The following is a 72,089-nucleotide window of genomic DNA, read 5'->3' as shown; positions in this document are numbered from 1 at the left end:
ATGGACCATGATGTAGGGAATAATTTAGAAACCTTTTAGAATTCACCCAAACCGTATATAGTCAACCTTAAGAGCCCAACCATAGATAGAGCCTTATATTTCTACCCTTTATAGTTAATCCAAGATTCAAGGTCACGTTGTTATCTTACTTGCTATGTGATGTTTACTCTATATTTTATTGTGGTGACTAATTAATTTCTTTATCTTCTTTTATTTTTTTTCTTTTTGTGTACTTTAATAAACATGTTTACAGATTGCATAGTGTTCTTGCCCTAAAGCTATTTCAATAAAAGCCCTCATGGATTCCACAGAACATTAGGTTTGCACTTCATCTACATTGTTTAAATGTAACTCTCCCATAGATGTAAAGATAGAATCAGAGAAGAAGCAGTTAAAAGAAGAAGATTGCTTACCACCTAGTCATGTCCCTACACTATCAAAAGAAGTTCGCCTACTCCTCAAACATAATGATCTGAAAAGCTTATAAGATATATGGAATAGTATGACTCCTTTAAGGTAGGAAGATTTTTGTGAAAAGTTTGGGCATATTGCATATCTCTTGTAAGTTGAGGCTAACCACTCACTTATCAACGCGATGGTATAGTTTTGGGATCCTTCTTACCAATGTTTCATTTTTGATGAGGTTGATCTAGTACTAACAATAGAGGAGTACTCATCTCTAGTAGGTATACATCTACTGTATCCAAATAGAATATACATGAAGAAACACAAATTAGGAAGTAAAAAAAAGCTAGGTCAGATTCTAAAAGTGGGGAAGGAGGTCATAAATTCATACATCTAATAGAAAGGAGATCATAAGGGTATTCCATAAAAGGTTCTCCAAGATTTCATTATCAAACATCCAGATGATGACAGGGGGATGAGTGTGTTTACTTTTGCAATATATAGGCAGGTCATTTTTTCCAAGGTCTTAAGCCACATTGAGATAAAAGTAGTGAATTTATTTGAGCAGATTGAAAAAAAGTGTAATCTTTCACCAGCTATCTTGGTAGAAACCATCATATCTCTAAATTTTTATAGATAGAATGACAAAGCACGCTTCATGGGCTACATATCCTTATTATATATATGGATGAAAAGCCATTTTGAATGCAAGAAAAGTGCTTTTACCAAACTTTATTTCTATACTCGAACTTCGATTAGAGAGTTCTATTAGAGCATTTGGCTAAAAACAAAGACTTAAAAGGAGTGGAGGTATCTGTTGCAAAGGCTTATAGCTAGTCAGGTAAAATGGTTAAATCTATGGATGAATAAGGAACCTATGTTGTATCAATGTGGAGATGAGACAAGGGTTCCACTTTTAGGTCTATAAGGGTCAACAAGTTATGCACTATTGATGGTAAGGAGATAGCATTGAGCTGAACAGTTTACTTTTATGACCTACAAGCTCAAACAGTTTGACTATTCATATGGGGAGCCTAGGACTTTCAAAAGATTGATAGCATGATTAAGGCCTAAAAGAAGCCCAAGAGAGTAATCTTAAGGCCATTCACTGATAGAATCACTTAGAGGCATCTAATTTGGAGAAATACTAAGGGTCAGGAGATTACATTTATGCCTCTAGATCATCACCTGCCAGTAGGCCAAGAGTCAGAAAATAATCTTCCAATGTTAAAGCATGAAATGAAAAAGGAGAAACTAAATTAAGAAATTTTAAAGCTGCGAAAAGAAAAAGACCAGTGGCAAAATAAAGCAAAAAAATTAAAAATCCAAGTCTATAGGATTTTCAAAGAATATAATAAGGCCCAGAAAATTGCTAAAGAATAGGATGATGTCCTTAAGGAGCTATGACAAAAGCATAAGAGGTTGTGTATGCAAGTGTAGGCCAAAAAAATAAACAATACAGATCTAGCTTATGAGAATGACGAGTTGAAAAAAGAATGTGCCCAAATAGAAGATGACTTTGAAGAAGTTGAGTAAGAGAATCAAATGTTTTCAAACTATATTTTGACTCTAACATTGAAGTTGAATAAACAAATCAAAACCCTCACAAAAAGGTACAAAGAGTTATCTTATGAGGTTTGGTACAGTAAAAGAAAAGGTTTGCAAAGACAAAGATACATAGAGCACCTTACAACTCAGTTAGGCAAGGCTGTGATCAAAGCAAGTGAGATGGCAGAAAAGGTTAAGGCACCAAGAGCTTTGGTTACACCAGTAGGGGAGCATGGACAGAGGCTGCTAAACTTTATTAAAGAGGCTAAGGATCAGTACAAGCAAGTTAAGCATTTTTATAAAAGGACAATATTAGATTTGATGTAAAATAGACTGTTATGGAATAAATGAAAGTTTCCTTTTATTGAATTTTTAAAGGGTAAATATTTTATTTTCTTTTCTTTTCTTTTTCATGCATTTGCATCACACTCATTCATTCATTATCATAACATCATCATTAATTCTTAATTATGGTACAAGGTGCAAGAATAGTTACACATCCATATAATACTTGGGCTAGAACTAAGAGAATGGAGTAGGACAATGTGAACCATCTTGAAAGAATAAAAAAAGCCCAGGAAGTACTTGAAGGAAAACTAAGTAAAATTCTAGAAGCCCTGGAAAAAGAAAACAGAGTAAAATTGGTGGAAGAAGATACTTTATAAGAAGCTACTGAATCAGCATATCCTTCAGGCTTTGGTCCACAATAGAATTAAATTGCATCAATCTTTTAACATTAATAGATAACTTTTTAAAAGCATTACCTGTGAATGGCTTATACGCTCAATCATGAAAATGTTTAAAGATATAACAATCTTATTTTCATCGAAAAGGTAGTTGAGCTCATTCCATTTCCTATTGTAGATGAGGCAAAAGAGAAAGAAAAGCTACAGGTAACTGTGCCTTTAGAAAATTCTAAGATTGATCAGGCAATGAACAAGCTTAAAGAAAGATTGAGGGTTATGGAAGGAATTGACTTCTACAGATCCATGGATGTAGTAGGACTTTGCCTAGTACCAAACGTGGTGATGCCACCTAAATTCAAAGTACTAGAATTTAAAATGTATGATGATACTAAGTGCCTTATCATGCATATCACCATGTACTGTCACAAAATGGTAGCATATGCTAGTAATAAAAAGCTACTGATGCATGTGTTTCAAGACAGCTTGACTGGGTTTATAGCAATATGGTATGTTCAATTAGATGGGACTTGCATAAAGACATGGAAAGATCTAACTGGATCTTTTATGAATCAATACCGCTAGATTATTGATATGACTCTTGACCACCTTTCTTTGCAAGGAATGGAAAATAAAGCATATGAATCCTTCAAGCAATATATTCAAAGGTGGCAAGATGTGGCTGTTCAGGTACAACCCCCTCAATAGAGAAAAAAACTATCATGATATTTGTGAGTACTCTAAAATCACCATATTATGAAAGAATGATTGAAAATACAACTAAAAACTTTACTGATATGGTGATTTCGAGAGATCAAAATACCATAAAAAATGGTAAGCTTGAAAGAGGTGAGTCTTTTAAAAAAGCACCTAAAAAGAAAAAGAGTGAGACTCAAGCTGTGACTCTTAAAGGATAGTAATTTAGAAACTACTCTCAGTTTACCTACCCTACATACCACCATATGGTGAACCATACTTCTATATCTCTTTACCAATCAACCATCCGATCATCTTATCCATCTTCACCAAGATCCCTTACTCACCCAGTCAGTATTACAAGTAATGTTAGAAAACCATGAACAAGGGAATCCTATACCCATAAGCTATATAAAGCTATATCAAGAGCTCTACAAAAACCATTTAATTGCTCTTGTTCTTGCCAAGCAGCTTGAACCTCCCTACCTTAAATAGTATGATACTAATGCCCACTGTGACTATCATTTTGAAGTAGCAAGACATTTTACTGAAAACTTTATCCCCTTCCCTTCAAGCATAAGGTACAAAGTCTGATCAAGAAAGGGTTGATAAGTTTTAACATTAGCAAGAATTTAGTATCCAATGTTAACGGGAATCCCTTACCTAATCATACAGTCAATGCTTTGGATAAAGGTAAGAGGCACATAAAAAGAAGAGTAGAAGAACTTAAAATGTCATTTAACTAGCTCTATGATGTCCTATATGAAATCAAACTGATACGACTAGTGACTCCATGCATCTAGGTGAAAAGTTGCATCCCCAATCAAAGTTGTAAGTATCACAATAAAGCTTTAAGACATTCTATTAAGAAATGTCAATAGTTTCACCAAGAGGTGTAGAAACTAAAGAACTCTTACCAGATCGAGTTATATGAAAAATCGGAAACCTTTGAAAACATCAGAGTGGCTATGACAGACCGATGGGTGCCAAAACTTATCACTATACATTATAAAAAAAAATTATAATCAGTTAAGAATAAGTTTGTTCCTAAACCAATAGCTGTCAAAGTTTCACGCCTATTTCCTTATAAAGATAACAAAATAATGCCTAGAGATATGAGTGTAAAGTGACAACTCAGAGGCAATAAAAGGTTATGCCAAAATCTGAAACTGCCAATATAACGAGTGTAAGAGGTATAACTAGAAGTGAAAGATGTTATACTCTAGAAACTTTAGAAAAAATAGGAAAAGGGAAAGAAAAACAAACTAAACCAGAGATCCCAAAAAAGGATACTTTGAAGTTTATGCCTGAAAAGGAGGTATGTGAGTTTTGAAAGCTAGTCAAGCACAATGAATATGTTATGGTGAAGCAACTAAATAAGATGCCAACCAAAATCTCTCTATTATCACTTCTCCTGAATTCTGAACCACATCGCAATACCTTGCTAAAGGTATTGAATCAGGCTTATATGACCCATAACATGTCATGGAGTATGTAAATCATTTAATAGGGAACTTAATGGTGTCATATCATATCTCCTTCAGTGATGATGAGATTCTATTTGAAGGAAGAAGAAGCACCAATGCATTACACATCTCTATTAAATGTAAAAGCCATATAGTAGCTAAAGTCCTTATTGATAATGGATCAGTTATTAATATCATGCTTGTGTCTACTTTAGCCAAGCTACCCTTTGATATGTCCTATATCCAAAACAGTCAGATGGTAGTCCAAGCATTTGATAGGACTAGACAATAAGTTTTGAGGGATGTTAAGTTAACTATACAGATTGGGCTATGTGTCTTCAACATAAAATTTTAGGTCATGGATATCTCTCGATCATATAGCTACTTATTGGAAAGACCATGGATCCATAAGACGGTATCGTCCTTTTCTCATTACATCAAAAAATCAAATTTAATGTAGAAGGACAATTGGTGATTGTGGTTGGGGAAAAAGATTTATTGGTGACCCAACCCATAAATGTCTTATATGTGAATGTGATAGAAGAATCATTGGAGTACTCTTACTGATCTTTTAAACCTATTAATGTAGTGGGTGAAGGACTTAAATTCAACAGGATTATAATCAATCAAATGGTGAATAAGGGTTGGAGTATCGGATTTGGCCTAGGTAAAAACCTCTAAGGGATAAGAGAGATTCATAAGATTGAAGATTATAGTTACAGATTAGGATTGGGTTATGAGATGGAGAATGGCAAAACAATAACAAAAAGGTACAAAATCGATCAATAATCTTCTCTTGTTTAAATGAAACTTTCATTCTTGAAGGATACATGCATCTAGAAGTTGAAAAAAACATAAAAGAAGAGCCAAAATAGGAAAAAGCTTTTACCAAGCTATCCATTCATATGGTGGATAATGAAAGTCAAAGGGAGGAAGCTTTGGTTTACCTATGCCTACTTAGTTATGAACTCAATAATTGGAGGGTTATCCTAATGCCTATCATTTCTAATTTTTCTTCAATGTAATCACATCTTCTAATTGCTTATACCCAAAAGCATTAGGATGAACTCTTATGTTTGGGCCTTTTGTTTTTCATTATTTCAATAAAAATAAGAGCATGCATTTTGTCAATTTTTTCTATTCCATTCATCATCTCATTAAAAGTTTCTTGCCAATATTTCATATTTCATTAAATTTCAAGTCCCTAATTGAATGTGAAGGTAATCATGACAATGATCCAGGGTTTAATTTTGAAAATTTGATTAATACTGATGAACATGATACTGAAGAGGACTCTGAGGAATACACTTTATCTCCAAATTTAATAAGGCTAATTGAGCAATAAGATAAATCCATTGAGCCTTATCAAGAAGTGGTTGAATTAATCAATTTGGGTAATGCTGAAAACAAAAAAAAGTCAAGATTGGCACTTCACTTTTAGTGGTTGATCGACAGCAAATAGAATATTTGCTTCGAGAGTTTATAGATATGTTCACTTGGTCCTACCAAGACATGCCTAGGCTCAGCAATAAAATAGTAGAGCATAGGCTACCTTTGAAGGCAAAATGCAAACCAGTATAGCAAAAGCTAAGAAGAATAAAGCCAAAGATGCTGTTAAAGATTAAAGAGAAAGTAAAGTAGCAATTTAATGCAAGCTTTCTACAAGTGGCCAAATATCTTGAATGGGTGGCTAATACAACACCTATCCTCAAGAAAGATGGAAAGGTACAAATATGTGTAGACTATCAAAACTTGAATAGAGCTAGTCTAAAAGATAATTTCTCTTTGCCTTATATAGATACATTAGTGGACAATATAGCTTGACATTTAGTGTTTTCTTTTATGGATGAATTCTCCGGCTATAATAAAAAAATTGCCCAAGATGATATGGAGAAAACCATATTCATCATTATATAGAGAACTTTTTACTACAAAGTTATGCCTTTTGGACTAAAATGCGAGGATAACCTATCAAAGGAATTTGGTAACACTCTTCCATGATATGATGCATAAGGAGATTGAAGTGTATATGGATGACATGATTACCAAGTCCCAAAGAGAGAGGATCATATAATCAATCTCAAAAAATTATTTGAAAGGATGAGAAAGTTTCAGCTTAAATTGAATTTAGCTAAATGTACATTTGGAGCCAGTTTAGGGAAGCTATTGGGATTTATAGTCAGCGAAAGAAGGATAGAAGTTAACCGAGACAAAATTTGGGCCATTCAAAATTTATCCCCTCCAAGCATACAAAAAGATGTTTAAGGTTTCTTAGGCATATTGAATTATATCTCTCGATTTATTTCTCAACTTACCTTTAAATGCGATCCCATTTTCAAACTCCTTTGGAAGAATAATCCTGATGAATAGAATGAAAAATGCCAAATAGCTTTTGATAAGGTCAAACATTACGTATCAAATCCTCCAATATTAGTGCCACAAATTCTAAGAAAACCACTGATTCTATACATAGTGGTACATGAGAAGTCAATGGGATATGTGCTAGGTCAACAAGATGAATATAGTAAGAAAAATAAAGCTATTTATTATCTGAGTAAAAAATTCACAAAATATAAGTCCAAGTATTCATCACTAGAAAAAATGTGTTGTACTTTGGCTTGGACAGCTAAAGACTCAAGTAATACAAGCCCTACCACACAACTTGGCTCATAGCTAAAGTGGATCCCATCAAATACATCTTCGAAAAACCATCACTATTAGGAAAAATCACAAGATGGTAGGTAATGCTTTCTAAATATGACATAGTATATATGAGCCAAAAAGTAATCAAAGAAAGTGAAATTGCTAAATTCCTAGTAGATAAGGCCATTGATGATTATAAGCCAATGAAGCTTGATTTTTCAAATAAAGAACTAATGGCCATCTCAGAGTTAGAAGAAGATGATGATGAGAAAGATATGGAAGATGTATTTCGATGAGGCTGCCAATGTCATAGGCCATGGGATTGGAGTAGTTTTAATATCTCCAATAGAACATTATTATCCTATTATAGCAAGATTAAATTTCAACTACACCAATAATATAGCTGAATATGAGGCTTTCGTTATGGGGCTACGTGCTACTTTAGATAGGAAAATTAAAACATTAAGGGTGTTTAGGGATTCAACTCTAGTCATTTATCAACTAAAAGGTGAATGGAAAACAAGGGATTCAAAACTTATTCCTTATCGCAAATAGATTTTAGAACTGTGTAAACAATTCAAGGCAATTTAGTTTGAACACTTGCCTTGTGAAGAGAATTAAATTGTAGATACATTGGCTACATTGGCTATAATGGTATGGACAAGTGATACTACTGAAATTCAGCCTATCAAATTAGATATCAAGGACATGCCAGTACATTGTGCCAATTTAAAAGAGAAGAATAAGGATGACAACCCCTGGTATCATGATATTATACGATATCTAAAAAATCAGTAGTACCCAAATCAAGCAACAAAAGGTGATAAGAGAGTTTTGTGAAGATTGGCTATGGGATTCTTTTTAGAAGGGAAAATTTTGTACAAAAGAGGCAAAGACCAAATATTATTACATTGTGTAAATGCCTCTGAAGCTAAAAAGATTATTGAGGAAGTTCACAATGGCGTATGTGGAGCACATGCAAATGGGCATATGATGCTAAAATAGGTTATGCGAGCTAGATATTACTAGTTGACAATGGAAAAAGATTACATTGATTATGCTCGAAAATGCCATAAATGCTAGATTTATGCTGACAAGATTCATGCTTCACCTAATGTTTTACATTTATAGCACCACTTTGGCCATTTTATATGTGGGGAATGGATGTCATTGGTCCCATCACACAAAGGCCTCAAACAGGAATAGATTTATTTTTGTGATGATTGATTACTTCACTAAATGGGTCAAAATTGCCTTTTTCATATCTGTGACTAGATTAGTGGTCTGTAAATTCATCAAAAGAGAAATAATTTACAGATATAGGCTTAAAAAAATCATCTTAGATAATGTAAACAATCTAAATAGCAAGATGATGTAAGGTATGTATTCAATTCAAGATTAAACACCATAATTCAGCTCCATATAGTCCAAAAATGAATGAGGCAGTGGAAGCTACAAATAAGAATATTGAAAGGATTCTAAAAAAGATGATTGAAACATACAAGGATTGACACAAGAAATTACCTTTTGCCTTACATACATATCGAACTTCAGTACACACTTCTACTGGGGTAACTTCTTTTTCTTTGGTTTATATGATGGAAGCTGTATTACCAATAGAAGTAAAAATCCCATCCGTAAGAGTCCTAAGGGAAGTGAGATTAGAAGAAGCTGAATGGGTCTAGAGCACTATGAACAATTAAACTTCATTGAAGAAAAAAGATTAACGACACTCTATCATGGCCAATTATACCAAAAGAGAATGATTAGGGCTCATGACAAAAAGGTCAGACCTTATCAATTTCAAGAAGAAAAGTTAGTATTGAAAAGAATTCTTTTAAGTCAGCATAATGATAAGAGAAAATAAACTCCGAATTAGGAAGGACCATATGTGGTTAAGAGAGCTTTTTTTAGAGGAGCCTTAATCTTGATAAAAATGGATAGAGAAGAACTTTTTAATACTGATAATTCTAATATCGTGAAGAAGTACTTTGCCTAACCCTATAAAAAAAGAGTTCAAGTTGAAAACCTAAAAAAACAGCTTGGATCCAAAAAAGTTTGAGTTAAAAACCTTGAAAGGTAGCTTGAATTGAATGAAAGCAAACTCAGATGAATAGAATATGGCATCACTTGGGAAGGTATACTGGGGACATTGAATTTCAAAGAGCTCTGAGGTGTCAAGGCATCGTATTTTGATTGAGTTTTTAAAGGAGATCCAAGATTTGTTTTCATGATTATCTAATCATTTGTCTTGGGGCATTGCTACCCTAAATAGCCATTCCTTAATACTCTCTTTTTATCTCTATACCATCATTTGTAATTTATTGCTTATCTAAATAAATCAAAGCCACCTTATCGTTCTCTCTTAGTTCTATACATTACCAATATATTTGTCATTTCTCTTTATACCTTGCCATGAATCGAAGAAGTGCATAACTTGCATCCCATGCTTTGAAATTGGGGTAATGATTAATAATTGAAAAAAGTTATAAGAAGTGTGTGTTACTTTAAAGGATCAAAAGAGACAAAAACCAAGGGTGAACTCCTCTAAAATAAAAGTAAAATAGATTTTATAGACTTATTAGGGATAAAGATATATATTTAAGAAAGTTTCTTTGCCAAAGGTATACAGAAATGAGAATGCAGAAGCCTTAATACCATAATTAATATTTCATTTACATCTTAGATAGGGCATGCACTTGCATCATTCACTTGATCTTAGCTTAATCCAGATCATTTCATATGATTCATGGTTTCGTCCCAGTCATTTTTAACCTCGACTTGGTCTTGTTCACTTCATTTTGATTCGTGGTTTTATCCCGATCACTTGATCTTGGCTTAGTCTAGATCATTTCTCATGATTCATGGTTTCATCTCGATCATTTTCAACCTCGACTCAGTCTAGTTTAATTCATTTTGAATCATGGTTTCATCTCGGTTGCTTGATCTTGACCCAGTCCAGATTATTTTTCATGATTCATGATTTTATCTCAATCATCTTTGACCTCGACTCGATCCTAGTCGCTTCATTTTGACTCATGGTTTTGTCTCGATCACTTGATCTTGTCCAATCTAGGTCATTTATCATGATTCATGGTTTTATCTTCATCATTTTTGACCTCGACTTGGTCTTGGTCATTTTGACTCGTGTTTTCATCCCAATCACTTGATTTTGGCTCAGTCCAGATCATTCTTTATGATTCATGGTTTTGTCTAGTTTATTTTTGACCTCGACTCGATCTTGGTCGCGTCATTTTAACTTGTGGTTTTATTATGGTCACCCGATCTTGGCTCAATTAGATCATTTTTCAGATTTATGGATCTATCTTAATTTGACTTGAACAAAATAGGTGTCTAGGTCTTTGTAACATCCTTGTCTAACAAAAATGTACAAAAAGGGACAACTGTAGACACCCATTTGTGTTCGGGCCCAATTAGGCTCATCCGTGCCCGGGCCCAATTAGACTCATTTATGTTAGGGCCTAATTAAACAGTTTTTTATAAATTATTATTATTATTATTATATTACATTGTTGTTATCATTATTATTATATCATATTATTATTTTTTTCATTTTTTTCATTTTTTTGTTCTTTTTCCTTATTTTTTCTTTCTTTTTTTTAATCTAATTTGCATGTAAACAATAATGGGAATCAGGATCAGAATCCCTTAGTCAAAGCTCCATTAAAATGCTAAAATTTTTTACCAAAAATCCTATTGGACAGAATGCAATCCTAGGATTCAAACTTAGGATTGATTTTGTCCATTTCCTTTAACTGATCTTAAGGCTACCTATAAATTGGACAAATTTTACAAATGACAAGCAAGAAAATTAAGAGAGAAATACAGTCTAGGAAAATGCTGGCAGTAAGGGTTTTCTAAAATTTTGGTGTTAACGTATAGGGTTTGATTTAGGTTTAAATTTAGGTTTAAATTTGGGTTTTTGGAGTTAGATTTAAAGTTTCAAAAGGGTATAGGGAAATTTTGGAGCTTTCTGAGAAGGTTTGAAGATTTTTTGGATTTTTTTCGAGATTTTTTAGATTTTTTTCTAGATTTAGAAAGAACTTTAAATTTTTCGATGAAATTTTCAAACAAGGTTGAATTTTTCGACAAAGTTTTTTGATGAGGTTGAATTTTTTAATGGAGTTTCGATAATTTTCTAGAAACTAGTGGGTGTTTCAGTTTTTAGTTGAATTTTTGGGTAAAGTTTCTAAAAACTAGTGGGGTCTTTTGTTTTCGGTTGAACATTTCGACGTCGTTCTTTGGGCTTTAAAGAGAAGGCAGAGGATTTTTTAGGTTAGAAAGAGAGAGAGGCTTAGGTGATTTTGAAAAAAATACTGAAGTTTTAGCTTTTATACTGCTGTCAAATGACATCATTTTGGACAACCTAGAGTTCACGTGTAAACCCGATGACCCATGTGCTGACCCACACTTCAACCCGACCTAATCACAAGTTTCCTTTTTTCATTTTACTTTTATTTTTTTTATTTTAACCCATTTTATTTTTTTTATCTTTTTTATATTATTTTTTCAACTTTTTTTTAAATGCATTATTTCTAAAAAAAGGAAAATGATTCTATAAATAAAAATTTTTAAGAGAAAAATCTTTTCAAACAAAAAAAATTATTTTCATATAAAGTTTTCAAAATAACAAAAAAAAACCTTTTTAATAATAATAATAATAATTTTTATCCTCTAAACTATTGAATGATTGCTTTGAAGTAAGCCTTACCAAACTATTGGGAGGCTTTGCCAATTTTTCAAAATAAAAATTAATAAATCCGATGATGGAACCTCTTTCGAATGAGACTTTAGTCTCTATGAATACTCCTAAGGTGAGAAAATTATCTTAAATTGCTACCAAACTATTGGAATAATTTTAAGATTAATTTTCAATATTAAATTATTTGGTAAATAATAAAAATGATCAAGGCTTGGATAATTTGAAATCAAACTCGTACCATTCTTTGGATGGGTGTTATGGGTGTATTACAACCTTCCCTATGCGTAACCAACTCCCGAACCTAACATTTGTTTTCACAAATTAGAATATGTTTCAGGTGGCCAATCATACATAAACAAAAAAGATTGGTGGCGACTCCTCTAATCCATGTCTAGTAGTAGGTCCACGAATTTATACGTTATGACAAATATGCTCAAAAGGTAATTGTTGAAGGGAGAAATGAAAGATATTTCACTATGATATAGGAATATTTACTGAATGATTATTCTTGTTGGTCACCATATTGTTCCCAAACAACACATCAAGCTGTAATTTTCTTCAACTATTTCATCCCTATGTTCTAGTTCCTTTGCCATAAACACTCATAGAATTAAGGATCAACACAAGTCATTCACAAAGTCATAAAAGAAAAAAGGTTAAGATATATCATTCGCTCCCAATGTCCTATGCTGAACTTTTCACTTTACTTGTAAAAAATTATATGATTTTTGTTGTCACTACAAAACCCAGAAAGCATCCATATCCTAAGTGGTATGATCCCAATGCTAAGTGCGAATTCCATGACAGGGTCAAAGGGCATTCTATAAAAAAATTGTATTGCCTTCAAAGATACAATTCAAACTTTGATTGATGCAAATCCTATGAAGTTTAAAGAATTGGTTAGTGGTTTTGATAATTGATAATGGTGGAGTTGAGGATCAATGATGCTAAAATTGAAGCGTTAAGTGGGAACTTTTGTTTTTAAGTATAAGTGTCATCTCAAAAGTACTATTAAAAATGTGAATTTTTTGGTCAAGTTTGAATGTTTGCATTGTATGAGTGGACATTATACATCATAGTGTTTCATGGATTTATATTATCACTTAAGGTCTTTTTATTTCCTTTAAGTTTTAGATATTGTAGGTTTTCTTTAAAAAAAAAAGTAGTAGAAAGGGAGAAAATGTTAAATTTGAATAAAGTCCCATATAGTTGAGTCCCAAGGTTATAGAAAAAGAAATGCCTTTAAAAATGAAAAAAAGTGAAAAAAAAAAGAAAAAAGGAAAAAAACATAAAAAGAAAGTTTTGTGTCTCGGATAAGTTGGCAATCACTATTAGGAATTTCCTAAACACCATTTCTTAAATTATTTAGTTGATTCAATTCATTAGCCATGAATTTGAATTCATTAACCTTACCCTTACCTGATAATGTCATGATATCAAAAGGTGATAATCTTTTCCCAAGCAATGAATAATGAAATTGCTAATTGAAAAAAAAAATTAAGATTCCCAGAAGATCAGGCATACATGATTTTTTTTTTTAAATTCAGATGTGGTAATTTGATTTGTCAATGTTACGTTATAGCTTAAAAATTTCCAAAGTCAAAACCACCCCAAGTCCTATAAAATACCTTATACATACTAACCTTTTAGTTCTTTACCCCAAAATTAGCCTAGTCTAGTGTCTTAAGGCACATTGATAAGGAAAGAAAGACTTCATTACCCTTAGGACAATATGAGTTATGATCAATCCATATGTTCTTTTTTTATAAAGTGACATGAATCATTTGACACCTTAAATAGGTTCATTCTATATGACCATTTTTCTCATTCATTTCACATGACCTTTTTCTTATAATAACTTTCATTAAGGGTGGTTTATTAAAATAGAGCATTTTCCATGAATCGTACTATTGACAAAGTGGATTAATGTATGAGTTATGAGGGGCATTTTAAGAAAAAAAAAGATAAAAGAAAAGATAAAGATAAAAGATAAAAAAATGGTTATGATATTATGCACTTAAAGAATTCAAATAAATTCAAATAAAGACTTGACAAAACCAAATATTTTGTAAAAGAAACAAGAAAAAAAAACAAAAAGCCAAAAAGAAAATTTAAGAAATTATAAAAGAAAAAAAAGAGAAGAAAACCTTTTGAAATGAAAATATTTTTGCAAGTTCATTTTCCCAAAGGGAATTACTTTTCAATTTAAAATGATCATGTTTGAAATGACAAATGACCATTTTTCATCATCAATGTAGAAATTTATCCTTTGCAATCTCTTTGAGCCTGATAAAATCCTTTCAAAATAAACCCTAAGTAAGGATCATTCTCCACACTGAAGGTAAAAAAAAGATGCATTTAAGGGTTAAGAATAGTGATATCCAAGTGGAATCTTGTGTGTTGGACAAAAGCCTAATATAAAAGTTCTCAAAAGTTTTAGATCCACTCAGAAAAAAAATGAAAGAATGAAAAAAAAAATGAAGAGAAAACAAAAAAAAACAAAGAAAACAAAAAAAAAAAAAACAAAGTGAAAGAAAGAAAAAATGAAAATAAAAAAAAGAAAATAAAAAAAATGAATGGGTGGAAAGCATAAGAAAATGATAATGAATATACCTCAGAGTGAATCCTTCAAATGAAAGAATGATCTGCGGTTTCAATTACCTTTAAACATTTTTTTTGAGCCTATCTATCTTATTCTTTAAAAATATTAAACCTTGGCCTATGTTACATCTTATAAAAAGTCTATATTGGATCAAGCATTGAAGCTTTGAAATTGAAGAATCTCTTCGAAAAATGATCATGAAACCCATGAATCTTTTTGTCCTTCTTTATCACCTAGTTTTCTGTTTAAACCATTAACCCTTTTTTGATAAGTTTGAATTCCTAAAAGTGTCATAACATATAGATCCGTGGACCTACCGTTAAACATGGATTAAAAGGAGTCGTCACTAATCTTTTTTGTCTAGGTGTTATTGGCCACCTGATACATATTTTGATCTACAAGACTAGATGTTAAGTTTGGGAGTCGGTATGCATATGAAAGGTTATAACACCCCCACAATGCCCATCTAAAGGATAGTACCAGTTAGATTTCGAATAAACCAAATAATTTAATATTGAAAATGTATCTTAAAATTGTCCCAATAGTTTGGTAGCAATTTAAGATAATTTTCTCACCATAGAAGTATTCATAGAGACTAGTATCTCATTCTGAAAAGGTTTCATTGTCAAATTTATTAATATATTTCTATTCAAAAAAATTAATAAAATCTCCCAATAGTTTGGTAACACTCAAAAATAATCCTCTAATAGTTTAGAGGATAAAAAATATAATTTTAATTTTTTTATTTTTTTATTTTTTGAAAAAAAAATATCTATGGAATTTCTCAATAGTTTGGTGGATACCATTTTAAAAATTTAACCCATGAAAATTCTCCAGTAGTTTGGTGGAATTCATGAATTTATTTTGTAAGGATTTTTATTTGAAAAAGATTATTGAAAGGATTTTTTTTATATAAATATTTTTTGAAAACTTTGTTTAAAAAGAGATTTTTATTTGAAAAGATTCTTTAAAAAAAATGAATTCATTTACTTTCAAAAATAGCATGGCAAAAATAAAATTTCTTAAAAATAAAACTAGAAAAAATTTAAAATTTAAAATAAAATGAATTTAAAATCAAATCAAATCAAATCAAAAAATAAAAAGAAAATGAAAAAAGAAAAACCTGCGATCGGGTTGGGTCGGGTCGATACTAGGATCAATATATGGATCCTCGTTGGGTCACTCGTGGTTCAGGGCTTTGCAAAACGCTGTCGTTCTGTAGCAGTATAAAAGCTAAAGCTTTTGTATTTTTCTCAGAATCACTTGAGTCACTCTCTCTCTAGCTCTAGGATCATTTCCCCTCTCTCTAAAAAACTTGTTTGAAAATTCAAACAAAATCTAAAAACTTTGTCAGATTTTAGAAATTTTAATGAAATCTAGAAATCTTCATCAAATTCTGAGAATCTTGTCAGAATCTCATTGAAAATTCAAACCCTTACTAGAAAAATCATCGAAAAATTCAAATCTTCATAAAAAAAATTCATCCCAACCTAAAAAAACCTAAAAATTTCCAGAAAAACCCAAATTTCTTCAAAATTTTCCAGATTTCTCCCAAACTTGCCCGAATTCTCTCAGAATTATCCAGAATCCTAATTCTAACCCCAAAAACCTAAAATCACACCTGAAAACCTTATATTGAACCCAAAATCCTGAAATCAACTTCCAGAATACTTCTTCTACCCAAAATTTTCCAGACTTTTCTCTTTAATAATTTTTCTGTGTTTTATCCTTTGTAGAGCTTGCTCGATTTATAGGCATCCTAAAATCCAATTTTTGGAAATGAATAGAGTCAATCCCAAGCTTGAATCCTTGGATTGAGTTCTGTCCAACGTGATTTTAGGGCTGAATTCTTGTTAACGTTCATAACCTGAATTAAAGGCTTTATAATCTGTATCATAAACCTTTTTTACCATGATTAGCTTATTCGATTTCAGTTTCTAAAATTCATCCTCACAAATTGAACAAGAAAAGAAAGTATAATAATAATAACAATAATAATAATAATAATAATAATAATAATAATAATATAATGTACTATGTATTATACTATACTACCATCATATACATTATAACAACATATTACACTATAGTAATAAAAATGATAAAGATAAGGAAAATTGACCCCGAACACAAATAAGTGTCTACAGCTACCCCTCTTTGCACGTTCCTATCAAATAGGGATGATGCAAAGATCTGGACACCCACTTTATTCTAACCTAAGAGTCAAATAACTGAGTAAAACTGACTGGGACTGAACCATGAGTCTGAAGATGAAGTGACCAGGACCGAGTCAAAGATAAGAATAAATAACTGGGATGAAACCACGAGTCATAAAAAGTAATTTGGACTGAGCCAAAATTAGGTGACCAAGATGAAACCACGAGTCAAAAATCAAGCGACTAGGACCAAATCGAGGTCGAGAATAACTAACTGAGATGAAACCATAAGTCATAAAAAATGATCTGGACTCAGCGAAGATCAAGTGATCGAGATAAAACCATATGTCAAAAATGAAACAACCAAGATCGAGTCGGGGTCAAAAATAAATGACTGAGATGAAACCATGAGTCATAAGAAATGATCTAGACTGAGCTAAGATCAGGTGACTGGGATGAAACCACGAGTCAAAAATAAAACGACCAAGATCGAGTCGAGGTCAAAAATAAATGACCGGGATGAAACCAAAAATCATATGAAATGATTTGGATTGAGCCAAGATCGAGTAAGTGAACAATATAAGTGCATGCCCTATCTATGATGTAAATGAAACATCAATTATGGTACTAAGGCTTCTATATTCTCATTTCTGCACACCTTTGGCCAAGAAACCATCCTTCATTACCCTGAATATTTATCTCTATCCAAGGAAAGTTATAGAAGTTAGTGATTTCCCTTATTTTGAAGAATTCATCTTTGATCCTTGTCTCATTTAATCCTTTATAATAGCACATAACTTCTTATGAGTTTGTTCAATTATTAACCATTATCCCAATTTCAAAGCATGGGATGCAAGTTATGCACTTCTTCCATTCATGGCAAGGTATAAAGAAAAGGGACAAATATGTTGGCAATGTATAGAACTAAGAGAACAATAAGACAGCTTTCATTTAGTTGGATAAGCAATAAATTAAAAATGATGGTATAGAGACAAAGAGTGTATAGGGATGGCTATTTAGGGTAGCAATGTCCCAAGATAAATGATCGGATAACCATGACAACAAATCTTGAGTTTTTTAAAAAACTCAACTAAAATATGATGTTCCAACACCTCAGAGCTTTTTGAAATTCACTGTCTCTAATATGCCTTTGAGGTGATGCCATATTTTATTCATCCAAATTTGCCTTCACTTAATTTAAGCCACCCTTTTTTTCCTTTAAAGCCTAAGTCACCTTTTCGGGTTTTCAACTTGAACTTTTTTTTTTAAGGTTCAAGTTGCCCTTTCAGGTTTTCAACTTAAACCCTTTTTTTTTTTTAGGATCAAGCAAAGTACTTTTTCACAACATCAGAATTAATGGGATTAGGAAGTTTATCTCTATCCATTTATAATAAGATTAAGACTTGTCCCAAAAAAGCTCTCTTTACCACATATGGTCCTTCCCAATTCAAAGTCTATTTTCCCTTATCATCATGCTAACTTGGAAGAATTCTTTCCAATACCAACTCTCATTCTCGAAATTAATGAGGTCTGACCTTTTTGTCATGAGCTTTCATCATTTTTTTTTGGTACAATTGGCCATAACAGAGTGCCACTAATCTTTTTTCTTCAATGAAGTTTAATTGTTCATAGTGCTCCTGGACCCATTCAGCTTCTTCTAATCCCACTTCCCTTAGAACTCTTAGGGATAGGATCTTTACTTCTATTGGTAATATAGCTTTCATCCCATAAACCAAGAAAAAAGGAGTTGCCCCTATAGAAGTGCACATGGAAGTTCAATATGCATATAGGGTAAAAGGTAATTTCTCATGCCAGTCCTTGTATGTTTTGGTCATCTTTTCCAAAATCCTTTTGATGTTCTTGTTCACAACTTTCACTGCCCTATTCATTTTTGGACGATATAGAGTTGAATTTTGGTGTTTGATATTAAACTAAACACATACTTCTTGCATCATCTTACTATTCAAATTCTTTCCATTATTTGAGATTATTCTTTTTGGGAGTCGATATCTATAGATTATTTATCTTTTGATGAATTTGCAAATCACTGATCTAGTCACAGTTGTGGAAGAGATGTCTTTAATCTATTTAGTGAAGTAATCAATCATCACAAAAATGAATCTATTCCTATTTGAGGCTTTTTGGGTAATGGAACCATTGACATATATTCCCTACATAGAAAATGGCCAAAGTGGCGCTATCACATGTAAAGCACTGGGCGGAGCATGGATCTTATCAACATAAATCTAGCATTTATGACATTTTCAAGCATAATCAATGCAATCTTTTTCTATTGTCAACTAGTAATATTCAGCTTGCATAACCTATCTTGCCATCATATGCCCATTTGCATGTGCTCCACATATGCCATTGTGAACTTTCTCAACAATTCTTTTGGCCCAGAGGCACCTACACAACATAATAATATTTGGTTTTTGCCTCTTTTGTACATGATTTTCCCATCTAAAAAGAAACCCATTGCCAACCTTTTCAAGGTTCTCTTATCACTTTCTGTTACTTGATATAAGTGCTATTGATTCTTTAGATATCGTATAATATCACGATACCAAGGGTAGCCATCCTTTTCCTTTTTCAAGTTGGCACAATATACTGGCATGTCCGTGATATCTAGTTTGATAAGCTAAATTTCAGCAATATGACCAATTTGTACCATTGTAGCCAAGGTAGCCAATGCATCTGCAATATTATTTTTTTTCACAACACAAGTGTTCAAATTGAATTACCTTGAAATGTTTGCACAGCTCTAAAATGTATTTATGATAAGGGATGAGTTTTGAATCCCTTGTTTCCTATTCATTTTTTTGCTGATAAATGACTAGAAACACTTCAATTTTCCTGTCCAAAGCAACATGCAGTCTTAGAACACAAGCCTTATATTCAGCTATAATATTGGTATAATTAAAGTTCAATCTTATTGTAATAGGACAGTAATACTCTATTAGAGATATTAAAATTGCTCCAATTTCATGCCCCATAGCATTGGTAGCCCCATCGAAATACATTCTCCATATCTTTTCCTCGCCATTATTTTCTTCTAACCCTGAGATGGCCATTAATTCTTCATCTAAAAAATCTATCTTCATAGGTTCATAGTCATCAGTAACTCTATTTGCTAGAAATTTAACAATGATGCTTTCTTTGATTGCTCTTTGGCTCACATACATTATGTTATATTTTGAGAACATCACTTGCCATCTTACGATTTTTCCTGATAGTGATGGCCTTTCAAAGATGTATTTGATAGGATCTCATTTAACTATGAGCCAAGTTGTATGGTAAAGCATGTACTGCCTAGGTCTTTTAGTTTTCCAAGTTAAAACACAACACATTTTCTCTAGTGGTGAATACTTGGACTCATACTCTGTGAATTTCATGCTTAGGTAATAAATAGCTCTCTTCTTCTTACCGGATTCATCTTGTTGGCCTAGCACACATCTCATTGATTCTCCATGTATCACTATGAATAGAATCAGTGGTTTTCTTAGAACAGGTGGTGTTAATATTAGAGGGTTTGATAAGTATTATTTAACCTTATCGAAAGCTTCTTGACATTGTTCATTCCACTCACCAAGATTATTCTTCCAAAGGAGTTTGAAAATAAGGTTACATTTAAAATTGAGTTGAGAAATGAATCGAAAGATATAGTTCAATCTGCCTAAGAAGCCTTGAAACCCCTTTTGTGTACTTAAAGGGGATAAATTCTAAATGGCCTGAATTTTGTTCGAGTTGACTTCTATTCCTCTTTCACTGATTATAAATTCCAGTAGCTTCCCTAACCTGGCTTCGAATGTACATTTAGTTAGATTTAGTTTGAGCTAAAACTTTCTTAACCTCTCAAATAATTTTCTAAGGTTGACTACATGATCTTCTCCTTTTCGTGATTTGGTAATCATGTCATCCACATATGCTTCAATCTCCTTATTCATCATATCATGGAAGAGGGTTACCATAGCCCTTTGATAGGTTACCCCAACATTCTTCAACCTAAAAGGCATGGCCTTATAGCAAAAAATCCCTCACGTAGTGATAAATGTGGTCTTTTTCATATCATCATGGGCCATCTTTATCTAATTATAATCAAAGAATCCATCCATAAAAGAGAATACTGAATGTCAGGCCATATTGTCTACTAGTGTATCTATATGAGGTAAAGGAAAATTATTTTTCAGACTAGCTCTATTCAGATCTTGATAATCTACATACATTCATACCGTTCCATCCTTCTTAGGGATAAATACTATATTAGCTACCCATTTAAGATATTTGGCCACTTACAGAAAGTCTTACAACAACATCTTTGGCCTCATTCTTTTTAATTTTTGATGTATCAGTTTGAATTTCAGCTTTAATGGTAGCCTATGCTCTACTATTTTAGTGTTGAACCTAGGTATATCTTGGTAGGACCAAGCAAACACATCCATAACTCTCAAAGCAAATCTTCTAACCACTATCGGTCACCCACTGAGAGTGAAGTACAAATTTTAACTTTTTTTTTGTTTTTAGCATCACCCAAATTGATCAATTCAACAACCTCTTGATAAGTCTCAATGGACTTATCTTTCTGGTTAGTTAGCCTTATTAAATTTAAAGACAAAGTGTAATCCTCATAATCTTCTTTAATATCAACTTCATCGGCATTAATTAAATTTTCAAAATTAAACCCCGGATCATTATCATGATTACTTTCGCATTCATTTGGGGACCTAAAGTTAATGAAATAGGAAATATCGGTAAGAAACTTTAATGGGATAATGAATGGAATAGAAGAAATGAACAAATGCATGCTCCTACTTTTATTGAAATAATGAAAAATAAAAGGCCCAAACATAAGAATTCATCCCAATGCTTTTGGGCATAAGTAATTAAAAGATATGATTACATTAAAGAAAAATAAAAAATAATAGGCATATGGATGAACCTTCAATTCTGCAATTCATATCCACATGGGCAGGGGTAAACCAAAGCTTTCTCATTTTGACTTCCATCATTCATGAATGGAAAGCTTGGCAAAAGCTTTCTTCCATTTTGGTTTTTCTTTCATATCTTCTTTAGCTCCTGAGTGCATATATCCTTCAGGAATGAAAGTTTCATTCAAATCGAGAAAAATCATTGGTTTATTCTTTGCCTTTTTGTCATTGTTTTGTATTTTTTTCAGTCTCATAACCTAATCCTGATCTACAACTATAATCTTTAATCTTAGGAAGCTCTCTTATCTTTTGAAAGCTTTTGCCCAAGCCAAACCTAATACACCAACCTTTGTTAATTATCTAATTGATTATAATTCAAATAAATTTGAATACTTCACCTACTGCATTAATAGGTTCAAAAGATCGATAAGAACATTCTAATGATTCCTCTGTTACTTTCGTATATGGGGCATTTATGGGTTGAGTCACAATAGATCTTCCTTTTTGACTATAATCACTAATTGTCCTTTCACATTAAATTTGATTTTTTGATGCAGTGAGGAAAGAACGGCATCCCAATACTACTATATGGCCTTTACATTTAACGGTGATATGCAACACCTTGGTGCCCTTTCTACCTTCAGGCGAAATCTCAGTATCATTGAAAAAGATGTGATATGGCACTACTAGATTTGCCATCAAGTGATTCACTTATTCCACAGATATGTTATAGGCCACATAAGCCTGATTCAATACCTTTAACAAGGCATTACAATGTGGTTTAAAGTTTAAGAAAAATGATAGTAGAGAAATTTTGCCTAGCATCTTATTCAATTGCTTCACCACAGAATATTCACTATGCTTGACTAGCTTCAAAAACTCACAGGCCTCTTTTTTAGGCACAGAATTCATGGTATCTTTCTTTGGAATCTCTGGTTCAGTTTATTTTTTTTTCTTGTTTTCTCTAAAGTTTTTAGAGTATAACATCTCCCACTTCTAGTTATGCCTTTTACACCCATTATAATGGTAGTTTTGGCTTTCGGCATATCCTTTTACTACTCCTAAGTCATTACTTCACACTCATATCTCCAAGACACTTTATAAAAAAATGGGCATGAGACTTTGAAGGCTATTGGTTTGGGAACAAATTTATTCCTAACTAACTGTGGTTCTCCTTACAGCATATGGTGATAGGTTTTGGCACCCATCTGTCTGTCATTGTCACTTTGATATCTTTTGAGGCTTCTGACTCCTCATATAGCTCTATCTGGTAAGAGTCTATTAGCTTCTGCATTTTATCATAAAATTTCTTGTAGAAGTCAATTGAGTGTCTTAGAGCTCTGCTATGATACTTACATCTTTGATTTGGGATGCATCTTTCCACATAAGTGCATAGAGTTACTGGTTGTATCATCTTAATTTTATATAAGGTTTCATATAGCTGATTAAAAGACATTTTAATATCTTTTACACTTTTTTTCACATGTTTTCTACCCTCATCTAAAGCATTGACCGTATGGCTAGGTAAGGGATTAGACTTTGCACCCTATGTTTGAAGGGTACACAGTTCTCAGTAGAGTGTCTCGCTACTCCTAAATGGTAATCACAGTTGGCATTAAAATCATATCACTTAGGGTAAAGAGGTTCAAGCTACTTAGCAGGGATGGGAGCAATTAGGTGGTTCTTGTAAACTATTTAGTATAGTTTGATGTAACTTATAGGGATAGGGTCGAATGTAGGTCTCTCTCTGGTTCGTGGTTCTCAAGCACCACTTGTGGCACCGACTAGGTGAATGGGTGATTGTGGTGAAAATGGATAAGAAGGTCATGTAGTCATTTGATAGGTAGAGGCAAGACTTGTTATGTGATGGTATGTGGGATAGGTTGGTCAAGAGTAGCTTCTAAATTGTTGCCCTTCAAGATTCCTAACTTGAACCTCATTTTTTTTTTTTTTAGTTGCTCTTTTAAAAGGCTCTCCTCTTTCAAGCTTATCATTTTTATGGCATTTATGATGATCTCTCATGAAATCACCATATCAATAAAGTTCTTAGTCATAATTTCTATCATCCTTTCACAACATAATGACTTTAAAGTGCTCACAAATAACACTATAGTTTTTTACCTATCAAGGGAGGTTATACCTGAATAACTATATCCCGCCACTTCTAGACATATTGCTTGAAGGATTCAAATGTTTTTTTTTTTTTCATTCCTTATAAGAAAAAACGATCAGAGGCTATATCAATGATGTAACAGTATTGATTGATAAAGAAGTGGGTCAAATCTTTTCATGTTTTTATGAAGGACCTGTCTAATTGAACATACCACCTTACTACAGATCTAATTAAGCTATCTTGAAAGACATGCATTAGTAGTTTTTCATTACTAACTTGTGTTGCCATCTTACGACAATTCATTATGATATGCATGATAGGGCACTTAGTGCCATCATACTTTTCAAATTTTGGCACTTTAAATTTGGCTAGCATCACTACATCGATACCAGGTAAAACCCCTCTGTATTCATGGATTTATAGAAATTAGTTCTTTCTATAGCCTTTAAACTTTCCTTAAGCATGTTCATGGCCTAATCAATTTTAGAATTTTCTAAGGGCACAGCTGCTTGTAGCCTCTTTTTCTCCTTTACCTCATCCACAGTAGGAAGGTAAATGGGTTCAACTACCTTGTTAGTGTAAACAACATTGTCATAACTTTAGATATTCTCATGACTGAGTGTATAAATCATCTTCAACTAATTGTACTTTGGAAAAGTTACCTATTGAGGTTGAAAGATTGGGACAGTTTGAGTCTATTGTGGGCCAAAACTCAAAGGATATGCTGATTTAGTAGCTTTTGGTGAGGTATCTTCTTCTGTTGCCTTTTTTTTGTTTGTTTTTTCCAAGGCTTCTAGAATTTTGCTTAACTTTCCTTCATATACCTATTAAGCCTTTTCTATCCTCTCAAGATGATTTACATTATCTTGCTTTATCTTTTTGGCTTTAGCCCGAGTATTATATGAGTGTGTAGCTATTCTTGCACCTTAGTACCACATTAAGAATCAATGATGATGCTATGATAATGAATGAATGAGTGTGATGCAATGCATGGAATAGAAAAGAAAAAGAAATAAAATAAAATATTTGCCTCTTAAAAATTCAACAAAAGTGAACTTTCATTTATTCCACAAAAGTCTGTTTTACATCAAATCTAATACTATCCCTCTATAAAAATGCTTAACTTGCTTATACTGGTCCTTAGCCTCCTCAATGAAGTTAAGCAATATTTGTCCATGCTCCTCTGTTGGTGTAACCGAAACTTTCAATGCTTCAGCCTTTTCTGCCAACTCACTTGCCTTGATCACTATTTTGCCTATTTGAGCTGTGAGGTGCTCTATGTATCTTTGTCTTCCTAACCCTTCTCTTTTGTTGTACCACACTTAATAGGACAATTCTCTGTGCTTCTCTGTGAGGGTTTTGACATGATTTTTTGTTTATTCAACTTTAATTCAGGGTTAAAATGTAGTCTAAAAGCATTTCATTTTCCTACTGAACTTTTTCAAAATCATCTTTTATTTGTGCAATTCTTTTTTCAACTCTTCATTCTCATGAGCCAGATCTGTGTTTTTATTTCTTTGGCCTACACTTGTATACGCAACCTCTTGCGCTATTGTTGTAGCTCTTTCAATTCCTTAAGGGCATTGTCCTATTCTCTGAAACTTTTTAGGCCTTACTGCATTCTTTAGAAATCCTGTGGACTTGGATTTGTAGTTTTTCTGCTTTGTTCTACCACTAGTCTTTTTCTCTCTGGAGCTTTAAAATTTTTTGTTTCAGTTTTTCATTTTCTACTTCATATTCTTTCCTTATAGATTCTGGTTCTAGAAGCACTCATTTGTCCTATGATCCATTGATTACAATGGTTTTTATGTATGAGTGCCACATTTTGACCCTTTTTAGTTTTCCAAATTAGAACTTTTAAGTGGCCTTATCAGTAAATGGTCTAGGGCTTATCCTTTTGAGCTTCTTCTAGGCCTTGATCATATTATCAATCTTCTAAAAAGTTTCAGGCTCCTCATATGAATAATCGAACTGGCTGAGCTTATATGTTCTAAGAGTAAACTATTCAGCTCCATGCTATCTTTTTACCATTAGTGGTGCATAACTTGTTGAACCCTATAATCCTAGAAGTGGAACCTCTGTCTCATCTCCACATTGATATAACATTGGTTCCCTGTTCATCCATGGAGCTAACCATTTTACTTTATCAACTGTGAGTTCTTGCAATAGATTTTTCCACTCCTTCTGAGTCTTTGTTTTTGGCCAAATGCTCTAATAGAACTCCCTAATTGGGTTTCGTGTGCAAAACTAAAGCTTGGAGAAGGCATTCTTTTTGCATTCAAAATGACTTTTCATCCACAGATATAGTAATGGTATGCAACCCATGAATCTTGCCTTGTTATTTTATCTATAAAAGTTTAAAAATCTGATGCTTTCTACCAAGATAGCTAGAGAAAGATTACACCATTTTTTAATCTGTTCAAAAAGATCAACCACTTCTATCTCCATGTGGCCTAAAACCTTGAGGAAAATGACCAACCCATTTATGGCTAGAGCAAATACATTCACTCCCTGATCATCAGTTAGATGCTTGATAATGAAATCTCAAAGAATTTCTCATGGGCTCACATTTTTCTCGAATGTAGAAATCTATGATCTCTTTTCCCACTCTTAGAATTTGGCCCAATTTCTTGTGATTCCCTGATTTGTGCTTTTTAACATATATTTTGTTTGGATATAGTAGATGCATGCCCATTAAAATCGAGTACTCCTCTATAGTTGGCACCAAATCAACCTCATTAAAGATGAAGCAATGGTAGAAAGGATCCTAGAACTATATCATTGCCTTAATAAGCAGGTTATCAAAATCCACTGACAAGAGATATGCAATATGCCTAAACTTCTGACAAAAAGCTTCATGCCTTAAAGGAGTCATGCTGTTCCATATATTTGCTAGGCTTTTCAAGTCATTCTGTTTAAGGAGCAGGAGAACTTCTTTTGGTAGTGTAGAGGTATGACCAGGTGGTAAACAATCTCTCTCTTCTAGCTACTTTTTCTTTGATTCTATCTTCACATCTATGAGAAAGTCATATTTTAACAATATAGATGAGGCACAAACTTGACGTTCTATAAAGTCCATGAGAGCTTTTGTTGAAATAACTTTTGGGGCAAAGACATTATATAATCTATAAGCATGTTTGTGAATACATGATTATTGAATATGTCCTCTTTGTGTTCATAAATAATCTAGAAAGATTGATGTTTGGCACATTACTTAAGAATTTTTGCTTTAGAGCCACCATTGTGCTATATGATGTTTATTATGATGAATGGTCTATAGCTTTAGTTAATATTGAATGATTTGCTAGCAAATTGGCAACTTGTGCTTAGTGAGCAAAATTTTCTTTTGCCTATAATGACTTAGAAAATTGAATTCATTTTCTACCAGTTAGTATACTTTTTATCAATTGATATTCTTAATGCTATTAATGAACATTTCTTTATCAAGAATATTTTCTAAGTCTATGTTATGAAAACTTGAAATGAGCATGAATAAGCCTATATTTGTGGAATTTCAAGTATAGTAAGCAAAGCATGTCATCCTCATCAATCAAGCCTAGTTTTGCTAAAATGAAGTGGATTGGAGAATTCAAAGCCAAATGAGCACAACAACAAAGCTTGACATGGATGGAGGTAAATATATTGATTTTATGATATGATGTATGAGTTTGAATACATATACATGCTTACTTTAACATGTGTAAATATATGATTTCGTGGTTGAATATATAAACACATTACACAAATTAATCACCAAGTCACTTGGTAGTTATTGTCTCAGTATTTTTAAAAGCTTGGATTGATTAATTCACTTCGATTAGTATTCATGCCCAGTTCTTAATTGTTTTAATGAGATTGATAGTTTTAATGCATGAATATTTTGTTAATGCATGAATCATTGAACATGGATATGAGTTAAATTGATTAATTTTTTGAATATGTTCATTGATTAAAATTATTGAAATACCATTACCACATTATGTCTAAATGTTTGTATCTTTATTGGTCTACTGCTATATGTGATTTGAAATATTTTTGCATATACTTGTATGATTTTGATTGAAATATATATTTAGATTCTTCCATATATTTGATTAAGTTCATTGACATGCATTTGAATAATTATGCTTTCATTATTTCTTTGCTATAGCATATGTTTTCATCATGCTTGAAAAATTATACTTGTCTAATTCTTTGCTATAACATGATGATTGAATATTTGTTTTGGATATGATATGCTTATGAAAGAATGCTATTATGCATGTATTGATTGAAATTTTCATATGCTTGAAATATGTTGTGATCTTTGAAAGTTTGTGAATAAAATAGCAAACAATTGGTAACAATTGGCATCAAAATTGCTAAAGAATTTTTTAACTTTCCTGGACACTTGTTTTGTGCCTATCCTTGATGTAACTTGTACCTTTCTTGCAAAATTGTGTACGCCTTAAATTGATTAATCCTTATTTCAAAAAGGATGAGAAATCTTAGAATACAATTTTGCTTGATTTGTTTTGTGATAACAATTGATATGCTTTGTGATAATATATCTTTAACAATTTGTATCCTTAACAATTGGTATGAGCTTGTATGCATGTACTTGAATTTATGCTTAATTGCTATTGATGTTTTAGGTTCTAAGCACATCTCATGATAACATGATTTATGAGTAGGTTGCATATCATTTATTATCCTTTTGCTCATAAATTTCATGTGGTTAGGTTGAATGAATGATTTTGTGCTATAATATTTTAATTGGACACACCTATGCTTTTATGATTGAATACATGTATGTGAACTTCATTATGCATATTACACTTGATTACTTGCATTCAAAATACTCTTGATATTATTGATATCAAGCATTTTGTCCCATGCCTTGAATTGATCTCTCTTTCTTTTACAATCACAAAAAAGGGGGAGTTTATAAATATTACTTCTTGTATGTTTATACCAATTGGTGCAGAAGCTTTAACATTTGGTATAAAGAGGTTAAACAAAAAGAGGGAGAAATGTTTTGAATATATTTGCTAATACCTTATTTTAGTGTTTATTTGCTCTTACCTTTTTGCTAGGACAAATAAGGGGAGAAATATCATATGGACAAATTTGCTTGTTCTTGACATGCATATGTTTGATTGTGCTTATTTCATTTATTTGACTAACATATATTTTTTAAGTTCTGTTGGATTCGGATGCATTAATTGAGGGGGAGTTTTACCTTGCAAAATTTAAGGGGAGTTGCTCAAAATGTTTTTCAAAATATTATGTCTTAAAGAAAGTTTTTTATCAAGCAAATTTATCTTTAAGTTTTGTCATATCAAAAAAGGAGAGATTGCTAGTCTTGAATTGATCCTTATTTTGAAATCACAAAACATTAAGCTAAATAAACTTGATCAAGATTTTAAAAAAGATTTATTTAGTACATGTTCTTAAGTTTTCTATTTTGGTACTAAATAAATAATATGATTTTCAAAGTTTAAACAAACCTTTCTTTATGTTTTCTTATTTCTCAAATCAAAATTATCTTTAAACATTATTTATTTGAGCTTAAATGAAAGTCCAATTGTTGCTTTTTAAAGTGAACTTATTCATTTTAGACTCAATACAATTTTGATAATATTGGTTTTGAGAAATAGATTAACTTAAGAAAGTTGTTTTACAAGAACAAAGTTTTCCAACATCAAACTTGTTTTATTTTTTGTATTAATTCACAAAGTTTTAATATTTGAATTTTACATGGTTGGAAAGCTCTTTGAGTCTAAGTTCTAATGGATAAAACAAAATGAAAATCCAAATTTTTTAAGAAAAGATTTTGAATTTTTACTAGACATTTTGCAGTTATCTAAAACCTGCACAAAGGGTAGCTTTGAAAATTCACTATAATTTGTATACAATGAATTAGGTGATGAATTTTATATGGATAGAAAGCTTTTAAGTATAGTTTTTAAATCTTCAAACAGTTTTTTATTTAGAATTGTATAACTTAAGTTATGATCAAATTAGTCAGTAAAGTGAAAAATATGAGACAAACACCCAGCTTGACTGAATTGATCCCTGGGTATAGGATCGATCCCCTGGCTAAACCAATCGATCCCCTCTTGTAATGGATCGATTGATTTTTCTTACAAAAAAAAAATAGATTTGAAAAACACCAAAAAGAAACCTATCATTTACAAGAAAGGATCGATCGAGAAAGGCATAGGATCGATCCTTTATGCCCAGAAAAGTTCCAACGACTAGCTTTTCAAGCTTCAATGTTTTTTTTTTCTTTCAACTCCAAACCATTTCCAACAGCTAGTTCGTCAATTCCATTATAAAATTGGGCATTCCAACACACTAAAAAGGTTAATGAATTAAGAAAAGAAGATTAAATAAGTCATATATTCATTCTCTTAAAGAAATTAAAAGTTTTAGAGCTTCAAAGTCTATATCTTTGTATTTGTTGTATCTAAATCATTGTTGTTATTCATTCATCAAATTTCTTTACACTTCATTAGGAAAACACTTAACCTTTAAAGGTATTTTAGTTTGCAAAAATCATTTAGGTTATCTTGTAAGCAAAAGGTGAGGTATTCTCTTGATATTGTAAAGGTAGAGGTTGTTATATAAGCCTTAAGAAAAAGATAGGGATTTAGTACAAGATAGGTTTGTATCTTGTAAGAGTTTTTCTTCAATTAGTGTAACTACATAAAAATGAAAATTTAGTGGTTGTTTTTAAGTGGTATTTTTAAATAAATGCCAAAAAGTTTCATGTTTTTATAAGGTTAGCAGCATTTTTTAATAAGATGCTACTAAATTCTTATCTAACGGCATTTGGATTTAAAAACACCATTAAAAATATATTTTTTGTGGCATTTGTTGACCTAAACACCGCTATATACTTTGACTTTTAATTGAAAAAGATTATTCAATGTGTTTTTAGTTAGAAATGCCTTGAATAACCCCATTCAATTTTTTGTAAGAGATTATTCAATATGTTTTCTACCCAAAAATGCCTTAAGAAATCCCAAAAAAAATTGGAAGGGATTATTGAAGGCATTTTTGGCCAAAAATACCTTAATCCCTTCCAATTTTTAATTAAAGGAATTATTGATGGCGTTTTTTGTCAAAAATACTTTGAATAACCCTATTCAATTTTTTGTAAGGGATTATTCAAGGCATTTTTGGCTAAAAACACCTTGAATAATCACAAAAAAATGGGAGGGGATTATTCAAAGTGTTTTTGGCAAAAAACGTCTTGAATAATCCCAAAAAAAATGAAAAAGGATTATTCAAGGCTTTTTTTGCCAAAAACGTATTGAAAAACCCCATTCAATTTTTTGTAAGGGATTATTCAAGGTGTTTTTTGGCCAAAAACTCCTTGAATAATCCTCCCTAATTTTTAATTGAAGGGATTATTCAAGACATTTTTTAACAAAAACGCCTTAAATAACCTCATTTAATTTTTTTGTAAAGGATTATTCAAGGCATTTTCTAGCTAAAAATGCCTTAAATAATCCTTAAAAAAAATTGGAAGAGATTATTGAAGGCTTTTGTTGTAAAAAATGCCTTGAATAATCCACTCAAATTTTTAATTAAGGCTATTATTGAAGGTGTTTTTGGCAAAAAAGGCCTTAAATAATCCCATTCAATTTTTTTTATAAAGGATTATTCAAGGCATTTTCTAGCCCAAAACACCTTGAATAATCCCAAAAAAAAATGGAGGGGATTATTGAAGGTGTTTATGGTTAGAAATGCCTTGAATAACCCTATTCAATTTTTTGTAAGGGATTATTCAAGGCATTTTTGACAAAAAAAGCCTTGAATAATCTCCTTTAATTAAAAATTTGAAGGGATTATTCAAGACATTTTTAGTCAAAAATACCTTCAATATTCCTTTCCAATTTTTTTTGGGATTATTCAAGGTGTTTTTTTGCCAAAAACGCCTTTAATAATCACACTATTTCACTGCTAAATTTTTCTTAAATTTCAAACCCATGAGACGGCCTTTTTGCTTTTTTTTCCTTTATTCATTTTTTTCATTTCTGCTCATTTTAGGTCACTTTCTTCTCATTTTTCGCCTAAGTTTCAGTCATTTTATGGTCAATTTTCATCTTTTTTCCTTTCATTTTTGTAATTTTCAAGTTAGCTTTCTTGCATTTTTTGTCAAATCTCTAAACTTCTTGTTTGATTTGCTGTGTTTTTACCACTATACAAGCTCTATTAGTAAGCTCTATTTCAACATTGGCAATTTTCAATGTTTGACTGTTCTTTTTTTTTTACCAATTTATTTCGTTATTGCAGTTCTGAGTTTAGTTTTGTTTGGTTGGTGAGAAAAATTCAAGATAAAACAAAAAGTGAAAGAAATAGGGTTTTTCTCTGAAAAACTTGAAATTGAATGTTGAATTTAGTTACAAATATGAATGAAATTTTAGGTTTAGTTTTTTTTTCAACAAAATATTTTTGAAATTACTAAAAAATTGTTACTTGTTAACATGAATTTGTTGATTCATTCAAGATATCCTTAAGAAACCATTCTGAAATAGTCTATTATGTTTTTTTTTTTCATCTCATCTTGGCATTTGTTTTGTTTATTTTTCTAGATTATGGTGTTTAATGAAATAACTTAATTTTTCTTGAAAAGATTCGTTGTCTGATAATGTAGCAAGTACTAAATGGATAAGAGTTGGAAGCAAAAGTCAAGATTAAGTCAGCAGGTTCTTGAGCACACTAGTGACCAAGGTGGGAAAAATCTTTCATCAAATGATAATGTTCCAATCTATGCAGTCATCAATTCCATACATTTTAGATTTTTGGTTGATGTAATAAAAAATTTTTAATGTTATTGCATGTATTAAACTTTGTGTTCGATTCATATTAGAACAAATTATGTATTTATAATATTCAGTTTATGAATTTAAGTTCATTTTTATTTCTTTTAATATTTTTTATTTAATGATAATAATTAATATTAAAAAAAATTTTAAAAAATAAATTTCTTGATTTAGTGGTGTTTATGCCTAAAAAGGCTGCTAAATGCCAAAATATAGTGACGTTTTCTACTATAAATGCCGTTAAATTTAATGGTATTTTCTACTATAGACACTACTAAATTTAATAGCATTTTATGATAAAAACGTTGCTAAATTAGTAGCATTTTTTTAAAAATGCCATTATGTTTCTCAATGCAGGTATAAGTGGTACCCTTAGCAGAGTTTTTGGCAAACTCTGCTAATCTTTTAGTAGCATTTATAAACACTGCTAAATGTGAAAAAAAAATGTCACTAGAAACCTAATCCCCTGTAGTGGTGGATTAAAGCCTTGGTGTAGACAACCAAGAAGAGAGGACGTAGGTGCTTTGTGAAAAAAAATTGAACCTCCATAAATCATTTTGTTTGATTTCTCTATCCATATCTCCTTACATTTATTGTTGTTTATATTTGATTCTAGGTTTATTAATTGTTATTGATTGCATTATATTTTCATTAAAAGTGCTTGTTGATTTAATTTCTCATTCAATTATCTTGAAATCATTGTTTGAAAAAAATTTAAAGAAATCTAATTCATCCCTTCTTGGATCATAATTTCACTTAAAATTTAACAAAGAGTCAAATAAAATGCAGTTTATAGCTTGCTTTCATTACTGTATTTCTGCATTTGTTCATTGTTTAGCTATTTTTGGTTTGTAATTTTTGTTTGGTTTACTTTTCCTTACATTCAATTTATTTAATATTTTTTAGATCATGTATTTATATAGGATGTTTACTGGTTGTTTAGACTCTAGTTCATGTTCAATAAACTTTGCATTTTTTTTAGTTTTCATTCCATGACATGCTAGGCATTAAATCTAGTTTTGATAATTCCAATATGTAGGTGTGAATTTTGTAATTGCATTTCATGCTTGATTTTCAATTGTTCATTTTATTTTAGTTATTATTTATTTTGTATTTTAGAATTAGTTTAAAATTCAATTGTCATGCATTTATTGTTTTATTGAAATTTTCATGCATTTTTACATATTGTTTGATTTTTTTTGGTTAGTTCAATTTCATGTTTTCTTTAATCGAACCAACTTTAGATGGATATGGTGATAATAGGTATGTAGCATAGGAATCTCTTTAACTAATTTTTGTAGGATCGGTATCTTGACTTTTTTGTCACTATTATTACTTGTACAGTCTGCACACTTACAGTTTTATCCAATCAAAAGTACATTTACATGTGAAGAGGGATTAACACCCTCACAGTAACCATTTTAAAAAAATACAAATTAATTATGTGTTATTTTTTAATCAAAAAAGTCTTAATTTTAATATTAAAAAAATATTTTACTTTATTTTTTTTATTGCCATAATTTTATTTATTTTATTTTATTTTATTTCATTTTTTTCACAAAAGTTTTCTCTTATTTTTCTCTCTATTTTTAAATTAAAAAAAATTATTATTTCATTTTTATTTGAAAAATAAACTAGAACCTTATTATTGAAAATTTCTCAAAATGTTTTAGTATGTTGATAACATTTTAAAAAAAAATTTCACCTAATGATTTCTTAAGAATCTCTACTCAAATTTACTTAAAATCTCAAACCCAAAGGCTTGAGTTAACTTTTCCGTAATTAATGATGCACTTAAGATATAAATAATAAAGCATAATATTCATGCAAAATGTATGCACGCTTTTACTTATTTCTTTTATTTATTCATTTTTATTCAACACATTTTTTAAAAGATTTGTTTGTAGACTTTTTCATTTTTTAAAAATGCTTTTTATGAATAGAAGAAAAAGGCTTTTTTATATTAAAATTTTTCATAAATACCACCAATATATTGGTTGCACTTAAAAAAAAAATTTTACCTAAAGATTTCATAGGAATTAAAACTCAAATTTTCTTAAAATCCTATCATCAAAAGCTCAAATATATATTTTTTAAATAAATAAATAAGCTCAAACTAAATTTAAGAACTTATCTATTTAAACTTTTTTTTTTGAAATATTAATTGTTAATAATCTATAAGAACATATAAAAGCTATCTCCATTTTATGTTTCCCTTTGCCACGTCGGTAATGTAATTACAATGGATTACTTGGTTATTTGTGATGAAGTTGTTTTTAAGCCTCTAGTGTACTTTGCATTTCTCTTTTCTTTTTCATTGCGTTAGACTTTCTTTGTTTTTTTTCTTTTTGGTCTTACAAGTTAGTTTCTTCATTTGGTCTCATGTTTCATCTATTTGTTTTTTGTTTTTTTTTTTGTCGATGAAGTAAATCCAAATAGGTTAACTTTGAATTCAAATAGTTTTGATGTTTTTCTTTGTACATATGGGTATTTTGCATTTTATTTTTTTTTTGTTTTTATGCATTATACAGATTGTTGTTTTTATGGTTTGTGGGTTTTGTTTCTATGTTTTTTTTTTTTTTGTGCATTTTTTTTCATGCTTGGTATATTTTTCGTTTAGTTGTGGTTTTTTTTGTTTTGGATTAACAATTAAAGATGTTTTTATGTTGAAAGGTGAGTGTTTTTATTTTGTTTTTATGTTTTATTTGTTAAATTTTTTTTGGATTTTTTTGTACGAAGAAATATGTCATAATTTAATCATCTATTTAAGTTGTTTTTTTTTTTTATATATGCATGTGTGTTATTTATTTTATTGTTTTTATTTTACACGTAAATATTTAATAGCAATAAATAACATCTTTTATAAATAGTTAAAAAAAAGTTTAAAATCTATTACTAAGAATTAAATATTTAATTTCTTATATTTACAATTAAAATTATTTGCATTTCCATTTTTTCATCAAAAATATATTTAATCTACAACAAATTACTCAAATTATATATTAATCAAACAAAAATATATTTGTTTTAGAATTGAATTTTAATAACTAATAAACAAATTCACGCTCATAACCTTTAAAACTAAGCAAACTTATCTTTGATACACAGAATAAAACTTTTTATCAATCAACAAAATACAACATAAAAGCTTAAAAATGATCTAAAAATTATTATAACAAAAAATTATCAAATAAATATAAAATTAGATAAAACATCAAATAAAAAAATAAATAATACAATTTCTATAACAATATAGATATTAAAAAAAAAAAAACACACACACACACACATTAGAAGCTAATATAATAACTCTATTGTATAAAAAAAGAAATTATCAAAACATCATAAGTACAATACAAAAACCAAAATACTCTTTATTCCACAAACCCATATATTTAGTCCTTTATGCCCCACATACCCAGCTTCTCATATTCCATACACCTAACCTCTTCAATTAATTTAAACCAAACATTAAATGTCCAAAACACCAAACCCACCCAAATACTTTCACCTCTACATATTCAACCCCTTATACCCCATATACCTAGCCTCTTATATTCCATACACCCAACCTATTCAATGAATTTAAACCAAACATTAAATGCCCAAAACACTAAATCCACCCAAATACTTTCTCCTCTTTTGTCAAATAATGCAAAAACCCTAATAAATCTCTTTGTGAAAACCTAAACATAAAACTTTATCTCTATCAAATACCTAGTAACAACAAAACCAAACACCCCACTGCCTATAGAAAAAAAACATGGCCACAAACAATTATATACATGCTAGAGATGCCACAAACCCAGATAAACTTTCAAGATTTATAATCATTTTACAAAAATCAAGATATCACTCAAGATCTTCTAGTGAAAAACTTTTAAACTCAACTTTAATTTATTATACTTTAATTCCATCATTTAAAAATGCATGCGTAACTTTTTTTTATCCTATTTTCCCCCTTTTGTATTAGATTTATACCTCACTTTCTTATATTTATCATATATTGGTATCTTTTCTTATTTGTTTTGCTTTTACCATTCATAGATACAAAAAATTAATTTGTTATGATTTTGATGATTTTAACTAAATTATTTAAAATAAAGATTTGTTTGGATTTTTAGAAACAATACACAATATTGACATGTATTGTTTCTAGAATAAATGTTAGAACCTTAATTTTTGCAAAGATTTCGAAATCTTTAACCTCCATCTTGAATTGCTTATCTACAATGAAGCTAACAAATGTAGGAAACATTTTATTGCTGCTGATAATATGTTGCATTTTAAAATTGTTTTTATACATCAAAATTTAAACAAAAGGAAAACTTTCTTATTCTAAAGTAAGGATAGAATGCAACTTTTAGAAAATACTTATATTCAAATTACAAATCATTGATTAATAATAACTACTCTAACAAGATTAGAACTTAAAATGTGCAAATCAAGTATTCAAACTTTATTAATCTTTTACCATCAATCAAAACAAAAATTAAAATTAGTAAATATAGGATTTTATCTTATTTGTTTATTTGAACAAAAAAAATAAATTTAATTTTGTTTTGTTACTATTTTTTTATCCTGTAAAAATCTTTATTCCACACATTTTAACATTTAATTATAAGCATATGGTTGATAACACTGATCACAAACAAGTTAACCTTATCGATGTTTCTTGCATTTAATTTGTTAAATTTTTTATTCTACACATTGCACTACTCTTATATGCATATATACTGAATTTTGCAAAGAAATTGCAATCACATTCTGATTTTCTTAAAAATCACTAAGTAATAAAATGATAAGAAATTATACTCAAACTTTAATCACTCAGACCTAAAGTTTGATATTATTCCTACCATAAACCAATCCAGAAAGTTTCAGCAAAAAACACAAAACCCAAACACAAGTTCACTTATATTATACTTTACTCTTTAAATACTATTTATTATTTGGAATAGTTTTAATCATTTAATTCAATATTGTTTTATCTATTATTACTGTGTTAAATAACTTAATTTTTAATGTAATCATAAAACAACTGTTTTTACTATACTTTATTATCATAAGAACTTCCTAAAAACTTTAGTCAAAAGTACATGACAATTGCTCCAACTCCAACCTCTATCCAAATTAACAATTTTCTCCCAAATCCATTCATAATGTAATTGGGAAAAATTAAAAACCGACTATGGTTGCAAAATGAATGGAAGGAACTTGTTGAAGCACATAATCTCAAAAATGGAAACATTGTAATCTTTAAATACAACAATAACATGAATTTTTAAGCTTTTCTCCATATTGAATTAGGTGCTACATCAGGTAACCTAGAATAAATAGAAGGTAAGATGTTCATTTTTTTTCTTATACACTTAAATTATAATTGTTGCTTTTTTCACTACTTCAACTCAACAAAAATCAATAAATTTTACAATTTTTAATTCTGATTACCATGCAAAAATTGAAGATGATGCTTACTGTGATAATATTGTGTTTTACTGCTTGATGACCAATATAAATGTTGAAATAAATCCGACCTTGATAAAGAATTACATATAAACTACTATAATGAATTACAATGTAATTTAACTCAAGAATAAAACTAAATGAACCATGCATTCAAAATATCTACTAATAATTTTTTTCATGTTATACATACAAAAAATACTAACTTCTTTCCATAAGTATTTTTTAAATGAACATACTTTAATCACCGTACTGATTTTTTAAGGAAACAAATTTTAAACTATTCGTTACAATGCTTGAAACAAATCTTTTGTAGAATGATGAAAAAATTTCGTCATTGATAACCATTTGAAAATCAATGATTATTTTCTTTTTAGTATGATTAGAACTAACAATTTTGAAATTATTATTTATCTTGATTATAAATAATCTTTATAATTATTATACTATAAACTTCAATTTTAACTTTTATCTTATATATAGGTCAAAAATGGGTACAGTTGATTCAGTGTCAACCATTTTTTCTCCACATTTTATAAAACTACATAGTATCACTAATCCCTACCCATTATAAAAGCCAAATTTTTGAATCCCTTATTTTCCAACAATTTCTTTCCTTCACTACTTTTAAAAACACATTCCTTTCTCTAAAACTTTTGTCGACCGAAAAATCAAAACAAACCCACAATTCGATCGCTGGCCGTACTACTTTCGACTGCTAATTAGCCCTAAATTCTCACCTCAAGCTCTCTTCGACCTCCTGATCATCGTTTTGACTTTAGTTTTCCTAAACTCAATCTCCAAAGCCCTAGATCTAGGTCGAAGGCTATAGGTTTCAAACCCCAATGAGTCTTCCACTGCTAATTAAAAAAGACACCATTTTTTTAATGTGTTTTTGCTTTCCCCAAGACTCTCATTTCCTCCCAAGAGCCAACCCTGAAATGCCCTCAAACTCTTTAAACCAAAAACCCTTTTAAGACCTTCTTTTCTCTATCTCCCTTTATTTGTAGGTTTTTTATTTTTTATTTTTTACCTTCAACGCTACTGCTCCCCAATAGGAAATGTATTTTTTTTTAATTTTTGGTGTTGTGGGTTTTGGGTTTAGGTCACAAAGTGGTTTTCAGGTTTTTTAGGCTATGACTGGCAATGAAATGTGGCGGTTTAGTAGTGGGTGGCAGCCTAGGGAAACTAAAGGTAGGTGGTGGTGAATGTGGGATTCGAAAGTTTTGTTTTAGGATTTATTTCTCCGTTCATCTCAGTTGATGGGTTTTTTTGGGTAGTTAGGTAGTTTTTGGCTAGTGACAATGCTGTGATAAGGTTATTTTAGTAGTGGGTGGATGGCGCTAGTGGACACTGTGGTGGCCACGAATGGTGGGTTTGGCTTAGTGGTGGCTATTGACTATGGTTAATAAGTTAAGGGAATTCAGCCTAGTCTTCTTGCTCCTTAAAAAATTCTCTTCCTCTGTTGATTTTTTTGTTCAATTTTATAAGCAGTTTTAGATTTTAGGTTCATGGGAAAATTTGGGAAGTAGGTAAAAATATGGTGCATAAAGAGGGTAGTTGGTAGCTTAATTTTGCCTACCATGGTGACCGGTAAGGTGGCTTAACAGTTCAGTGGGTAAGGTGGCTAACTTGTAAGGCTGACAGCCCTTATTACCAGTGGTTTCATGTATAGAAATTCTACCTCAATTTCATTAAAAATCTTTTCCAATTCGGCCCAAACAATGAATTAGCCCAATCCTCAACTTTAATCCAAATTTGTTAAATCCAACCCAAGTTAAATGCATCTGACCTAAACGGGCAATTGGGTATTCAAAATAGTTAATCTAATTAAAACATCAATGCCTAATATGGGAAATCGAACCTAATTATCTAGTTGGACTAATTAATGAGTTGGACATGATTAGTGGCTAAACCAATAAACGAAAAGTTGAGATTAAAGCATAAATTGCCCGATGAGCAAAGGGTTTATCATAAATAGTGTTTGGGACACATTTGATAACCCAAATAAAATTAGGTATTGATAATTTTTTATTTGCATATTAAAAATTACGAATAAAGTAAAGATATAGAAAATAATTTTTTTTCGAACTTTTATTGCAAAGATTTTTTATTGTTTATCTTTTATTTTTTTATTTTTTGTTTTTATTTTTTGTGTTTGTTTTTAAAGTTTAGTAAGAACTCAAATATCACTATAAAGAATATTAACATTAATCCAAATTTGACAATAAAAAGCTTAGATATCATCACCGGGAATTAGGATTTCATCATTGGAAATTTGAATATCACCATTGGGAAAATGCAAATGAGTTTAGATATCACTACTAAAGAAAAACTTTAACCAAACTCATATTTCATCATAGAAAAAATACAAATGACTATGAATATCACCACCAAAGAGAACTTAGATATCCCTATTGAGAACTTGAATGTCACTAATTGCTGCCTTTTAAGTCTACAAGTGCATATGTCACATCCAAATAATAATAATGATGAAATAGAGTATTGTTCTCTCGAAGATTGTGTTTAGGGTGTGAAACCAAGTACTAAAGGAGATTTCTTCTAGCTTTATATGTTTAGGGTGTGAAACCAAGTGCTAAAGAAGATTCCCTCTAGGTTTATATTTAGATAGATCCAAAAGAGTGATTGGTTGAAAGTGAAAGTAAATGTGCTAAAAATGTAAAGATTGAATACCAAACTAACCAACAGTAACTTGGTAGCTATAGGGGACAGGTTGAATGTAAAAGGAGATATAATAAAGAACAGAATCGAAACTTAAAAGCTTTTAAAGTAAAGAAAAGTGCTTGTAAAATAAATAACATGTGTGCAAAATAAGAAAATAAATCTTTTCATTGAAAATGGAAACAAACTTGCATTGAAAATAGCTTAAGAAATCAAAAGAATATTGTTTAGTCTTTCACCCTAGCCAAAAATAAAATGAATTACAAGAAACTAAGAAAAATCGAAACTAGAAAGAAAATAGGAGAAAAAAAGTTGAAACTAGAACAAGGGATTTACAAATGAAATGGCCTAGCCTATTTATAGCACAAGGGTCAACCAATGAGGGATAACTCTTGATAGTCCTGCTTTAGCTTAAACTCTTTTAAGATTGAAATGTGATCTTGAATTTAGAAACAGTTTGGCCGATTATAAGAAGCCTTTGAATAATGTGGAACTTGTGCTAGACAAATAGGACTCTTTCATTGGTCCATTTGTATTTCCATACTTAAGTGTCCTGCCAAGTCAACATGCTTCTTCAATTCAAATGGGATGTTCAGCTAAGGTAAATTCCAAGACCATATCTTTTTTATTTGCTTTACTTGAATAGAAACACTCATTGGAAAAAGTCTTTTGTGCACAATAACTCTTACTTTAGCCTTCTTGATGTACTTTACTTAGCTTAAAGCTCTTATGAAATTAAAAGAGACCTCATGCAAGTAAACTTCTTCTTTGGTTGAACATTACATAATCATCCATTAGCTTTTGGGTCGACTACATCATGGACTACATATTGCCAACTTAGCATGGATTTTTGCTTCCTTTAGGTGTAAGGCCGAATATTATCTTCCAATTTTGCATGGTTCATGTTATTTACATCCATATTGACCAAACCTAAAAATCAAGATTTCAACACATTAAAGCACCAAATTTTTGACAAATTTTAAAATTTTAAAGCTAAATGGACTTATAAAAATGCTATAAATTATACAATTATCACACCCCTACACTTAGCTTTTTGCTTTTCTTTAAGCAAAATCCTTAAATTAACTATGCTAACAATCAAAATAGATGCACTTAAAGTCAAAGTTTCATAAGTTATCAATGATGCACTATAGTATAATGTAAAGATAGTTATAAGCATAATTAGACATAAAACTTATTCAAAAGTAAGCTTTCAATTTCATGCAACTTTTATGTATGTGAAGTCAATCTATCTCTAGTTTATGCATGCAATATAAACAAAAGGTATGTAACATATGCCATCATATATCAACTTAAAGATAAGCATACTTTATATATTTACTTTCCCCATTCCTTCTCTATTAATGTAGACTTACATACTTGACTAATGATCAATAGCTCTTTTGTAAAGCTTGGGTTAATGTAAGAAAAATGATATTTTAGGCTCAAAATCCTTTTTGCTTAATTTTAAACTTTGGACTTGAGAAGTTTTGATACTTTTACAAGGCTAAGGCATCTTTTATTTTTCCTTTGGCCATTTTGCCTTTTTCTTTTTTTTATTTTTTCATAACCATTTTGGCTTGTTCATTTTTTTTTCTTTCTTTGCACCTTCTTATCTCTCTAATATGACTTGTTCTTTTTTTTTCTCCCTAGCATGCATAAGCAATATGGGTTGGGTAAGAAAAAGATGGATAATATATAGAAAAGCCTTAGGCTTATTAATATGGGTGAATAAGAAAATAGGGGAATATAAAGGCTCAAAATACAGTACTAAAGATGATTTATACATAGATGAGCTTGCAAAGGCCTAAACTGTCCAAGGATGGCCTAAATCATTTCTTAAGTCAAGAACAGTCTAAGATTCTCCTCAATAGTTGAATAGACAAATTCTAAAGTTTTACTTATGCCTTAAATTTATATGCAACTTTATATTCACATGACTTTTTCACAAAAATTGATACATGTAAAAAATTAAGATTAAAATGCACAAGACACAAAAATTAACAATCTAAAGAATACCATACTTAAGACATCAATTCATGTTTTCACCAGACTCACACTTGTCCTAACATCATACTTAAGTCACTTATGAAAAACTTATGAAAAATTAAAAATTCCAGTCCAGAGTATGCTTCTATCCATTGGTTAAAGTAATAACTATCAAGAATAAAATAATCATTAACTATTTTTTAGTTTAAGCCCTCATTCGAAGTTTTCTCAAATCAAAAAGAAGAATAAAAGCAAAAAAGAAAGAATAAAGAATAAAAAAGAAATCATATTTTTATTCTTTATTTCATATATATAGAGATATAATTTATGTCATGATTTATGAGCTAATGTAATATTTAATTTTTTTTCGTAATAAAAAAAAATAGGTTGAAATATCTATTGATATTTCTATAATAAGTATTTTATTGAAGGCTTGAGTTATTACTCAACAAATAAAAATTAAAATTAGTAACGAGCAAGATCATTATCATGATTAAAGGCATATTTAAGGTAGAGCAAAATTCGGTTAAAATAAAAGAAATTGACAAAAATTAAATTTTTTTAGTAAATCGAGTCATGTTAATCAGGTTATATAGGTATTTTGATTATTGTCTTGATTTAAATAGTTAAAACGATTGGTTTTCAGGTTTAAAATTTGAAATCAAATAAACCAAAATACCGATTTAAATCAAGATAAATAATTAAAATATAAATAAACACCCATTTTTTAGATTTTCTTTTGTTTGCTCTAACCTTAGCTGCTCATTCACTTTCAACATTTTTAAATTTATCATTTTCTTAATTTCCCTAGACTGTAGTTTGCCTCGGTGCTTTTCACGGTCTCACTACAACAATCACTAGTCTTTAACCTCTCCTTTTTTGTCTTGTCTTTCAAATCTCACCCTCATCTCATAATCCTTTTCTCTCTCAATCTATCATGCTCATCTTGCTTTACTAGTTTTTCATATGCCCTGTTGTGTCCTTGTTGCCACACCACTCTACCTCTTTCTTTCCTCTCTCAGTCTCTCACGCTCATTTTGCTTGCAGCTGCACCACTTTTTTTCTCTTTTTAGATCGCCATTGATCTTGCCTTCTCTTCAATAGTGTCAAGGTCAACACCTTTTTTACATCTTTGTTACTTATTTAGAAATTTTAGTTCTTGTTTAAAATTTTGCTGAATATCTTGAATATATACATATATATATATAAATATTTTATCTTTAATTTTTTACTTATTCAAAAATTTTGGTTTTAGGGCTTAGTTTCAAATTTTCAAGTTTGTTGGAACTTGTATTGTATACCAAGGTGCCTTGTATATACAAGAGTAAAGAGTCAATAAGTATACCAAGGCAAATGTAAGACTATCAAGCTTTAATTTGCTTGATCTTGTTGTGCAACATTAGTTATAAGCAATTAAACCTAATAGACTTTAATTAACCTAAATTGGTCAAATCCAACAACCATTCCTTTATTTATGAGACTTGACAATTACAACATGATCCAACAAAGTTGTGTTCTTTTACCCATATTTTCTACCAAATTTTTTTGTTTTAACCTTAAAATGATTTTCTTTTAAAAAAAAATCATAGTTCCCTTCAAATTCAAGATATTGCCACTCATAATACTAGCAAACAAAGTCTCTTAGTATGAATTACAATTCCTTTTCTTAAGATATCAAGCACACTAATAGGATATGGTTTGAATATCATCTCAGATCAATCTGAATGACAAAATACCATGGTTTGTAGCATGTTTAAGTTCTATGAATCAAAACTACTTAGAGTTAAAAACCATGACCCAAAAAACCTTAAAACATATTACTAACTACGTATCAGAATACTAGCAATCTAGCACTACTTCTAATACAAGGAATGATTAAAACAAGAACCTACTAGTGTATTGATGCCAATGCATTCTAAATACCAAACTATAAAACACACAAAAATCTTTATTTAGAAAATATTTACAAGAATGAAGTGCCATCGTTGACTATAGGGTTATGGCTAAATCAAATTAGAAAAACATACCAAAATTTACAACAGTATACTAGTTAAAAACATAAAAGCAAGCCTAGCAAGCTTGTATATTCCAAAAACAATATAAATAAATAAATTCCACTTTGCTTATAAGTTCATAAAAATCTAGAATTATAACAAGATTATAACTCACACTATAGTTAACAAGATTCATCTAACAAACTTGAAATTGTATTTGCTTATACCTTGCCCCATGTATTTGCCTTCGTTGAATACTACTAGTTAGACCTAAAATTGATTCTTTACTCTTTTGTGTGCAAAATAACTATATGCATTTGCCTTTGTCCATGCTTGAGATAGTAAGATAGAAATAATGTATGTTTATTTGCTTGCTTTGCCATGCTGTTAAGATTGCTTTCATGGTTTTAAAAGGTAAAAAAACTACAAAGGTAGTATTATATACTCCATCACCAATTCTTTTTATAGTTTGAGTTTAGAGTTTAGAAACTACAAACAAATCAACCTTACTATAAAAACCTAGATTATGTCTCATTTTCTATGCATGTTCTTCAAGGTTTTAGTTGTAAGAGTTAATGCTTGTTGAATGTTGGAATTCTTATGCTATGGTTCTAGCCTATGGGCAAAATTGTTTCTTCAATTAGTAGTATTTTTGTGCAATGTAAATTATATTGATTTTTTCATCATACTTATACTATTGGATGCAAATAAGTAATTTTCATATCTTCTTTCCTTGATGAATTATTTTGAAAATTGCTTACATGTCCTAGAAATGCTATTAATTTCCTTGTGTTTATATATAGCTTAACTTTTTTTTTCCTGAAGATGTGGAATGAAATGCTTGATCGAAATCCAACACAAGAGGATGCTCAATCAATCTCTTAACTAGACACACATGGAACAAGAAGTGAAGTTGTGACTACTAAATTGAAAAAAAAAATGACCAAACATATAGTTGGAAGTATGAAACCACTTCACCTATTTTACTAATAACAAAGGTGATCTCAAAGTTAGATGTAATTATTGTGATATGAAATTTTATGTTCACCCTAAAAAAAAAATGAAACATCTACATTAAAGAATCACATGGGTTTTTATATAAAATTTTCTCATGTTAGTAGTAATAATTTCAAACTAGAATTAGTTTTTAGCTCGAAAGGAAAGGAGTCTTTAAGTACTTGGAAGTTTGATCAAAATGCCATTATGAGAAATATGGCTGAGATGATTATTATAAATGAGTTACCTTTTAAATTGTGGAAGTGAAAGGATTTAGGCGTTCTATTTCTATTGCATGTCTTACATTTCATGTACCATCACAATGGATTGTTGCTAGGGATGGTTATCAAATTTATGTGGATAAAAAACTTCCCTAAAGCAATTCTTGAAATTATCTTTTACAAGAGTATTTTTTACCACTAACACATGGACCTCATTACAAATAGTCAAAATTATATATGTCTCACAGCTTACTTTATAGACAATTATTGGAAACTTAATAAAAGGATATTAAACTTTATCCTATTTTTAGTCCTAAAAGTAAGGCTATTAGTAGGACAATTAAAAAATGTTTGAGTGATTAGTGGATTGATAAAGTTTTTATTATTACAATTGATAATGCTAGATCTAATGATATTACAATCTCATACTTGAGAAAAAATTTTAACAATGCAAAAACTAGTATTATAGGAGGCAAATATCTTCACTTAAGATACATTGCTCACATCGTTAACGTTATTATGAGTGATGGGTTAAAGGAAATGATTGATTCAATTGCTCATGTTAGAAGGATAATTAGATATGTAAGACAATTAGCCGCTAGCTAAGTTTTAAGAGTGTGTTGCCAATCAACATATTCAAGTAAGAGCTTGTTGTGCTTAGATGTTAGCATTAGGTGTAATTTCACTTACTTGATGTTAGAACAAATTCAAAAGTTTGAAAGGGCTTTTCGAAATATTAGATATGTTGATCATTACTATAGAAGTGAACTGAGATGGGGTGTTTGGTCAAACCATAGAAGGAAACCCCAAACAAAGCACCAAGTCAAAAAATCCACAGCCTAAAACTGGCACAGACCACCATCTGCTTCGCTATTGCCGTCCTTCGATCTTCACCGGAGACCAACATGGGTCTTCTTCAGGCTTCATTTTTAAGCCTGGGTGGTGATTCCTGGTTGCTTTGATTGTGGCCTGGTTCGAGTTTCCTTTTGGGAATTGATTTGGGTTTCCTGGGGTATAGGTTTATTGGCTTTCGGATATGGATTTTTTCTGGATTGGGGGTATTGTGTATAAGGCTAGTAATGTTTCTTCTTGGTTGTGTTTAATTGCTGATGGGTTCTCTTTTCTATCGATTATTTATTGCAAGTTGTGTATGCTAGTTTTGATTGCTTGATTCTCTGTTTTGGACTTGCTGCTCTTGATTCTTCTTCTGATTTGCGCGGTTGAAAACTGCTAATTCCTTCTTTGTTGAATTGCTTATCGATTGGTGCTTATTGCTATAGAATTACTTGAAAGCTTGCTATCAAATTGTTGCTTGATTGTTCTATCTATAATTGCTTGATGATGTTTCGTTGAATTTTCGACCCCATTTGTTTTGCTGCCAATTGCTACGTCTTTTCTCTGTGAATTTTCTCTCGATTTTCTTTGTATTTGCTTTTTTTATAAGAATCAATTCCATTTTAATTTAGAACAATTTTAATGCTCACCAGGTGATTTTCTCAAGATTGAGATCAAAGAAATTCCAAAATCATTAAGTTCAAGAATCAAATCTGAATCCCACACAATCTACGAATATTGTTAAATTACCAAGAATCAAATCTGAATCTTAGCCAATTAGCATTTTTTTTTTTTACTTTGATGGATAAAAAAATAAAATCAAATTAAAAATTAAAATTAAAATCAATTAAGACCAAAATCAAAAACAAATATATATATATATGTATATATTTGAGCATTTAATTATTGAACACAAAATTTTGCATTAAGACTTAATTGACAATCGAAACCGGTTTTAATTCTAATAAATTCCCGAACAAAATGAGTGGATTTCTTTCTCTTTTCGTCTCGGCTGATTTTTTTTTTTTTTTGGACAGGTAGATTTTGTTTGGTGGCAACGTTGTGATGGGGTGATTTTGGCAGTGAGTGGTTGGTGTTGGTGGACATTGGCGGTAGCCGCGGGCAATGGGTTTGGCTTAGTGGTGGCTGTTGGCCATGCTTAGTGGGTAGAGGGTTTTGGGTCGAGTCTTCTTGCTCCTAAAAAAATCCGCTTCCTCTATCGATTTCTCTACTCAGTTTTATAAGCAGTTTCGGATTTTAGGTTCGCAGCAAAAATTTAGGTAGAAATACGGTGGGCAAGAAGGAGGGCCGTTGGCAGCTTAATTCTGGCTGCCACAGTCGCTAGTAGGGTGACTTGACGCTTTGGTGGGTAAGGTGGCCAAATTGCAGGGCTGATAGCCCCTGTTGCAGGTGGTTTTGTGTACGGCAATTCTACCTCCAATTAATTAAAAAAATCCTTTTAATCCGGTCCAATCAATCAAACCCAAACAACAAATCAGCCCAATCATCAACTTTGATCCAAATTTGTTAAATCCAACCCAAATAAAATTACATCCGACCTAAACGGCCAATTGCGCCTCCAAAATAGTTGCATCCCATTAGAACGTCAAACCCAATTTGAGAAATCGAACCTAGTCTTCGAGTTTAACTAATTAACGAGTTGGACATGATTATTAGACTGAACAAATTAACGAAAAGTTGAGATTAAAGCAATAATTGCTCAACTAGCAAACGGATTATTAGATTTGACAATTTAAATTATTTTATTATATAAAATATTATATTTATATTATATTTTATATAAAAATTATATGTTATAATTTATATCAACATAAAAATATAAAATATAATTTTTTAATTTTATTAAATTTAAATTTTAAATTATATTGTCTTTATTATTTTATTTATATTATTTTTATATTATATTATCATATCGCATTTTAAATTATCAAATTTATGAATTATTTTATATATTGTTAGAGACACGTTTGATAAATCAAATAAAATTAAGTGTTTATAATTAAATTTATTGTATAATAACTTATTTTAACTGCGAACTTAATTCAGTGTTACTTTATTTATTTGTTTTCTACTTTTTCTTTCAGACATTGCTTAAGAAAAAAAAGAGGGGCCCGTACTGGAGCACGGGTAGTGTAATTAGTTTTCTTTTGAAAATCAAGCTTTCTTGTTTTTCATTCTTCTTATTGATTGGGAAACATATTTTTGTGAAAAAATACGTAAATTTTTTGTTAATTTTTTTATTTTTTAATTCTTGTTAGGTTTCGTATGTTTATTTTCAGATTAATTTCTTTTGAATTTTTTTATTACCAAAAGTCATTTTTTAAAAAGCCATTGTCGTTTTTTTATTTGTTTTTTTAATTTTTAATACCAAATATTATTTATTTAAAAGATAATATCAAGAATGATTCTTAAATTAAAATTAAATATTTAATATAATATTTAAATTTTAAAAATTTTTAATATAATATTTAAATTATAAATATATTAATTAATATGATATTTAAAAAATTATTTATTAATCATGCATCATTATTTAGACTTAATAATATTAGAAATGAATAACAAATTTAATTAACAAAATTTATAATTCAACTAATTTATAAATATTTTTAAAATTCAGATATCAAATTAAATATTTTATTATATTTCAAAAACAATTAACCATTCTTAAAAATATTAACTCTTTGTTTAAAAAAACAGATGCTAGCTGCATTTTTTTGCTTTGCCATTCTTCCAGCTACAGTATGTCAAAACCTTGCTTGTAATTATTGTTTCATTAGTTTTTTTTTTTTTTTTGGGTCATTTAGATACCAAAATAATTGAGCATGCACATGTTCTCACTTCTCTTTAGATTCTGATCACAACCATTCGTTTGCAATCTTTACATTCCCTTAGAAATCATATTGTACTTGAATTCCTTCATGTCATCGAACTCTGCTGCAATCATTATAATAATTAAATACCAGCAAATGAAAAAATAAAAAAATAAAAAGAGAAAATTTTCACATCTTTTTTCTCTTCATTTGTGAGGTAAGGAGGTGGAAATATATAAAAAGTTATTTCCCCATAATGAGGGCAATTGAATACAACTGCAAAAAAAAAAAAAAAAAATTGTACCAAAATAACTGTATGATAATTATTCATTATTTGCGGGGTTTGACAATGCCGGGGCCTGGAATGATCCCATCAATGGTACGGTTGTAAATGATTCAAAAAATTGATGGAGGCAAATTACATAGGGAAAATGAGAAGAAAAATAAATGGGAGTTAGCAAATGTGCGGCGGGTCCCTTTTAGAGCTCAACAAAAGTAAAGTACAATGCGTGTATCTCACTATAATATTATAAAAATTTTAGGTAATGAGCCTCACCCCAATGTAATCCAATCAAGTTATTACATTAATAATTTTTCCTTATGACGTATCAATAGATCTCCAATATTTTCTTCACTAGCAAACAATTGCACAAACTTTCATTTCTATTTCATACGTGTGTGTGCATGCGATTCCTCACCTTTTAAGTTTATAAATTTTTTATATATAAAATACATAAAATTATAAAAAAATATTTATTTCAAATTGTCATAAATTCTAAATTAAGATATATATTTTAAATCAACTTTATATTATTATTATTACAATTATCAATAATTTAAGATTGAACAAATATATTTATGAGCGCATAAAATTATTTGCCTTTAAAAATATGTTGCTGCATAATAACAAACAATCAATTAATTAGAGATTTTTACGGATTAGTTTGGATTTGTGTTTGATAATAATAATTTATATGTTTGTTCAAACATAATTTAATTTGATATTTTAAATCTTAAATTTTTTTTTAAATTCGATCTAAATTAAAAAATAAATTTTAAGTCCATCAATTAAACTTAATTTATATAATAAATTAAAAAATTTCTTTTCTTAAAATATATAAAAATAAAAATTCACATATTTATACTTATATAATTATAATATTTTAATTATATCTTTTATTCAAGTTCAGATTTTAATTTTTTGTCTAAAATTCGACTTAAAATTTAAATTGATTTAAAAGTTATATCATAATCTATTTAAACGAGTTTTAATTTTTATCTAAATTTTTTTTAAAGTTAAAAAAATCTTCAAATTTGAATATATAACTCAATTTTTGAATAAATAATCCTAAACCCTAAAGCTTTTAACTGAAATCAATAGGGATTTAAATATTTGATCTTTAATTGTGCTTGCACTTTGTTGACCAACATAAACTCAAGATAAACTAATTAATATAGTAAAGGTTTTGTCCTTTTGAGTGTTCCCCTGTAAATGATCCTAAAACGTTTTCAAATTGAACGACAAAAGGGGCTGCTTTTATACGGTGAAGTCATGGTCGACAAGAGCATCATCAAAGTATATATGGCTTTTCCTTTGGAGTACACGTATGTTCCGAACTTTTGACATGGGTGGAGGAATATAATTTATAGTTTTCTCGTTGCTTTTACTTTGACGCTAGATGGAGGCCTACATTTTCTCCCACCAAATGATGCGGACACCAATAGATTGTCAGAAACTTAAAATAATAATAATAATAATAATAATTTAGGGTTTGTTAAAAAATTCAAATTAAATATTGTTGGTGGGGCTATAATGTCCAACATTAGGCTTAAAAGATAGCAAAAAAGAAAACATTAGAAAATGTTTTATGTATCCTAAAGTTGGAAGATATGGGTTTGTCGGTTTGTGGATCCATTTCCAAAGAATCGCTTATACATGCAACAAGATGACAACGCCTAAAACCGATTGAGTAATTTTTTTTTTAATTTTTTATTTTTAACATAAGAGTTTGACGCTAGAGATAAAAAAAAATTTTTAATTTATTAGATTTTATATTTTAAAAATAATTATATAAATCAGCTCACTTAAATTTTAAAGATAACTTTCTTTCTCATTTTCTCTTTTCCCTCATTATTTCTTCTAGCTTAATTTATTTTTTATATGATCAAGGGTATCTTTTCAAGTTTTGTTTTGATTTAATCCTATGCAGAACAATTTTAAAAACGCACTCTCCCTCTTATCATTGATATGTCGCGTTCAAGATTATTATCGAAATGTTTTCCACAAAAGTTTAATTCATGTTAACAAGAAAAAACAACTCATTCCTTAATCAACTTAACTAATCCCTTGTGAGTTCTTATAGCTTTATTTGCTAGACAGCTAACACAATTGACCAAGGACAGTCAGTGTAAAAATGCTATAGGATGGATGCAATGCCCTTGACATGGCCTTCATTATCACATGGCAATTTACATTGCTTCCTACTAAACATTAAAAAAAAGGCTAAACTGTTTTCACCTTACCATATATCCTATGACTATGAGTATTTGAGGGAATATGCAATTCCAAAAGAGATTCTATTCAAATGCATGAGCTGCTGAGCAATAGGACCTTTTAATTAAAGTTAATTAATAATCAATTTAAGAGCAACCCCAAAAGGCTTACCATTAAAATAATTCGGAAACCCAAAGGTTTGAAACTAATTTTTGGTCAATGCATCGATTTTCTACCGAAAACATGATAAGAGGGTATAAATTTACTCAAATGCTCAATTTCATTGCCTAAAATGCTCGTATCTGTACCAAGTCAACAAGCTTGTGGACAATCTGGCATTCAACCTATAACAGTTACACTATACAAACAATCAGTTTTAAATAATCGTACTATACTATTACTAAAATATTAAAGTAGAGATAAAATGTATCTCACATAATTAAGTTTGAAGTATTTTTTATTTTTGAAAATTAAAAACTTTTTATTAATAAATAAGCATACACGGCTAAAGCCATGGTACAAAATCCAATTTTCTACGGACTCCAAGTTTAACAAGGGGAGTTAGCAAAATAATTAGTTTGTCTAAAAATATGCACAAATGAAATAATCTTTACTCGAGCATAAAGGTTATGCAACTTGTTAACAATGTTGTTATACTTCCACGTGTCTTAATGGTTTTTTTGAACTTAGACGAATTTAAAAATAAAACAAAGAGTTATTATAATTTTTTTGTTGGATGTGATTAGTTATCTATTAAAATTTAATATTTTAATAAAATTTTAAAGTTAATTAAAATTTATTAAAAAGATAATTTTTTTATGTCTGTAAAAATAATTCAAATTCGAGAGTCGATTATGCGTAAGAAAAGATTAACACTCTCATAGCACCTGTTTAAAAATAATACTAATTAATTATGTGTTATCTTTTAATTTTGATAAAAATGATCCTAATTTTGATAGTAAGAATTAATTTTCTTAATTTTTTTGTTATAAAACATATTTTTATTTTATTATTTTTTTAGTATTTTTGGTTGGAAAAAATAAATAAGAACTTATTTATTGAAAAATTTTTAAAAATATTTCAATACGTTGATAATAATATTAAAAGAAACTTTCTTACCTAAGGATTTCTTATGAAACATTACTCGAAATTCTCAAAAATCCCATCATCGGTGGTTTATATTCATCTTTAAAATTCATATTTATAACGCATGTAATAAAATATAATAATTATAATTTAATTCCAATAATATTTTAAAATACATTTCCTACTCTAAAAAAAGAAAAATTTTTATTGAAAATTATTTTAAATACTCAAATACATTAGCGGCATTTTAGATAAATTTTTTAACTTAAAGATTCATAAAAAATCACTACTTTGACTTTTTTAAAATCTCATATTAGAAGAATTTTCTGTTACTTTTATAAAAATTATTAATATTTAAAAGTCATGTAATAATATGATTATCTATAAGTAAATTCATTTCCTAAAAAAATGCATATTCTATATTTAAAAAACTACTCAGATTAAAATAATAATAATAATATGAAAATTTTCATATTGAAAATAACTTTTAAATATTCCATTATGTTGGCGATATTTTTAGAAGACTTTTCTCACCTAAAAAATTATCAAAAATTACTCCTCAGACTTTTCGAAATCTCATAATCGGGATACTCATGATAATTTCAAGATTATGTAATGCAAATAATAAAGTAAGATATGCATACGAAAAAATTATTATTTTTATATTATACTTTTGCTACTCACTTTAATTTTGTCTTAACCACCTAGTTATTTCACATTGTTATTAATAATTTTAAAAGGGACAAAGTAAAGTAAATCTTGTTATTGTAAAATTTTCTAAATACCCCAATACTTTGGTGGTGTTTTTTAAAAGAATTTTTTCACATAAGAATTGTTTAGGAATCTCTACTCGAACTTCCTTAGAATTCCATAATCGGAGATTTCATTTACTTTTTTTTTCTTATTTAATTTTATCCTAATTCTAGATTTTTTAATTATTATTATTATTTTAATGAATCAAATTTTTTAAAAGATAAAATTAATTAATCATTATATTTATGTATTATTATTTTAATCTTATTATTGAACGAGTAATTATATGTTATTTTATTATCATCTAATATAATTTTAGGAAAATAGATTAATGAAAATATTTTATATTGAATAATTTTCTAAATAATGCATTATTTTGGTAGTTTTTTTTAAGAAAAATATCTTTACCTAGGGATTTTAAGGAATCACTACTTGAATTTTCTTAAAATCTTATCCTCAAAAATTATTATTATTATTGTGTTTGGTATAAATCTAAAGCATATGAAAAATAAATTATTCTAAAAGTAAATTGGAGCATGACATTGTAAATTGCATAAAAAATTACGGCAAGCATAAAAATCCATCCACAAGAACCAAAAATGAAATTTAACTTGTAATTGAACATAAACAAAATAAAGGAAATGTGCCTAGACTTACATGATATAAATTATGCACAAAAAATGAGCCTTACGGGGAGGAAGTAGATTTTTAGCATATCTTGGAGCTTTTGTTTATTATTAAAATAAGGTAAAATAAAAACTTATGATCCTCCACCCATGTTGAAACCAGCTACCCTACAATTTTCTATTTTTGTTTAAAGTCAGGAAAAATAAGAAAAGGGTACCCTGACAACTCCTAGAATTGCATTGCATGTCCTAGTACCTACATTTTGAAGACCCCTTTTTATTATTGTTTTTCTTTTAAATCATATCAATTTTAGAGCCTTGAGGCTCCTTGAACTTATCTCAATTTTTTCGAGTGCTTTATCCTTCCCAAGCAAACAACCTTTCATGATGTCAAGAGAAAGTAGAAGAGATTCAGGTATGAGCAGTGCGCTGTAACTCTATGGCAACAAAGAATAAAACTGAATACATACTTAACCTTTATACCTCTGTCTTTCCTATTCCATTTTATAACTTTCAGATTAAAAATACTTTGCTTTGTCGTATGTCAAGCAAGGACAATTCGAGAAGGAGAAACCTTAAGCTTTCATATGCATGGATTAAAATAGACCCTAAAATGATAGGAAAAGGTTCATCTATGACCAGTTTTTTTCGTTTTCATTTTTTACCTCAAAACTGGGTTTGAGATTCTTGGAGATAAAAACGTGAAGGCTGGACCCAGACTTGCTCAAAAGGCATTATCATTTTGGTTTGAACTCCCTTCTCTCCTAGGTTTTGACAAGGTATCAACTTTTTTTGAGTAAACAACCATAACCAGCAAACCAGCATAATATGACATTAATACAAAAGAACATTCTTGAAACAGAATTAGCTGCAACATCTGTAACATCAACCGAAAGGAGATATGGTAGTAAAAGAATGGAAAACAATTCAACTACAACTAAAAAATTTACATCAGAAAGTGGGCTGAAATTCAACGAAAGTGATTTTCTATTCCCAAATACAAACAAACCTGTATATGGCAAACGCAAAGCCAACAAACATGTAAAAGAGAAAGCTTTAATAAGCAACAGTCTTCATCAACCTAGCGCAGAGAAAAAAAGTTAACAATGGGAATAAGAAAAAAAAATATATATATCTACAGACAATTCATGGAAAACAAAAGGAACCCATGCAACAAGTGAAAACAAACTTGGAGTTTCTTCATTTTCTACATGTTATTTCTATAATCTCTACAACAAAATATTCATTCTTACCAACCGTACGTGGAAAAACATCAAAGACCTCATAAAAAGAACCTAAAGTTTATCATTCATGAAAATGCCCCAAGATAATAAAACAGATTGAAGGAAGCTACCTTTTTCTTACTTTTCATTTTTTTTTTTTACAGTCTTAGCTTTCTTCCCGTTGGCAAGATTTCTCTTCCTCTAGTATGGTTTCCCCTTTCGTCTTATGTTACCCCTTTTTTTTTTTAAATAAAAACTTGTTCCAAAGACCACTCTCCACTATTAAAGAAGCCAGACCTCTCATCTTTTTTTTTTTACCCCTCCTCCTCCTCCTGCAAACTCTCGTGTTTTTCTTCTTTTTTTTCCCTGCTTTCTCCTCTGGCCTCCCCTTTCTTTTCTGCTAGAAAGCCTTTTATAAGACTTGAAGGTCCCTCCTCTTCCTTCCTTCTCAAGTTTTTCTTTTGCTTCCATCCACTACCACCTGTAGAACATTTATTTTATGTTTGTTCTACTTGATAAGGAAGGAGGTAGACTTTCTAAAATTAAATCACCGACTCAAAAGATATAACTAATTTTAGGTAATTGTAAATAAATTACTCTGTATTTCTATTAAATTCAATAAGCCTTTTAATGAACTTACAAGATAACTAACAGAGTAAAAAACTCAAACAATTAACAGATAATAGAAAAGTAGAGAAAGTGACTGATTATTAGAAATTACCTAGCCACGTATAACAACCACTATAAACTATATCCTGAAAACCAACATTTGCTACCAATTATATCCTAAAAACTAAGACATTGAGCTCAAACATAAACTCAAATTTGAATCATTCTTCAACACTCCCGATTGATTCAAAATCATATACTCCAAGACGTAATCTAAAGTAGAAAATTGAAAGTGTTTTGGTGAGAAGATCTACTAGCTGCTCATCCATTCTACAATGCTCTATTTTTATTATGCCATCTGCAACTAAGTCACGAATAAAATGAAAGCAAATGTCAATATGCTTTATTCTCCCATGAAATGCTAGATTCTTTGTCATAGCAATTGCTGAATTGTTGTCATAAAAAAGTTTAGTTGTTCTATCTTGAACTTGACAAAGATCTACGAGAAGTCTTCTAATCTAAATTGCTTGACAAGTTGCTGAAGTTGCTATTACATACTCAACTTTTGAAGATGATAACACTATTGTACCTTGTTTCTTTGAACTCCATGTGATAGCACCTAATCCAAGAGTGAAAACACTTGTCATAGTACTCTTTCTATCATTCAATGAACTTTCCCAGTCACTATCTATGAATCCACATAACCTAAAGTTTTTAATTTGCCAATAACAAATCAAAAAATTACTAGTTCCAGCAATATAATGTAAGACTCTTTTTGCTGCTCCAAGATAATGTTTTATAGGATTTTGCATAAACTTGGATATTACACCAACAGAAAATGCAATATCTAGTCTAGTATGGGTCAAATAAATTAAAACTCCTACTAAGATTCTAAATATCTTTGCATCAGCCTTTTCTAAACCATCTTCAAGTTGTAACTTCTTATTCATGTTCATGGGTGTGGTAGCAAGATTGCAATTAAGAAAATTAAATCTTTTAAGTAGATCCATTGCATACTTCCTTTGTGAAATGAAAATTTAATCCTTATCTTGCTTTACCTTAAACCCCAAAAAATAATGCAACAAACCCATGTTTGACATCTCAAATTCCTTCATCATGTTAGCTTTAAATTCAGCAACAAAGAGAATCACATAAGTCCATATAAATAATATCATCAACATAAAGGTAAATAATTATAAGATCATCTTTTTCTTTCTTTTTCACATAAATAGTAGGCTTATGTTCATTCCTTGTGAAGCTATCGTGTCAAAAATAGCTATCAATTTTACTATACCATGCTCGTCTGTAAAGTGCTTTCTTTAGCTTGTACACCTTTATCTCCTTGCCTTTGATCACAAACCCTTTAGGTTGATTGACATACACCTCTTTTTTCAAGCCTTCATTTAAAAAGGTAGACTTGACATCAAATTGATAAATAGGTCAATGAAGTTGTGCAGCCAAGGCTAAAATAATTCTCACAATTTTAGATCAAGTAACTAGAGAAAAATTTTTTTCCAAATCAATACCTTATTGCTGCGAGTATTTTTTCACCACCAACAGAATTTTGTGTTTTTTTATGGTTCCATTAGTGTGGTATTTCATTTTAAACACCCATTTGAGGCCAATTGCATTCTTATCTTTAGATAGATTTACCATCTCCCATGTTTCATTCTTCTAGATTACCATCATCTCTTCTTACATTACATTTTGTCATTTTTTTTTTGTTTGCTACTTTTTCAAAAGTTGTAGGATCTGAAACAAGGAAAGCAAATTGGCAAGTTTTTATAAATATCCTTCAAAGATCTAAACTTTCTTAGAGGTGTTTCATCTGATAATTCTTCTAAGAAAAGTGAACTACTATGTCGTAAAGTTGAAAGTGAGGAGTGAGATGAGGAAACTAGTGAATAAAAACTACCTAAAAAGTTCATGGGGGTTGATTCAACATTTTCATTTGCTACATTCTCACTTGGATTCTCACATTCACTTGGAATCATAATTTGAGTTGTCTGGCTTATGCCATTTCACTTTCAACTTGTATCTTCATCAAAGACCACATTTTTGCTAATAATCACCTTAACATTAAGAGGATTATATAGACGATATGCTTTGGATTGAGTGCAATATCCTAAAAAAAAGTATTTTTTAGATTTTTTCTTAAGTTTATGATAAGCTTGAGAATTAACCAAAGCATATGCAACACAACCAAAAATCTTCAAGTGGCTTACTGTCAGCCTTGTACCTCTCTAAGCTTCATAAGGTATTTGATTGAGGACTACTTTTGTAAGAAAAAGATTTAGCAAGTAAATAGTAGTTACCATTGTTTTAGCCCATAAATGATTTGGTAGTTTTCTTACTTGTAATAAGCTTCTAGCCATTTTCATAATAGTACGATTCTTTCTTTTAGCTACACCATTTTGCTCTGAAATGTAGGGTGCAGTCAATTCTCTGTGAATGCCATTTTCTTCACAAAAAAGGTCAAACTCATTAGATAAAAATTTTTTTCCTTGATCAATGCAAAAAGTCTTTATGAAAGCTGCACTTTACTTTTCCTCAAGAGCCTTGAATTTTTTGAAACTCTTAAAAGTCTTTGACTTATTGGTTAGAAAATAAACCCAACTCATTCGACTACCATCATCAATAAAGAATAAAAAATACTTACTCCCACCAAGTGTGTAGTTTTCATAGGCCCACATAGATTAACATGTATTAATTCAAGGCATTCAGAAGCTTTCCACGACTGTCTACTTGAAAATTACTTTTTACTTATTTTTCATAAATACACCCTTCACATAAATCAAAAGATCCAATTTGAGGTAATCCGTGAACTATACCTTTCTTAATTAGTAACTACAAGCCTTTGATATTAAGATGTCCACATCACAAATGTCACAATTTTTATTCATCTTTCCTGCTAACAATAAGAGCTTACTTTTTCATGTTAGAAATTTTAAGTGGAAACATCTTATTTTGTTATTATATGCACATTCACCATAGGTTGCCCAAATTTATCTTTAATCACACATACTCAATTTTCAAACATAATTACACATCTACCAGCCTTTAGTTGTCCAACATTCAACAAACTATATGCCAAATTGGGAACAAAGAAAACATCAGAAAGTAAGTTTATTTTACCATTGCTTGCTCCTTCATTGTAATAGTATATTTTCTTTCAACTTGTATTTATTTGTTATCCTTAAGTCAGACTTGTAACTTTTATGACTCATCAAAATCCTTAAACAGCGATCTATTGAAGGTTATATGGTTCAAGCACCCACTATCTACAAACCAAACATCATTTGAAACTTTATTAGTAAGTTAATGGGTCATGAATAACTTACTTTCTTTGTTTTCTTTCTTCGCATAGCTCACTTGGTTCCAACAATTTGCCTTTACATGCCCAAATTTCTTGTAATTGTAACATTAGACAACACTTTTGTTCCTTTTTTGCTCACCAACAGACTACCTTTCTTATCCATCAAAATGGCCTTTTCCTCTATCTCTACTCTGTCCTCTTTCATGAAAGCCTTCTATACCATGTCTTTTGTCAATAGACACTTCCTTTCTAATTTTCACCACTTTCACTTAAAATGCCTTCTTATCAGTCTTCTTTTGTGATCTATTTAGCTTGCCTTATGAGCTTGTAAGAACCTATTAGTTCATTAAAGGAAAAAATAGACAAATCTTTAGACTCTTCTATTGTAGTAACTATATGATCAAACTTTGGAGTTATGCATCATAAAATTTTGGAAACAACGATATCATCAGTAATCTTATGACCATAAGATCTCAGTTAAGTAAAAATAAAAATTACTTTAGAAAAAAAAATCTTGTACTGTTTCCTTACTTATCATCATCAAAGTTTCAAACTCATGTCGTAGAGTTTGGAGTTTTACAGCAATAACTTTTGAAGAGCCTTGAAACTCTTTTTGTAAGGTTTTTCAAGCTTCTTTTGAAGTGTTGGCAGCTATAATCCTAGAGAAAAGTGTCTCATGAACTATATGCTAAATGATAAATAAGGCTTTACAATCTTTCTTCTTGTTATCTTTCAGTCATCCTTCATTATTATCATTCTCGTCATATCTGGTCTTTACAAAATCTAAAAAATCTTGAGATTTGAAAAGTGCCTTCATCTTAATGCTCCAAAAGTCGTAACATTTTCCATCAAACATGGGAATAAGAAGTTGGGCTACATTTAAACTATCATTCACCGCCATTATTGATAATTTAGTGGATACAAAAAATGGGTAAGGATCTTAAGGCTTCGATACCAAAAATTTGTTGGAGAAAAAGGTAGGCTTTCTAAAATTAAATCATGGACTCAAAAGAAATAACTACTTTTAGTTAATTATAAATAAATTACTCTGTGTTTCTATTAAATTCAATCAGCCTTTCAATAGGCTTATAAGATAACTAATAGAATAAAAAACTTAAATAGTTAATAGATAATAAGAAAGTTGAGAAAGTGATTGAATATTAGAAATCACCTAACCACGTATAACAACTACTACTAACTATATCTTAAAAACTAGAACATTGAGCCCAAACATGAACACAATTTTGAATCAATCTTCAACATTGCTGCAGGTTTTTCTTTTTTTACTTTGTTTTTTTTTTTTGTAACAAACTAGCTAGTTTACAGTTGATTGTCCCATAGTATATATAGGTTTCAGGTCTCACGTGAATTAGGAAGGTTTCTTCCTTAATGCCCAACCATCCGATGTTTTCAAGCCCCTTTTCATTCCAATTTTTAAAAATATGGACCATGTCCATTTTCATTTTATTGTCTTAGGCTTCATTTGTTTTGCTTTTCTTTATAAAAGGGTCACGTTTTGGGCATTTTTCAATGACTTGGGCTCTATTCTTTTTTTTTTTTAGGCTTGCAAATGGGCCCTTAGTTAGGCCTTCCTTTTTAATTTTGAGTCTTTGTTGATAGTTAGATTGAGTCTTTAATCGGGTCAAAAAATGGGTCATTTTCAAATTTCAATTTTAGTCTTTATTTTGAGGCTTCGTAACATAAATTACATGATGGGCTCGAAAAATAAAGATCTTGGATCATTGCATAAAAATGAGTCCAGATTAATAGTGTTGAATTATTTTGAATAAAATTAGGTGTCTACACCATAGACTTTCAGATATTGTGTTCAATTAAGAAGTGATAACCAATGAGTCACTTTCAACAATAATTCTCGATAGGGAGACATTGTTTGCCTAAACAATAATAAAAAAACCTTTAAAGATAGCCACCAAATCCATAAAAGTTGAGTCTTGGATTCCAATGTGTTTGGATTCCTACTACGCCTGGTTTGCTAATTGCCAAGCCATCAATGTTCAACTTTCAAGTACTTTCTGGTAGGCGAGTCCAGACAATGTTTTTCCTTTGTGGTTTCAAATTTTGACAAACCGAGACATCTTAGATATTAGAGACCACCTCATGGATAGAAAAACTTGTCTATGGGATTTTTGCTTTTAGCTGCCATCCAAGTCTAACACATATTAGGTTATAAAGTTCATCTGTTGAGAGAATTTTTTGGTTAAAGATTTTTTTATTATGTGCAAGCAAACTGACCAAACGATAGCATAGAGCAGAGCATGCCATTATGCTTGTGTCAATCTGTATGACTAGATAGTTCCATGATATAAAAAGGTGTTGTAGTGATCTAGGGATAGCCTAAAAAATGTTCCATTTTCACACCATTTGTCTTATATTTTCCAAGAGAAGTGGCGATGAACAAAAAGGTTGATGATAGTTTTGGTTTCCTCACAGAATGGACATATATTCTTTACATTGCTTAAGCATTTTCTTTTTTTAAGAACATCTCTAGTTGAAATGCAGTCCTTAAGACTTTTCATACAAAGACTTCTACTTCTAGTGGAGTAATGCCTTTCCAGATCAGCTTTTTTATTGATGCTTTATGAGATATGGTTTTCTTTAACTCTTATTTGAATGATTTAAGACTGGAAGCACCATTTGTAATGTGAATTCAAATAGATCTGTCTGATGCCGAGATAGATAATGAAACGAAGTTTAAGATATTGAGAAGGTCTATTCACTAGTTTTTTTCCCAAATAAAAAAGGTTGCACCTCAATTTTATGTTCCATTTCCAAGCTTGGCCATCCAATTTTCCAAATTCCTTAATAACTTTATTAATGACGAACCCATGTATTCTTCTAAAACTAAGTTTCAATATGTGGCCTTTAATCTATTTATTGTTTCAAAAATGAATCCTAGAGCCATCACATGCACAGAAAAATAAATTGGAATACATAATGTTAGATAACTCTTCTCCACACCAAGTGTTTTGAATATCCCTCCAAATACAAGAAAGAGAATGGGGTAGGTGAGAAACAGGCCATAAATCTTCAAAAAAGAGTTTATATTTTTCACATATCACATTCTTCCATAAGGTGTTCAGCTCTGTACCAAATCTTCATGGCCATTTAGATAAAAGAGCCTAATTAATGTACTATAACTTGGTAATTCCCAAACCACCATACCTTTTGCTTTTGCAAATCATCCCTTAGTTTATCAGTCTTAATTTTCTCTTTTTGTTACAATGACCCTATAAGAATTGCTTTTGGATTTTTTTTTAGTTTTGCAATAACTCCACTAGAAGCCTTAAGCATCAACATGTAATTTGCCTCCTAAAGATAAAAGTTTTCTTTTTTAATGGCAAAGTTTGTTCCTGAAAGTGTCAATAACTACCTGTCAAGTGGAGATCAGTCTAGGGTTACCTTATAGAGAAAGGCTAAGGTATTTCGTAGGGAATGAGTCAACCCTGTAGTTGATTTTCAAAGCCTATTCTTCTAGCATCATGGCATCAACCTTGATACCAAACAAGGTAGATTTATGAAAACTAATTTTCAAGCCTGAAGCCAATTGAAAATAGCAAAGGACTCTTTTAATCGTAAGTAAGTGCTCAATGTGTGACTAATAGAAGATTATTATGTCATTAGTGAATTAAAGATGATATACATATAAATTCTCATGTCCTATAGTGATTCCTTAAAATAGACTAGTTGAAATAGCTTTCTTAAGAAGTAGACTCAACCCTTCAGCAACAATGTTAAATAATAGTAAAGGTGAGAATGGATATCTTTGGCTAATACTTTTTGCAACATAATTGGGTTGGAGAGGGAGCCATTTATGAAAACTGAAATAGTTGTGCTAGACAAGCAGCCTCGAATCCAATTGATTCATTTTCTTATCGAAACCCATTCAACTCATAATACTAAATAGAAAACTCTAGTCAACACTGTATCATAATGTATAAATCCATAGACCTACAACTAGATATGGATTAGAGGAGTCACCACCAATCTTTTTTGTTTAAGTATGATTGACCACTTGATTGAATCTATCATATTTAAAGAGGAGTCCCTAGACTAAATTGAGTATCATTAAATAGTAGATCTTGATCTATGAAACCAGAGTTTATATTTGGGAATATGGTTATGAGTGGGAAAGGTTATAACACCCCCACAACGCCCATCCAAATGATGGTACCAGTTTGATTTCAAATTATCCAAGCCTTAATCATATTTCTAATTTACCAAATTATTTAATATTAAAAATTAGTCTTAAAATTGTCCCAATAGTTTGGTAGCAATTTAGATAATTCTCTCACCTCAACAATATACATAGAGACTAATGTCCCATTTTGAAGAGACTCCATCATCAGATTTATTAAAGTATCTTATTTTGAAAAATTAGTAAAATCTTTCAATAGTTTGGCAGGACTTACTTTTAAGTAGATCTCCCAATAGTTTGGTGAGATTTTATTGTAAAAAGATTTGTTAAAACTTTTGAGAATTTCATTAAGTCTCTCAATAGTTTAGTAGAACTTAATTTGAAGTAATCCTCCAATAGTTTAGAGGATAAAAATTATTTTTTTATATTTTTTCTTTTTTTTAAAATTGATTTATGAAAATTTTCAATGGTTTGGTGGATTCTATAAAATCTAAATCCATAAAAATTCTCCAATAGTTTGGTGGGATTTATGAATTTATTTGAAAAATTTTTTTTATTATTTTTTAGAAATAAAAAAACAAAAAGAATTTTAATAAAATATTTAATAAATAATAAATTGCTCAAAAAAATCAACAAAATATAATAAATAATAAAAATGAAAATAGAAAAAAAAACCTATGATCGAATTTGGTTATGCAAGGTAAAACATGTGAATCTAGGTGCTTCAAATTTCAAGCTTTTCTTCAGAAGTATTTGAGTATGCCTCTCTTTCTAAAATGGTTATTCTCCTACCTTCTCTCTAATTGATTTCTAGAAATTGATGAATAAATCCCAAAAGCCAACAAAGAATTTCCAAAAACCTAACAAATTGTCTAGAAAACTAAACCTAGAAATCCCTAGAATGCAAAACCCTACAAAAATTCAAACCCAAAAACACAAAATCCCAATTCTAAAAAATCTACACAAACCAAACTCAAAACCTTTTAGTTGCTAAACAAATTTCTCTCTTTTTCTCTCAAGAGTTTGTACATAATCTTTTTTTTTAATGTCCCCCATTTGCTTTGATCACAGATTTATATAGAAATTTATGCTCAATCAATTCCCCTTAAATCTATGATTTTGTTTAATTTTCATTTTAATAAGAATTGATTCTGAAATTAAATCCCAAAAATCTCTCCCCATCATTTTTAATGCCAATTGATTCTGGAATTAAATCTCAAAAATCTTTCAACATTATTTTAATGTGAATTGATTCTAGAATTAAATCCCAAAAATCTCTCAATTACAGTTGAAGCTTATTTTTAATTCTGAAAAAATATTCCCAGATAAAATGGGGTGTCTACACACTGTCAAAAGCTTTTTCAAAGTCTAGTTTGAACACCAAGCCATCATTGCGAGACTTCTTGATGCAATCAACAGCTTTGTTTGCTATTAGAACACTATCCATGATTAGTGGACCCTTCACAAAGGCTAATTGAGAATAGTGGATTTATGTCCTCATCATCGGTTTCAATCTATTTGATAATGTCTTAGCTAGAATCTTATAGACGCAGCCAATTAGAAAGATGGGCTGAAAGTCATTCAACAACTTTGTACATTACTTTTTTGGAGCAACTGCAATGAAATAGTTATTGACTCATTTTGGTATTTTTGTTATCCTATGAAAGTCTTGCAAAAACTCCATTATCTTCATTTTTAATAGGGTCTAATTTTCTTAATGAAGTTAAAGTTGAACCATCAGGTCTTAGTGCTTTATCACTATTATAACCTATTACTGCCTCCCAAACTTCTTCTTCATTGAAAGGGAGTTCTAGTTGTTAAACCTGAACAAATGATAGTTCTTTTTGTTCTAAATTTGAGAAGGTGAGACCTGGTCCATTTCCTTTCTTGAATTGCTCTCTGAAGTGACATTAAATAGCTTGCTTAATTTTCTTTAGAGTGTTTAGATGCCTACCGTAAAAAGATAAGTAACCTAGGAAATTAATCCTCTATTTACTATTAGCTAAGCAATGAAAATTTTTTGTGTTTTTATCTCCCTCTTGGAACCATATAACTCTAGCTTTTTTACTCTATGTTCTCTTTTCAATCCTCTAAAAATGTCAAAGCTCACCTCATTTGGAATTAATAAGAGAGCCAATTTCCTTATTTGTAGAAAAATCTTCATGCTTTTTTTTCTAGATTAGTAATTTCCTTATTGAGAGATTCTATTAAGCTTGGCATTTTTCCCTTTTATAGCCATTCCACGCTATTATATATCTCTTTAACCATTTCAATTTATGTTGTAGCTGAAAGCCTGCAAATCCTTGTATTGAGTAATTGTTCCATTTTTGTTCCACCAAGCTATTAAACTTAGCATCGTTAATCCAGTGAATAAATAGTCTAAAGGGCTTAGGACCCTAATAACAATGTCTACACCTAGGCAAATAGAAACATGGTCTAAAATAGAGTAATCTAGACTTCACTGATTGATGGTTGAGAAAAAAGATAGCCAGTTAAAAAATAGCTAGAATTTGTCAATTCTATTCATAGCTGTTGAGATACCTTTTCTGTACCATGTAAATTTCTTTCCATAAGAGGAAAATCTACCAATTTTATCAAATGTGTGAAATTTGTGAAGTCCTGAATCAATCGATCTACATCAGAGATACCCACAATCTCATCCTCATTTAACATTACATTGAAATCTCCTATAAAGCACCATAGCTCATTATTGTTGTTTTTTTAGATCTATTAATTCCTCTAGATAAAATCTCTTATTTTTTAACCTCATTAGGGGCATAAACAATGACCAAAGAGATAGTACCTAGACATTGGTTAAAATTTCCTTTTAGCCACATGTAGTAATCTTTAACTATTATAGAGTTTAGCTGGAATTCACCTTCAAATCTCATACAAAGTAGACTATATGACAACCTATAAATGTTACTATGGACAAATCCTTGAAACTAACTTATAATTCTATCCAAAATACTTGTAAATTTTTATTCTTGGATAAGGACCAGGGAGGGTTTTTCTTTGCTTATAAGCCTTTTAAATGCTTTTCTTTTTCCTTTTTATTGATTCCTCTAACATTCAGTGAGATAATCTTCATATTTCAAGTAGAAAACCCAAGATACAAAGAACTACAAACTTAAGATTAGAGACTTACGGAGCTTTTACCTAGTTGCTTTCTTCCCTTTCTATACTCATCAGCTACTCGATAATGTCTTTTTCATCTCCATTAACAATTAAACCCAACAACTATCCCACATTAATGGTTTTATCTACTTCCAACCTTAAAGCTTTGTTGCAGCCTTGATGTCATTGTTTGAGAGGATAGCTACATCAAGAATTTACTATTTTAACTCATCCCTTTCTTTTGCTCATCTTATTCAACAAAATTTTCTACCTTTTTTTGTTTTCTTACCTTTCCTTGAAATTTTAAATCAGTGGAATGTTTGGTAACAATGCAATTTTTCTTCCCCTTTTGGATTTTTTGTTATTTTCCCAGACCCAAGCTATCTAGTTTAGTCTCAAACACTTTGTTAATGTTTTCTAAAAACTCATCTATCCTAGGCCTTTTTCAATTTTTGGCCTAACACTCTTTTCTATTCACTATCTTATCTTAGCCTGCTTACTTTTTTTTACCTATCCCAGGCTCAAAATTTGCTTGTGATCCAATTATGAGATCTAGGCAGTGAGTAGGCCTATTGTCATTACCTAATTAGGTTTTGATGAAGGAATACCTTAACCCTAAACAATTGTGCCTACTAGCCTATATATCCTTATCAAAACATAATCTTCTTTATTGATTATCTACTTATCATTGGTATTGAAAATCTAACAAACCATTTCAGCCTTGTTTTAGGCATGTGACTTGTTTAAATTTGGCTACTCTAGAGCCTCAACCTTAGTTATATCATCCATTCTTAAAGCTTTATTATCATTTCGTCTTCTCAAGTTAATGAGTTTTGAATTAGACCAAATTGAAGCTTCATTCATACTTTATCTATTTAGATCCCTATGCTCCCAACTTGATTATTATTCTTTCTCATGAAAACCTAACATTGTGTTATTCTCAAAAGAACTAGAGCTTGATGAAGATGCATTGGATTTGGCTTGAAAAGTTTGCTTCACCCTTAAGTTTCATAAAAAATTGCAAGTTCCTTTGATTGTGACATTAGTTTTATAAGAGCTTTCTTTTATTATGACTGTGAATAAGCTTGGATTGAGAACATCTTTCTTGACTAAAGTTAAAACCCTAGCAACATTTATATGCCTTTTCCTTATAATACTAACATCTACCATGATGAAACTTCTCATTTATTTTTTACATTTAGCCTTGTCTTGGGCACATGACTTTTTTGAATTTCGCTATTTTAGAGCCTTAGCCTCAGCTATATCATTCATTCTTAAGGTTTCATTATCATTTCATCTTCTCAAGTCAATGAGTTTTGAAGCAGACTAAATTGAGGCTTCATTCACACTTTATCTATTTAGATCCTCATGCTCCCAACCTGACTATTATTCTTTTTCATGAAAACCTATCATTGTGTTATTTTTAAAGGAACTAGACTTTGATGAAAATGCATTGGATTTGGATTAAAAAGTTTGCTTCACCCCCAGGTTTAACAAGAAATTGCAACTTCCTTCCATCATGACTTTAACTTTATAAAAGCTTTATTTTATTAGGATTGTGAATACACTTGGAGTGAGAACATCTTTCTTGACTAGAGTTAAAACCTTCATAACATCTAGATGCCTTTTCCTCATAGTATTGTCATTTACTGTAATGAAACTTCCTATTTATCCTCTACCTTCTTAAAAAATTTGTAGCACTATGCATGAAAAAGAATGTTTTCCAACTTGAACCAGATAAATTTACCATAACTTATTAAGTTTTGGCTCCAAAGTATTGTCAAGAAGAACCATTTTTCAAGCCATGTTTTACCATCTTCTAATATACTAAATGTTAGTGATGTTGGAATAAGAATACAGCATACAACATACAATAACTTAATCAATAAGGATCAAATAACATTTGTCATGAAGGTGATATGAATGAAGCTCAAAAGGTCTACTCATATGTCCTAATTAGGGTTAAATTCTAATGATGGGTAAATAAGGCTCTAACCTAAGGTTGATTTATTATGTTTTACTACATTTGGTTTGGGTTAAATCTAAAAGTTTCTAAATTGTTCTTACATCATTGTCTATCACAGACTAGTAAGACCCTAAAATCCTCATCCATCATAGGCTATAAATGAAAAGAATTTAATTTGAGTGAGATTATTTTGCTAGCCATTGCGAAGATTATCATCTTACGAAAAACGTAGATACTTTACTTCCTCTTAAGAAGGATAGAGTTTAAGTATAGAGCTCATGTGATGCACATGCATATGATGTGTGTGTATGAAGAATATATATATCTTTATTTTGTAATTTTCATAAGCCAAGTCAAAGAATAAAAGAATGAAAATAAATGCGAATAAAAGCAATCAATAATTTAAGATCAAGCAAACAAAAAAATTAGGATAATTCAAAATTAATTAATGGCCTGACTTTTAATGTCCCCAACGAAGTAGACAAACTGTCATAATGTATAAATCTATAAACCTATAGCTAGACATAACTTAAAGAGTCACCACCAATCTTTTATCTATGAGTGATTGGCCACTTAATGAATCTATCCTTTTAAGGAGATCCTAAGCTTGATTAAAGGATTCTTAAAGAATAGGTTCTGACCTTCTAAACAAAACTAGTTCGGGAGGTTAGTTACACGTAGGGAAGGTTATAACACCCCCACAATACCCATTCTAAGATGATACTACTTAATTTTAAATTATCCTAAAGGTTGATAATTCTAATGGTCTTAAATTTAATATTAAAAATAACTTTTAAGATTCTCCATCAGTCTAGTAAAATTCTTAAAACTACTTCATCGTCTCAAAAGTATTCAAGAATCTCATTTGTTTTCTTGAAAAGAATCCATCGTCGAAAAACCTCAAATATTTATATTTTGTTAAATTTTTATTTTATTGAAAATATATCTAATTCTTTCATCATTTGGGTCAAAATTAGAAAGATTTTCTCACATAGAAATGTCCTAGATAATCATCCATTTGCGATTACTGAGAATTTTATCCTAGAAATTTACTCTTTATTTTACAAGCTTCATTTTTAAATTTTCCACCATTTGGCTTAATTTAGAAAAAAATTCACTTGGAAATCTCATATAAATTCAACCATTCGTGATTCTTTTTAAAATATCATCATTGGATGATTATTAAAAATTTTTTCACAAAATTTTTAAGTTATATTTTTTTAATTTTTATTTGGAAAAAGAATACAATTACTTTTATCGAAGTTTGTTTAAATTATTCCACTATCTAGGTCAAATTTAGAAAAAAAATTTCACATAAAAATTTATAAGAAAATCAACCATTCTTGATTTCTTAAAATTTCATCATTGGAATAATAGTTAATTGGAATTATTTTTGCTCAAATTATTACTTTTTAATTATTAACAATTGTTTCTAAATCATATAATATATCCTTAATTAAAATACAAAAAGTAAAATTAGATAAGTAAATGCTAAAACTAAAAGAGAAAAAAGAAAAGAAAACACAATACCAGAATTTGGGTTAAGATACAAGTCAACAATCAGTTTGGGTTGACCTTTGGATTGGGTCTAAAATTGCTTCTCAACGAACTTAGACTCACAAAGCTTCTGTGGGCTTGGAATGTCTAATAGGGTCTAACCATTAGATAAGGCTTTGGCCTAAAACTCATTCCTCTCCCTTCTTATTCAATGCCTACCATTTTACTAAAACAAATTTCCTTTTTTTTTTTATCTTATTCCTCTCTTCTAACTATTTGATTCCCAAACCTTTTTCTATAAGATGATGAACAGTTGCTACCACCTCCTAGTAATCCAGACACCAACGAGATTGCACTATTGTCACCGTCGTAACTCACAGCCTTCCATCACCATTGCAAGCCACCAATCATTGCTGCTGTTCGTGGGTCACTTCCACCACTGAAAATTTTTTAGGTTTATTGTGCTTGATGACCTTCTGTTTGTTGTGTATCTGATGAATTTTGTTCAGTTACTTGTGTATTGGGCTTCTCTATTTTGAAAATTTGCTGCTGATTTTTACTGTCAAATTGTGTACGATTGTTATATCTTGTGAGCATTCAATTATGTTGTGTGTGAGGATCATGGATCAAGTGTACTTGCTGGGTATGGACAATTTTTTTGTAGGTATGGTTGAATGCTTCTAAGTTCGGTGAGATCATTAAGGCAACTTATTACTCTGCAATTGTTGATTCTATTGATGGTTTGGCAAAATATCAAAGCTAGGTTGGGTCGAAAGTTTAGAAGGATGTGTTGGGAATTTTGTTGAGGCATACTTCTTCCCATCATTGTTACAAAAAATTGCATAACTCCTTTGCTAAGAATGTGTTGCTAAAGATATGGATTGCTTGAGTGTTTTTAACCTCTGCCATTGCGTACTTCTCCAACTATTCCAACTATTCTGTCTCCAGGTCTTCCTCTTCCACAATAATCCTATTTTGTGATTAAATCTTGCCATCTAGTGCCAAAGCTGGTTGTGCATTCCTCTTTGGGTCTATTGCATTGACGTTGCCTTCTTGCAATGTTATATGTTATGCTGGAGCATGCCTTTTTGTTACTTCTACGTAGTAGGCCTCGTAGCCTCCCTTAACTCCATCTATGAGATAGGTGGACTGAAGTAGGGTTTTCATTTCATTTGTTTTGTTGCAAAAATTCCATTATGAACTTTTTGCGTATTTGGCCAAACTCACCTTAACCTCCATCCATTCCACACTGAACCATCCAAAACCTTTATGATAGAGAGAGCCTCAAGCAAATCTTTGAAGTGAAAAAAAGCCAAATCTACTACGTCTAGACAATTTTCTCTTAAGATGAATGTATAAATCAAGGTAGTGGTGAGCAAAAGTTGGTTTGAATTAACTAGACCAGCAAAAATTGAGTGAATTTATTTTATTCGGTTCGGTTTATTCTGTTT

The 72,089-nt window shown here is 30.2% G+C and overlaps 1 long non-coding RNA gene across 1 annotated transcript; it reads left to right on the top strand.

Moving 5' to 3' along the window:
- Nucleotides 1-46,708: 46,708 nt before the first annotated feature.
- Nucleotides 46,709-48,434, top strand: LOC149514719 (uncharacterized). The gene is made up of 2 exons (XR_016327973.1): nt 46,709-47,139; nt 47,999-48,434. It is a non-coding gene; the product is annotated as an uncharacterized LOC149514719 (long non-coding RNA).
- Nucleotides 48,435-72,089: the final 23,655 nt, after the last annotated feature.

This window comes from Durio zibethinus, chromosome 15, assembly GCF_047325235.1.
Source record: "Durio zibethinus cultivar Kanyao isolate XHJ-2024 chromosome 15, ASM4732523v1, whole genome shotgun sequence".
Lineage (NCBI taxonomy): Eukaryota > Viridiplantae > Streptophyta > Magnoliopsida > Malvales > Malvaceae > Durio > Durio zibethinus.
This window is presented reverse-complemented; position numbering and strand designations above follow the sequence as displayed.